Source organism: Nomascus leucogenys, chromosome 3, assembly GCF_006542625.1.
Source record: "Nomascus leucogenys isolate Asia chromosome 3, Asia_NLE_v1, whole genome shotgun sequence".
In the NCBI taxonomy this organism is placed as follows: domain Eukaryota; kingdom Metazoa; phylum Chordata; class Mammalia; order Primates; family Hylobatidae; genus Nomascus; species Nomascus leucogenys.
In genome coordinates, this window is record NC_044383.1 from 80,134,795 (window position 1) to 80,206,883 (window position 72,089).

Consider the following 72,089-nt stretch of genomic DNA (forward strand, 5'->3'; position numbering starts at 1 on the left):
TTAAAAAGTCAGAACACAGAGATCAGTCATGAGGGGAAGAAGGGTAAACTGAAACGAGTATGAGTTATGTGGCAAGGAGAAATTGCTAAGGACAACATTTAAGCTCCTAGATTGTGCGACTGGGTGTGTGGTAGTACCATTTATTGAGATTTTTAAAAAATCTGAAAAAGGACAAAGCTTTTGGGAACTATAAGTTTGGTTTTTAAATTGTATTTGAATTGGTTTTTGCATTGTTTGATTGAATCTATAAAGTGAGGTGGACCCGCCGTTGAGACATTCAAGTGAAGATATTGACTAAACTGTTGCATACATTGATGTAGATCTCTAAAATGAGTTCTGGAATACTGACTAACATGGATGAACCTCCTATAAAAAATAAAGTAAAAATTAACTTGGTGCTATGTGGAATTCTATTATATTCAGGAAAGTCATCCTAGAAAAGTAAAAAAAAAAAAAAAAAAAAAAAACTTGTTAATACTTATCACTTGGTTTAAAACTCATTATAGAAAGAACAGGAAAATATGAATATGTTGGGAAAATTAACAAAAAAGAAGCCTCTTTATAAAAAAGTGAAAAACATTTTAGAGCCAACGCCATGCACACAGAAGTATAGTACACTCAAAGAAATGTTTTTTTCCTTATTTTTTTTTTGAGTTGTGTAGGCTTGAGTATAAACTGATATAACATGCCTCATTTGGATATGTATTTTTATCACACCTATAAATATTAACTATATATAGTGCATATGCAAATGAAATGCTAATAAATTTATAAAAGTATAACATGCTACTAAAGATAACCATTTTGCAAACACCACATAGTCCCAAATTATTCTCTGAAGATTTCCCATTGTTTTTTTAAAAAATAGAAACAGAACCAATAAGACAGTAGTGAATATTTTAGTAACACAGCATGCCCAATGAAACAGAATTTGTATTTTAAAGATTTGTACTTGGGCTTTTATAGTGTTTTCAGAATTAATGTCCCAAACTAATAAACTCAGATAGCTACAGATAACCCCAAACTAACCACCTGCTTCCACTTACCCATTTTCTTATAATACAAACATAATAAGGTGTCAGATATAACTTGCAAGTTAATGCAAGTAGATGACATATGATCTGTTAAGCCTTGGAAAAAAGGAGAAAAATAAAACCGTTAAAGAAGTAAGGCCTCATTTGAAGAAGGCAAAAAAGGAGAAAGACCACAGATAAAATCAAAGTAAGGCACGTGGAAGACATGTTTGATAAAAAGTAAAATAAAGTGGAAGTGAATAAGAGTTCAAAAGATCGTCACAGGTATCACAACTAGGAAAGGAAGAAAAAGGAGAGCCACAATAATAGTAAGTACCCCTCCCTGCAGTAAAAGAAACACCATGTCTTTGGAAAAGCTCAACTAGAGATATAGTCTAGTGAACTTACTGGACTATAAAAATAAAGTTCTTCAGACATTCAAGCAAAAAGATCAATTCCCTTACTCTATTAGTCAGCAAATAGTTATTGACTGCTTACTCTGTTTTAGGCATTTCGCCAGTTGTGGAAAGAATGGTGAACAAGACAGATAAAAGACCATGTTCTCATGGCGCTTATGCAGAAAAAAAATATCAGATTGGCTCCCAAGCCTCTTATTAGTCATTATTAATACCTGAAACCTGTGGATCAATGCCTGAAATGACTTTGGGAAAGAAAATGAAGAAAATGTGCCTGAAGAGCTCTATACCCAGCCAAACTGCCCTTCTATATAAGGAAAAAAAACAATTTTGAACATGCAAGTATTCAGACAATATTGTTTCTACTAACCATTGTTGAAGAAACTATTAGTGGATAAGAAACGAATAGAGAAACTAAGGCAAAGGGGCTGGCAGCTTAGCATTGAAACCAACTACAAATGACTGGGAATAAAACAAATATGGTGATTATTTTAGAAAAGAGAACATAGAATATTTAAATGCTCAATGAGGAAATAATACAGCTGTTCAAATCTAGTAAAATATACTGTAAAACTGAATGAAATTGATTTTAAAAATGTAATTTACTATGTTTGAGCTCAGAGTGGTTACAAAATTTTACTCACCATTGGTCATAAAACAAATTCATGAAATTGTAAAGCACTACCTTCTAAAATAGCACTAGGCCCAGTTGAGTCTGTGGATGAATTCTATGGCACCTTTAATACATGGATAATCTAAAGTTATCTAATGTATTCCATAGCATAGAAGAAAATTGAATACTTTCATATTATGTTGAAAGAATCATAACACTGATATGCAAATGTAACAGAGAACAATAAAAGATAATTGTAGATCAGTCTCATGTATGGTTACTGATGCAAATGCCTGATTAAATTTTAGTACATTACTAATGTGGATTCACACCATAGAGGCAAGGATGAGTTTGCATTAAGGGATCAACTGTGCTTAATACTTGGTTTGGACAATTTTTCCCCATTTTATTTCACTTTCCTTCTATTTGGAGAATTTGGAAAGCAAACAGCACACTCCCAAGACTCCCTTGTAATTAACATTCTGGATGTGAATTTGATTTATGCTAATATAGAAGGAAAAAAACAAGGAAAGTCAATGCCGTCTGATTGGGGCAGTGTTGATAGAAAAACAGCCTCTGGTAGGAGTGAATGTTGGCAGGAGCTCTTCCACTGTTGGGTCATTAGTTTCATGGGTGTGGTAGCTGCAGTGTCCTGACTGGATCACAGAGGCAGTTATGTGACCTAGACACCAAAACACCTGCTAGCTCCTTCACTCTCCCTTTCCCTATCCCAGCCAGGCATATCTGATTACTTATATTTGCCTTCATTTCGCCCCTCCTGTCTTGGTACAGTGGTATAGAAGCCTCTTCTCCTAACTGAGGTTAAATCTACAACTTTACTTCTGCATGCCTCTCCCATTCCTTCCCACTTGTGTGGGTTACTCTTCTGATTGTGTCTACCATGATTTTGAATCTACCAAATTTTCCTACCAAGATTTAAACATATTCAAACAACTCTAAGCTTTAACAAATTGTCATCTACTACTGCCTTACAACCTCCAAAAACTTGTTGTTTAGGTCAAGCTAAGCTTATTAGACAGTAAGTACTCACTTACAGCAAGAAAGAACACTACCTTGACAGAATCTTCACAGCGTCTGAATGAGGATAAGTAAGGTATGTATTTATAGAGTTCTAGGGCCTAGGCTGAATGTTTTTGCAGTGGATTTCAAAAGCAGAAAACTGGGTTGGAATTGGGCAAAGTTTATGACTGTATTGGTGAGCAAAGCAAGTCAAACATTAAAGCAAGTTTTGGGCAAGGTATTAGTCTTAATAGATAAATTATTTTAGATGATTCAGAGTCATATCTCACAGGAAGAAGTGGCTAAGTTCCTTGTCATCAATACTGTTTTACTTAGATACAGTCTGGTCTTGGTATCATTTTACACAAAGGTAGAAAATTCTGTTTCATTTTTAAAACAAAGAAAGAAGCAAACAAAAGCTCTCACACTCAAGTTCCTTTTATTTAGCACACTCTTTCTCTTCCTCCTTAAAATTAAAGTTTTTGGAAATGCTATCTATTTTCTTTTTCTCCCCAGATACTACAATCTATTAATCTGCTTCTACTTTGGTAAGGTCACTAATAATAATTAACAAGTGTATAATTTTCACTTAGTTTTCTTATTTGATCTCTCACCTTTTAGGCACTGCCATACCCTTGTTGGAAACCTTACCCGTCTCCTGTCTGCCTGCCCCTTCTCAGTTTCCTTTATGGAGTTCCTCTTCTCTGCTGTGCACTACATGCAGGGCTCTGCCTGATAAATCAAATTATATCTATTGAGGTCTTCTACTTAAAGGAATTAATTGGTAAGTTTCAACTTTCTCCCCAACAATCACTCAACATATTTACTTTATAAACCCAGTTTATTACAGTTAGTTATTATGGTTTACATTATGGTTTTATTTTTAGAATTAAAAATGTATAACTAGTATATATTTACAATTATTTAGACTTAGTTATCTGATTACCATCCTTTTTAATGCTCAAAACAGTACTATTAGACTCTTAAATCATTTTGATTTTTCTTCTGGTCATCTAAGCTATACTTTTGAATTCACATGGGAGAGTAAAGAAGGAGAAATATGGAGATAGTATACATTCAGAGTTTTGCATTTCCAAAGGGTATTTTTCTCTCTTTTTTTTCATATTAGAAAAACAAGGTGGTTATAGGATTTCTAATTCCAAGAATGCTCTACAAACATTTAGGTGTAATTTTTTCTTCTACAAATTAATGCTCTAGAGAATAGAAATTCAATTTTTATTCCTTTCTGATGATAATTTTCCTGAAAAATTATTCATCATCTCCCAACATTAGGTTTTGTTTTAGGCCTTGGAACTCATATATTTCATCAAAATATAGCTAGGTTTACTCACTTTTGTTCTCTCCCATCTTAATTTCCTTCCTTCCTTCCTTCTTCCTTCCTTCCTTCCTTCCTTCCTTGCCTCCCTCCCTCCCTCCCTCCTTCCTTCCTTCCCTCCCTCCCTCCTTCCTTCCTTCCCTTCCTTCCTTCTTTCTTTCCTTCTCCCTTCCTTCTTTCTCACTTTCTTTTTTCTTTTTCTTACTTCCCTTCTTCCTTCCTTCCCTCCCTCCCTCTTTCCTTCCCTCCCGCTTCCTCCCTCTGCCTTGTCTTTGCCCTTCCCTTCCCTTCTCTTCCCTTTCTTTCCTTTCCCTTCCCTTCCCTTCCCTTCCCTTCCCTTCCCTTCCCTTCCCTTCCCTTCCCTTCCCTTCCCTTCGTTCTCTACTTTTTACTCTCTCTCCTTCTGTCTTTCTTTTTGTTGTATGCTTTTCTTTTCTGATACTGAAGGGACATTTTGAATAATCAGAATCAGTCTTCTGTTGAAGAAAGTTGTAGATTTGTCTGGAAAACTTTTTTTTTCAGTAAAATGATATGCTGTGTTGGAAGTCTCAATACTGTAATGATGTCATTACAAATTAACAAATTTATTTATTTGTATCTGCTCTCAAGCAATGTTCCTAGAGAATATGTGTGTGTGTGTCTGTCTGTGTGTGTGTTTCAAAAATTGTCAAACTAATTTACATTCCCACTAACAGTGTATAAGTGTTCCATTTTCTCAGCAGCCTCACCACCATCTGTTATTTTTTGACTTTTTAACAAAAGCCATTCTGACTGGTGTGAGATGGTATCTCAGTGTGGTTTCGCTTTGCATTTCTCTGATGATTAGTGGTGATTAGCATTTTTTCATTGGCAGTTTGATGATTTCTCAAAGAATTGAGAGTTGAATTACCATTTGCTCCAGCAATCTTGTTACCAGGTGTATACCCAAAGGCAAGTAAGTCATTCTACCAAAAAGACACATGCATCCATATGTTTGTCACTATTTACAATAGAAAAGGCATGGAAGGCTGGGCGCAGTGGCTCACGCTTGTAATCCCAGCACTTTGGGAGGCCGAGGCAGGCGGATCACGAGGTCAAGAGATCGAGACCATGGTGAAACCCCGTCTCTACTAAAAATACAAAAATTAGCCGGGCGTGGTGGCAGGCGCCTGTAGTCCCAGCTACTGGGAGAGGCTGAGGCAGGAGAATGGCATGAACCTGGGAGGCGGAGCTTGCAGTGAGCCGAGATTGCGCCACTGCACTCCAGCCTGGGTGACAGAGCGAGACTCCGTCTCAAAAAAAAAAAAGAAAAGGCGTGGAATCAACCCAAGTGCCCACCAATGGCAGATAGGAATTTTTTAAAAATGTGATACATATACACTATGGAATACTATGCAGCCATTAAAAATGATGAAATCATGTTCTTTGCAGCAACATGGATGCGGCTGGAAACCATTATCCTAAGTGAACAAACACAGAAACAAAAAACCAAGTACCACATGTTCTCACTTATAAATGGACATAAGAATGGTAACAATAGACACTGAGGAATACAAGAATTAGAAGGGGATTAAGGGTGGAAATAAACTAACTTTGGGTACTATGCTCACTATCTGGGTGACAAAATCATTTGTACTCTGAACCTCAGCATCACACAATATATGTTTGTAATAAATCTGCACATGTACTCCCTGATTCTAAAATAAAAGTTAAAAGTGAAGAATAAATTGTCAAACTGAGTTTACTCTTTCTTCATTGGCATGTTTGTTACTATTTTTTAAATTGACTTTTATTTCTTATCTTTTATAAGAACAGTTTATATTATGGATATTAATGATTCACTGATTTTTTTCTTGTTTCTCTGCAGGCCACTTTGCTTTTAACATTTTAAATGATGTATACCAGTATAAGATCTTAAATATTTTTGTAGACAAGTTTATCATTGTTTTCTATTTTTTCTTCCTACAGAAGATACTGCTTATATAAAGTTTCTATAAGTACTCTTCTGTAGTTTCTCCCAGACGTTTATGTATGTATTTATATTTAATGTTTTAATCAATCTGCATAACTTGTTTGTATGTGCATGTGTGTGTGTATACTGGGTGAGGTAAATCTCTAACATGATTTTTGTCTTTGACTCCATTTTATACAAAGTCAATCTTTCTCTCAATGTTTAGGAAAATAATGCTTACTGCTAGCAAAATTTATATATATATATATATATATATATATATATATATATATATATGCATAGATTCATTTCACACTCTCCAATACGGTTTGGCTGTGTCCCCACCCAAATCTCATCTTAAATACCCACGTGTTGTGGGAAGGACCTGGTGGGAGGTAACTGAATCATGGGGGCAAGTCTTTTCAGTGCTGTTCTTGTGATAATAAATAAGTTGCATGAAATCTGATGGTTTTAAAAACAGGAGTTTTCCTGCACAAACTCTCTTCTCTTGTCTGCTGCCACCTGAGACATGCCTTTTACCTTCGCCATGATTGTGAGGCCTCCTCAACCATGTGGAACTGTAAATCCACTAAGTCTCTTACTTTGTAAATTACCCATTCTTGGGTATGTCTTTATCAGCTGCATGAAAATTGACTAATACAGTAAATTGATGCCAGTAGAGAGGGGTACTGCTGAAAAGATAACCAAAAATGTGGAAGAGACTTTGGAACAGGGTAACAGGTTGAGGATGGAATAGTTTGAAGGGCTCAGAAGAAGACAGGAAAATGTGGGAAGGTTTGGAACTTCCTAGAGACTTGTTGAATGGCTTTTCCCAAAATGCTGGTAGCAATATGGACAACAAAGTCCAAAATGAGGTAGTCTCAGATGGAAATGAAGAACTTTTTGGGAACTGGAGCAAAGGTGACTCTTGTTATGTTTTAGCAAAGAGACTGGAGGCATTTTGCCCCTGCCCTAGAGATCTGTGGAACTTTGAACTTGAGACAGATAATTTAGTGTATCTGACAGAAGAAATTTCTAAGCAGCAAAGCATTCAAGATGTGACATGGGTGCTGTTAAAGGCATTTAGTTTTACAAGGGAAACAAAGCATAAAAGTTCAGAAAATTTGCAGCCTGGCAATGTAATAGAAAACAAAATCTCATTTTCTAAGGATAAATTCAAGCTGGCTGCAGAAATTTATATAAGTAATGAGGAAATGAATATTAATCCCAAAGAGAAAGGGGAAATTGTCTCCAGGGCATGTCCGAAGTCTTCACAGCAGCCCCTCCCATCATAGGCCTGGAAGCCTAGGAAGCAAAAGTGGTTTCATGGGCCAGGCTTAGGTTCCTTTGCTGTACGTAGTCTAGGGACTTGATACCCTGCAACCCAGCTGCTCCAGCTATGACTGAAAGGGGTCAATGTAGAGCTCAGTCCATGGCTTCTGAGGGTGCAAGCCTTAAACCTTAGCAGTTTCCATAGGATATTGAGCCTGGGAGTGCACAGAAGTCAAGAATTGAGGTTTGAGAACCTCTGCCTAGATTGCCGTGGATGTATGGAAATACCTGGATGTCCAGGCAGAGATTTGCTGCAGAGGTGGGGCCCTCATGGAAAACCTCTGCTAGGGCAGTGCAGAAGGGAAATGTGGGGTCGGAGCCCCCACATAGAGTCCCTACTGGGGCACCACCTAGTGGAGCTGTGAGAAGAGGGCCACCAACCTCCAGACCCTAGAATGGTAGATTCACTGACAAACTGCGCCATGTGCCTAAAAAAGCTAACAATGCTAGCCTGGTAATGCAGCCAGGAGGGAGGCTGTACTCTGCAACTCCACAGGGGCAGGGCTGCCCAAGACCATGAGAATCCACTTCTTGCATTAGCATGACCTGGATATGAGACGTGGAGTCAAAGGAGATCATTTTGGAGCTTTAAGATTTGACTGCCCTGCTGAATTGCAGACTTGCATGGGGCCTGTAACCCCTTTCATTTTTGTCAGTTTCTTCCATTTGGAAATGTTGTATTTACCCAGTGCCTGTATCCCCATTGGATTCAGGAAATAACTAACTTGCTTTTGATTTTACATGCTCATAGGCAGAAGGGAGTTGCCTTGTCTTGGAAGATACTTTGGACTGAGAACTTTTGAGTTAATGCTGAAATGAGTTAAGACTTCAGGGAGGCCGGGCACGGTGGCTCACGCCTGTAATCCCAGCACTTTGGGATGCCGAGGCAGGTGGATCATGAGGTCAGGAGATCGAGACCATCCTGGCTAACGTGGTGAAACCCTGTCTCTACTAAAAAATACAAAAAATTAGCCAAGCGTGGTGGCAGGCACCTGTAGTCCCAGCTACTTGGGAGGCTGAGGCAGGAGAATGGTGTGAACCCAGGAGGCGGAGCTTGCAGTGAGCAGGGATCATGCCGCCACACTCCAGCCTGGGCGACAGAGCGAGACTCCATCTCAAAAAAAAAAATAAAAAAACACTTCAGGGAATGTTAAAAAGACATGAATGTTTTTGAAATGTGGGGACATGAGATGTGGGAGGGGCTTGAGTGGAATGATATGGTTTGGCTTGTCCCCACTCAAATCTCATCTTAAATTTCCTTGTGTTGTGGGACAGACCTAGTGGGAGATAATAGAATCACGGGGGCAGGTCTTTCCAGTGCTGTTTTCATGATAGTGAGTAAGTCTCACAAGATCTGATGGTTTTAAAAATGGGAATTTCCCTGAAGAAGCTCTCTCTCTTCTATTTTCTGCTGCCATGTGAGATGTGCCTTTCACCTTCCACCATGATTTTGATGCCTTCCCAGCCACGTGGAACTGTAAGTCAATTAAACCTCTTTCTTTGTAAATTTCCCAGTCTTGGGTATGTCTTTATCACCAGTGTGAAAATGGACTAATACACTCTTTATTCTGTTTTACTGACTTATCTATCTATTACTGTGTGTATGCTACAATGTTTTACTTGTCTGGCTTTTTATTATGATGTGATATTTTCCAGACCACTACTTCTCAATCTTATGTCAGTTCATATCACTAGGGAATTTTTGGAAGGTGTGAAGTGTTTTACAGTGTCACAATGACTGAGGGTATACCATTAGCTTTAATAAGTGAGGGCCAGAGATGTTAACATATTACAATAAATGTAAAAGTCCAACCCAACAAATAATTACCTTTACCAAAATTTCAATAATACTTCTCAGCCAGAAGTGGTGGCTCATGCCTGTAATCCCAGCACTTTAGGAGGCTGAGGCAGGCAGATCACCTGAGGTCAGGAGTTTGAGACCAGCCTGGCCAACATAGTGAAACCCCCTCTCTACTAAAAATACAAAAAAATTAGCCAGGTGTGGTGGTGGGTACCTGTAATCCCGGCTACTCAGGAGGCTGAAGCAGGAGAATTGCTTGCACCCAGGGGGCTGAGACTGCAGTGAGTCAAGATTGTACCATTGCACTCCAGTCTGGGTGACAGAGCAAGAGTCCATCTCAAAAAAATAATAATAATAAAAATAATACTTTTATGTAAGAAATTGGTTTCAAGGAAAAAAGCAAGAAATCAATCAAACACAAACTAGTTTAGAATCAGTTTATCAAGTAGAATTTAAAAATTTGTATTTGATTAAGAATTATTTAAATTTATTAGCTGATTTGGAGGAGAATGAACAATTACAGATAATTTAGAATTAAGATTGATGCTTATCATCCACGAAAAAGCATTCTTAATTTGTTTTATATTTACAGGAAAGTTGTATTTTTTCCTCCACTTAGATTTTACACATTCTTATCAGATTAATCTAAAGGAAATTTAGAGATTTTGCTATCACCGTAAATGTTTTTTTAAATATTTCACTACATTTTTATTATGTATATCCATTAGATTTTCTAGTCATGATAGCTTGTGCATGTGACTAGTAAAGACATATTTTTGTTGTTGTTGTTGAAATTGTACTCAATTCTTTTTCCTCTCATTTGGGAATTTATTTATTCTTAAATAAATGTTATTGTGTATATTTAAGATACGTAGCATGTTGTTATAAGATATAGTAAAATAGTTATTATAGTGGAACAAATTAACACATCCATCATCTCACATAGTTACACATTGTCCTCCCCCACCCCTTGGCAAGAACAGCTATAATTTACTACTTTAGCAAAACTCCTGAATACAATACACTGTTATTAGCTATAGTCCTCATGCTGTACATTCAATCTTTCTACTTGTTTATCCCACATATTTGCTACTTTATATCCTTTCATCTACTTCTCCTTATGTTCTCTCTTCACCCTGATAACCATTGCTCTACTCTCCCTGTGTATATTTGACCTTTATTTTTAGGTTGCACATGTAAGTGCCAGCATGCAATATTTTATTTCTGTGTCTGGCATGTGATTTATTTTACTTAGCATAATGTCCTCTAGGCTCATCTATACTTTAATAAATGGCAGTGTCTCTTCCTTTTTTAAGGCTGAATAATATTCCATTGCATTTTTACTACTATTTCTTTATCTATTAGTCCACTGACAGACACCTAGGTTGTTTCTATAGCTCGGCTATTGTGAATAATGCTACAGTGGACATGGGAGTGCAGGTATGTTTCTGAGTTGTTGATTTTATTTCCCTTGGATATATACACAGCAGGGGGGGATTGTTGTATTACATAGTAGTTCTATTTGTAGGTTCTTTAGGAACCGCCATACTGTTTTCCATAATGACTGCATCAATCTACATTCCCACCAACAGCATACATGGGTTCCCTTTCCTCTACACTCTCTCCAACACCCCTTATTTCTTTTTTATTTTATTTTATTTATTTTGAGATGGAGTCTCACTCTGTTGCCAGGATGGAATGCAGTGGTGCGATCTTGGCTCACTGCAAGCTCCGCCTCCCGGGTTCAAGCAATTCTCCTGCCTCAGCCTCCCCAGTAGCTGGGACTACAGCACGCACCACCACATCCAGCTAATTTTTGTATTTTTAGTAGAGATAGGGTTTCACAATGTTGGCCAGGATAGTCTCAATCTCTTACCTTGTGATCCACCTCCTCGGCCTATCAATTCTTTTTAATAATAGCTAATTTAACAGGTGTAAAGTTGTATCTCATGGTTTTAATTTGAATTTCCCTGATGATTAATGATATTGACCATCTTTTCATATTACCTCTTGGCCATTTTTGTGACATTTTTGGAGACATTTTTATACAAGTCTTTTGCCTATTTTTAAATCAGGTTATATGTTTTCTTGCTATTGAGTTTCATGAATTTTTTTATAACTCTTGGATATTAACCCCTTATCTAACATTTTTCCATATTGTAGGTTGCATTTTTATTTTCTTGACTATTTATTTTGCTATGCAGGAGCTTTTTAGTTTGATGTAGTCCAGTTTATTTATTTTTGCTTTGGATGCCTGAGCTTTTGATGTGATATGCAATAAATTATTGCAAGGCAAATGTCAAAGAACTCTTCACCTAGGTTTTCTTCTAGGATTTTTATGGTTTCAGGTCTTACATTTATATATTTTATACATTTTTTTTGAGGTGGAGTCTTGCTCTGTTGCCCAGGCTGGAGTGCCGTGGCGCAAGCTCCGCTCACTGCAAGCTCCACCTCCCTGGTTCACGCCATTCTCCTGCTCAGCCTCCCGAGTAGCTGGGACTACAGGTGCCCACCACCACGCCCAGCTAATTTTTTGTATTTTTAGTAGAGACAGGGTTTCACCATGTTAGCCAGGATGGTCTCGATCTCCTGACCTCGTGATCTGCCTGCCTCGGCCTCCCAAAGTACTGGGATTACAGGCATGAGCCACCATGCCCAGCCATCTTTTATATATTTTTGAGTTGATTTATGTGTATGGTGTAAGATAAAGGTCTAATTTCATTCTTTTGCAAATGAAGACATGGTTTTCTTAAAATAATTTATGAAAGGATTAACCTTTCACCATTGTGTCTTTTTGGTGCCCTAGTCACATAATTGACCATATATGTTTGAATTTACTTTTGGGCTCTCTATTTTGTTCCTCTCATCTATGTGTCTGCTTTTATGTTGGAACCATGCTATTTTGATTCCTATAGCATTGTAATATGATTTTAAATCAAGAAATATGATGCTTCCAACTTTGTTTCACCACTCCTCTGCCTCAGGATTGCTTTGGCAATTTAGGGTTTTTTTTTTCAGGTCCAATTTTAGCATTAGTTTTTCTATTTCTGTGAAGAATGCCATTGGGATATTAATAGGGACTTCATTAAATCTATATATTACTTTAGGTAGTATGGACTTTTTAAAAACATTAATTCTTTTAATCCCTGACCATGGAATATATTTTTATTTATTTGCTTTTTCTTTAATTTCCGATATCACTTGGCTGTGTCCCCACCCAAATCTCATCTTAAATTGTATATCCCATAATCCCCACATATGGTGGGAGGGACCCAGTGGGCAATGGGGGGTAGTTTAATTATGGGGACAGTTACCCACATGCCATTCTCATAAAAGTGAGTTCTCACGAGATCTGATGGTTTTATAAGGGGCATTTCCCCCTTTTCGCTCAGCACTTCTCCTTGTTGCCACCATGTGAAGAAGGACATGCTTGCTTTACCTTCTGCCATGATTGTAAGTTTCCTGAGCCCCTTCCCCCAGCCATGCTTAACTGTTAGTCAATTAAACCTCTTTCCTGTATAAATTACCATGTCTAGGATATGTCTTTATTAGCAGCATGAGAAAGGACTAATACAATTTCTTTCATCAATGTTCTATAGTTTTCAGTGGATAATCTTTCAGCTCTTGGTTAAATTTATTCTGAAGTATTTTATTTTATTATTTAATATTATCATAAATGGGATTCTTTTCTTGATTTATTTTTGGGTAGGCAATTCTTTATGTATAAAAATGCCATGGATTTTTTATATTGATTTTATATTCTGCAACATTACTGAACTCATTAATTAAAGCTAACAGTTTTTCAATGGAATCGTTAGCATTTTCTACATATAGGATTATGTATTCTGCAAATAGAGACAATTTTACTTCTTCTTTTCTGATTTGGATACCTTTTATTTATTTTTATTTGTCCAATTGTTCTTGACAGCACTACTAGTACTATGTTGAAAAGAAGGAGCTAAAGTGCACATATTTGCCTTGTGCCAGATCTTAAAGAAAAAGTCTTTTTCTCCCCATTAGCTATGATGTTAGCTATGGGTTTTTCATAAATTGCCTTTATTATGTTAAGGAACTTTCCTTGTATACATAAATTCGTAGAAGTTTTTACCAAGAAATGATGTTAAAATTTGTTGAATGCTTTTGCCAAATCAATTGATATGATCATGTGGGTTTTTGCCTTTTATTCTATTAATATGATGTAACACATTTGATGATTTGCATTCAGTAAATCAGCTTTGCATACCAGGAGTAAATTCCACTTGATCATTATGCATAATTTATTTTGTGTGCTGTTGAATTTGATTTGCTAATATTTTATTGAGGAATTTTACATTAATGTGCATAAGAGATACTGGCCTGTAGTTTTATTTTCTTGTGGTATCTTTGGCTCACATATGATACTCATGCTGGCCTTGTAAAATGTGTTAGGAAGTATTCTACTGTTTGGAAGAGTTTTAAAAATATTGGTATTAACTCTTCTTTGAAAGCTTTGTAGAATTCAAATGTAAAGACATCTGGTCCTGGGCATTTTTGTGGGGGAAGGTGGGGAGGCTTTTAATTACAGCTTTAATTTATTATTTTGTTATTTGTCTCTTCAGGCTTTATATTTCTTTTTGACTCAATCCTGTTAGGTTGTAATTTTCTAGGAATTTATCCATTTTTGGAGGCTATCAAACTTATTGACATAATTTTTCTAATAGTTTAACATCCTTTTTGTTTCTGAGGAGTCTGTTGTAATACATCCAATTTTACTTCTGATTTTACATATTTGAATCTTCTCTCTTTGTTTCTTAGGTAATTTAGCTAAGATTTTGTCAATTTTTGTCAATAATTTGTCAATTATTTTTTAAAAATAACCATTAGTTTTATGGCTATTTTTGTATAGGTTTTCTATTATTTATTTATTTATTTTCCATTCTTTGCTAATTTATTCCTTTTGCTAACTTTTGATTTAGTTTGTTCTTTTTTTCCTAGATCCTTGAGGCATAATGTTGGGCCATTCATTTGAGAAACTTTTTTTTTTCATTTTTTCTTCATTTCTGCAGGACAGATATAATGGGTCTAGTATTCTTGGTTGACAGTTTTTGTTCTGTTTTGTTTTCTCAGCACTTTGAATAAAACATCTCATTGTCTCCTGGCCTGTAAGGTTTCCTGCTGAGAAATATGCTGATAGTCTACATGATTTTCTGCTATGTCACTTGACAGTTTTCTCTTGTCACTTGTAAAATTCCCTTGTCTTTGACTTTTGATAGTTTAATAATAATGTGCCTCAGAGAGGACCTTTTCAGGTTGAATCTGTTTGAGAATATTTGAGCTGCACGGATCTGGATGTTTATATTTCTTCAAAGACTTGCATTTTTTTCAGTGATTATTTCACTAAATAAGCTTTTTGACCTTATCTTCATCTCTCTTCTTTCTAGAACTCCCATGATGTGAATATTTAATTTACTTAATTGTGTCCCAGGAGTATTATATGCTATTCTTATTATTTTTTATTATTCTTTCTTTTTCTCCTGTCACTGGGTAATTTCAAAAGACCTATCTTAAGTTCACAGGTACTTTCTTCTGCCAGATCTAGTCTATTGATGAAGCTCTTGGTTATATTTTACATTACATTCATTGAATTCTTCAGCATCAAGATTTGTGTTTGGTTCTCTTTTATGGTATTTATCTCTTTGTTAAATTTCTCATTTAAAACGTGAACTGTTTTTTTCTGATTTTTTTTTGAATTACCTTTTTGTATTCTCTTTTATCTTGTTGAGTTTTAAGATTATTATTTTGAGTTTTTTGGGGGGAATTTGTAAATTTTCTTTACTTTAAGGTCAGCTACTGGAGAATTATTGTGTTCCTTTGGGGGTATATACTTCTTTGCTTTTTCATGTGGTTTGTGCCCCTGTGTTGATGTCTGCACATCCAGTAGAACAATCACCTCTCCAAATTTTAGATTGGCTTTCATAGAAAAAGATTTTCACCTTCAGATTGATCTTAGAGTGCCAGATGGAAAGGGTATGTTGACTGTTTCTGAGTGGATGCAATAGAATAGTATCTATGCCATACTATCAACTCCTTCAGTTGCACTGAAAATCAGAGATGACTCTGGATGCCTCAGAGGCCTAGGCTGTAGGAGTCTATGGAAATGGCTATAGAAGTGTAGGTTGTTAAGACCCTTGGTGGCAAGGGCTTTTGGGATTCTTCTCTCCTCATTTTTCTTTACAATAGACAGTCTTCATTCCTTCTTGGGGTCCAAAGGGGGGTACCTCTTCAATACTACAAAGGGGATCCCCCTTCGTTTTGAATATGATACAGCCCACAATCAGCTGCAGAAGTTATGGGTTCTAGGCTGCAAGTGCTCAGAGTGGTTGTGGTGCTGAGGTCCTGGTCTTAGCATCCAGAGAACCTATTGTGCCACCTGGGTCTCAGGGCATATGTTCAGTTTCTGAGTCAGTGTGGGATGTAGATTGCATACAAAGCTAGGGTCTGTGACTCTGAGCACCCCCCAGCAGCTCAGTCCCTGGGGAAGAAGTTTTAGCTGTAACTCTGTCCCTGAAGGGCAGGGCAGAGAACTGCCCTGGCTCCAGGGAAAAGAGGATTCTCTGAAGATTTGAGCACAAGCAGCAGAGTACAGCTGGAATTTGAGAATGAGATCCAACAGGGCACCATGGCTACTCGGTCACCTGAATATGCAGCATCACATAGTGGTGACTCTGGATCTAAGATGGTGGGATACAGCAGTATTTTCAGGTTCAGTGGCAGCAATAAACCCAGAATGGAAGAGCAAGCTATCACTTGAGCCCAGGGGAAAGGGGACAGCTCAGTGATTATTCCATTCCCTGGGTAGGAGGTTGTGTCAGCAACTCAGACTCTAGGATGTTATTCTAGTTCCAGAGCAGCAGAGTACTACAGTTGTTTTGGCCTATATGGGAGTGTATCTCAGCTCAGTAAATGCTCTGTTTCCCTGAGATGTGGGGTACCATGTCAATTCAGTTCTGGGATGCACAGATGCTTGACTTGGCCAAAGCACCAATTCCCCATGAGGCAGGGCTCCATTTCAGCTCAAGCATAGGAAGGGTGTGACTGCTCTGGGCAGCTAAAGTACCATTTCCCTGTGAGGCAGCACACTGCTTCAGCTTAGCCTCTGAGGGGCATGGTACAGCAGTAGCTGAGAAAAGCAGATGGAATGGCTTCATGGCAACTTGTCCCCATATGTTAGCGTGTAGTATAAGTTTGGCCCAAGGATGATGAGCCACGAGGTGAGAGTGGTTCAGGGGTGACAAAGCCTAACTAATGGAAGGGTGTCTTGATTATTTGTCCCCAAGAAATATTTATGGTTCCAAGATGGTGTAGTATGATAGTGGCTTGGGCCATGTTGGGAGGTAGGAGTGGGATGGACAAAGTTTCGGTGCCTTCTCTGGGTCGGGGGGTGGGGAGCAGCTGTGTGCATCCCAGGTAGCTCCCTCAGCTGGGCTTAGTGCTTGTGAGGATTGCAGTAGCCTCTACTGTGAGGACTGTAGGTATTCAAGGTGGTGATGGGGGACGATGGGGTCCTCTTGCTTACCTTTTCCCTATAGGAAGAATTTCCCCTTGATTCCAAGCTGATTCCAACTGGGTGATGGAGTGACAGAGGCAAGATGTTTCCTTCTCTTCTCTATGTGGCTATTGTGGGTTTCTTTGGTCTACAAGGTTTCTGCTACTTCTTTCGTGTACTCCAGTGCTCTCCTTCCGTTATTTTTGTCAGAAAATATTATTGTTTCTGCTGTCTTTGTAGGGGAGATGAGTGCTGGGGGCTTCTAGTTGGCCATCTTGCTCTCAGTCATGGTTTTTGGAAGTGTTTTATTAGGCTTGCTCTTAAAAATTTGTGTTTTATTAATTCCTTTGTTTTCTTTTGAGATAGATAATCATGTTTTCTGCAAGAATGATATTTTCCTATCATTCCCACATATCCTATATGTATTAGTTTGTATAATCAAATTAGCTAGAAGCAGAAGCAGTAGCCACAGTGGCATCCTTGTCTTGTTTCTCATTTTAATGGAATCTCCATTAATGTTTTATCAGCACATATATCGTGCTTTTGTTCTTATTAGATATGCTTAGCTAAATTTTCTTTCTATTCTCAGGATATTAAGTACTTTTTATAAAGAAACTTTAATCTGAAGGCAAGTGTTTCAGCTTTGAGAAAAACACTTTTGCAATGATTATTGCTTAATTTGTTTAGGATAAGATAAAAAGTGGGAGAAACTTAATTGACCAAGTTGTTACGGTGACAGTTTAAAAACTGATTACAGTAACAGTTGCACAAATGCTTCCTTCTTTTCGTACTCATTCATTTTTAATTAATTTTTCCTCAAACTTGAAGTGACTCTAATGTTTCTATTACTTCAATAGTACCACAAATAGTTAACTAACACCTATAAAGTATATACTATGTGCTGGGCACTATTCCATGTTATATATATATATATAAACCAATTTTCCCTCAAGGTATATCATTTGGTAGAGATATTATTGTCTCTATTGTAGAAACATTGAACCAGTTATAGTAAAGAAAAAGTGATATTTTCAAAGCCATCCAGCTGATTATTGGCCATAATGGAAGGTATCGGGTGGTGATGGCACATTAATCAAATGCCTCTCAAAACCCCTCCCCATTTAAATCTCTAATAATGATTTCCTCTGTTATATTGCTGTATATCACCAAGAGATGAACTTCTGTTTCTCTCCTGTTTGTTTTGCATTCTTTCTCATGCATAATAATGATCTGTGTTTGGATTTGTGTCTTTTGGATCCACGATTTACTATTTTCTGCTGTATGTAGCAGTGGTAGTATCCAGCAGCAGATCTTGTTGATGGCACTGGTAGTACCTATGGGGCATCCAAACAAGAGTATTTCTTCATCATACTCTTGGCTGGGTTCCCTCTACAAAGCTTCTGTTGTTTTCTGCCCATTTTCTTAGCAGGTACCCCATCATGCCAGCTAATTCTGTGAGCTACCCAACATTCTTTCAACAAATTTATATTCTCCTTTTATTAGCTAGAACTGCTTTTTCTGCTCACATCCAAAATTTCTAACTGGGAGAGAAATTGTTACCTGGGAATGGGGTGCATCAGATACTTTCAAGGAAATGTGGAAACTATTAATTGTTCATCTGGCATAGCTGGGGCAGAAACCAGTCAAAATCTTGCTTAAATGCCAAGACAGGAATTCAGTAACAGTGAAAAAGCTAATCAAATTGTTTTCTGTAATCACCTGGCATCAAGTGCTCATTGCAATGATGGCTTTTGGGAATTGAGTTGCCCCCACCACAGAATAGTGGGGTGTACATGAGGAATTTATGGACTTAGAGAAGGGGCAGCTGTTTTGAACATCAATGGACAGCTTAAAGAAACAGAATGACAAGTTAAAATCTTTGAATTCTAGGCTCACAGCACAGACTGAAATCCAGGGAGTTTCTAGGATCAAGATAAAAGAATCTCTTATCTTTTGTTGCTGCAGGGACTGAGCTGGAAAAAAACAAAATGTGGTATTAGAGATAGTAAAATTAAACTATCAGTTGAATTCACAGCTTTTCCTCATCTCTTATGTAAAAATTAGGGAATTGGCAGGGAAAGAGTATTTTGGCACCCTGAACACTAACTCCCATTGATAGCCCATTGACACTGAAGAATACTCTATGAAAATTCCTTGTACCTCTTCTTAAAGACACCCATCGCGACTTACCAAGGTAAGGATGCCCTGGGAAAATGGAAATGCTAAGATCTTTTGGAAATGCTTAGACACAAGCATTAAACACATTAATTTATTTTGCCAATTGGGAGGATTTTCTCTCTAAAACCTACTGGATGACTTGTGGACCTCATGGGCAAAATAATACCACAAGAAGTCCAGTTTTCTCTTGTGCTTTGATAATAGTTTCAAATTGCCTTAAATATCAACTTACCAGAATTTATGGCAAATGGCTGCCAGTTTGCCTAGAAACTAGATAAGGGATCTCAAAGGAACTGAACTGGGGGACTAATGACAGATTTTTTTTTTTTTTGGCAGGGGTGGGGATTGGGGAAGAGAAGCATGGAAGAATTTTTTAAAATGGGCTCAGAACATAAAGAATATTCATACTACATATTAATCCAAAGGACATTTCTAGCCAAATAGCTCATAATATTTAGATGGACAAGATAACCTAATCTCCCAATGTAGGTCATCTTCCTTCTACAGCAACCTTAGAATTTAATGAACAAAGTGGCCATGGTTGAAAAGATAGTGGCTACTCACAAGCACAACAACACAGGATTCTCCTTAGCAGTGTACCAAGATATTTTACCAAAAGTAGTAAATACGAACCTATAATACTATAGGATAATTGTTTGGACAACCGTTTGGAATCAGTTGATGATTGTTTTACTGCTTTTGTCATGAAGAATTCATGTAGTGCCTCAGGTCAGCATCGTTATATGTTACACAACTGAATGCTTAATTCAATGTCATTATATTTCTCATAATTTCTTCCAAGCAAGGAATTCAATTTCCTATGAACAAAGCAGGAAAATGGGATAATGCCCTTAGGTTTCTTTAGTCTTATATACTTTGTTGAAGAATAAGTTAGATATCATGTCATAGGATACTACCTATGATTTGAAACATTTGAAACATATATATTGCTGTTTATTTCACAGTCAGTATACAATAGAATTGAAATTAGTATATCTTCCAATTAAATCTAATTAGTTATTCACAATATCTTTATTCCTATCTCTGAAATAATGGGAATGCGGGTTTAGAAACTAGTAATATTCAAGGGAGAAATGTTACACCAGGGTATTCAGTAATGATTGCATGGGAGTAAACATTGCCAGCTGGCCAATTCAGAATCTCATGACCTGAGTCAGCAAAAAATAAAGTGAGTTAGTGTGTTGTATAGGGTAATTGATATTGAAAGTCAAGAGGAAAGATAATATATGATACATAATACATCAGGAAGGGTGGGTCCCCAGTTGGTCCCAAGGGGAATTCTTATGTGACCATATTTATTTGTAAAAGACTGAACTATACATATAAAACCAGCAAGAGTTCAGAACCCCTAGGAATGAAAGATTTACATAAATCTACTTCTCCTTTCTTTCAGTCACTACTATGGCAAGATCAAGACTGGATCTAGGGGATCTCAGTTCAGTATGGAGATTATTGAAGGATTCTAGTGTTGGAGCCAGATGCTATAACTGAAGAGGGTTAAAACTGTCTCCTTTTGGGACACTGGTAAACTGGATTTTTGCTATGAGAGGAAGTTTCATAGTATTAGACAGGAAGTTTTTCTTACTAGAACGGGCAAAAGATTTTATATGAATTCTAGGTTACCAAAGAGATAATTGCTAGTGGGAATGTTGTGAACCAATCATGCACATGTTAACCTTATTTGGGATTAAAATCCACACTATGGGCTAGGTGTGGTGGCTCACACCTGTAATTCCAGTACTTTGGGAGGCCAAGGCAGATGGATCATGAGGTCAGGAGATTGAGAAGATCCTGACTAACATGGTGAAACCCTGTCTCTACTAAAAATACAAAAATTAGCCAGGCATGGTAGCATGCATCTGTAGTCCCAGCTACTCCATTCCACTCCAGTCTGGGTGACAGAGCAAGACTCTGTCAAAAATAAATAAATAAATAAACAAATAAATAAATAAATAAATAAATCCTTACTATGTAAATCTTGGAGGAAGCCAGAATTTAAGGTCAGACTAATAAGGTCATATATTCTTCTTTCTTTCCCCTGGCACCTAGAGCAGGGCAACTGACCTAGATTCAACCTACTGGATGGCCCACTTTGAATTTTCAGGAGGTGATACAAAATTCACAAAGGCCTGTGAAAAATTATTGACCATCGCTGTGTTCATGGCAGCTGTGCCCAGTGACAGTAGGTCTAGTTCAGTGGTATTCAGGAACAACAGAGTGAGTGGTTCCTGTGTTCTAACCAGGAAATTCCTCTAGTGGAAATTACCTGTATTTTCTGATGTTTGACCTTCCTGTTTTCCCAAATATGGTTATCAAGCTTTTGAATTAATTCTAGTATCTACTCAGTAGGCTCCTGTCTATTGAATCTTTTCAGGATTCAAATCCAACTTCAACATTACCTCCAATCAGATGCTGTCCCTGGACCCTATATTGCTAATTGAAATGCCATTTTAGAAGCTTCATATTATAGCTCCTGTCATGGCACTTCTCATATTTTGTTATAATTGTTTTCTTTGTCATATCAACTTCCCAAGTAGAAAGTCGAAAGGACTAAGACTTTCCTGTGGTTCAGAAGATCTAGCCTCATATAAGGTTTGATAAGGTAGGAATCCTGAAACTATGTTTCTAATCAATGAGTATAGTTGACCTCTGGTTGTCATCTTACACGGTTACTAAGTTATTGCCTCTCAGCTCACGCTGTTTCTTCTACACTCTGCTCTGTGAAGCTGAACTGGAAATCTGCAAGCTTCATGTCTGCTTTGCCAGCTGCCTTCCTCTTAGCCTTGGCTAGTAGAGAGCACTAGAGGGAGCTGTAAGTATGGAAGAGGGAAAAGAGACTTGCTCCATCTTGTTTGTCTGGTGCTGGCTTCCCGTTTGCTTCCTGTCACTGAGCATCACCTTAGCCTCATCTCACCTCTTCCTGCTGGTAGCAGGAGTTTGTCTCTGTAGAATGTTCAATTGACTTTGCAGTTCTTCAACATTTGCAGAATCAGTCTCAATGTGCTCCTGCAAAAACAGCAGCCCCTGATGCTGTCAATCATTATTCCTTTTCAGAGGCCTGGGTCCTAGTCCCATAAGATATTTCCCTCAAGCAAAGAGACACAAGCATGGGTGAAGCAGCACACTTTATCTGAGGTCTGAGTTTCAGCTCTGCACAGACCTTCCTCCAAGACTGTATGTTTGCATACCCAGTCCTAGTAGGGTAGCTGCAGCCTATAGAAACTCCTTCCATAACAATGCAATTATCTTTCTTTTTGCCATTTTAAGTCTTTAGTACCTAATTAACAATTATTTATATAAAACCTTTTCTGTTAAAATAACTGACTTGATTTTGTCTTCTGAATGGACCCTGACTGATACATACTTGTTCTAGGGTAGTATATGCAAAAGCATGCTTGATGGTACCCTGAACGGTTCTGGCCCATTTAAACCACAAGTAGCCAGAAAAGTGCATCCTTCTGCATGTGATATATTGACTCAGAGAACTAGAACAATCCAGGTGCTTAGGCCAATTTGAATTGTATTTTCAGTATTCAAAATCAGAAGATGTAATGAGGATGTTCATGTTTTACTCTATTTTTGTATTGTTTATTTACAAAAATAATCATGTCAGCGTATTGCATAGAACAGATTATGTACTCAAATTGGATAATTTGAGATGAAATTAATAAAATAATGATCTACAAAAGCTAGAACAGGGTATAGAGAAATCAAAAGAGATTTCTATACCCCAGGGCCAGTTATAGTAGAGAGACCTGTTAACACCCTTATATCTGAAAGGACTAAAACCCGTAGAGCGATTTGTGTAGTAAGCATCACCCGTCAAGAGCTGTGACCTTTGGCAGAGGTATACAATCAACCTGCAGAAAAGGAGCAAGGAAAATAAATTTTCCTACCTACCTCTGATCTCCTGCCAGGGATATCCAATAGCCAAGCTCAACTAGAAACTGCAGGGCAAGGGAAACACTTGATGCAGTTCATAGAGATCATTGTCCTGTGGGTCTACCAGGGAGCAGTGGAAGGCAGAAGATCTGATGGAGTGAATGGAATACAGCTTCAAAAAACAGGTTAATTATAAGCATAATTGAAATATTTTTAATAATGGAATGTTTTCAGGAATAAATCTTTTTGAATAAATGAGGAAAATATTCTGAGGGCAGGGAGGGAATGGGATGGGAAGAGAAGAGAACATTTACAAAGCATTTCTGGAAGCGTAGAAGTTAAATATCAAAGAAAAACACTCTGTCATCTGAAAACATGAGAGGAATTGGAAATATAAGTGTTCTAAATAACATTTTTACTTTTAACAATAAATACAGATTTTTAACACATTTTCATCTTGATTCTGGGAAGCATTTTAGTGCTCAGTAGCATTAACAAACACTGAAACAGATTGACAAATACCTCCAAACATATATAACATGTGTATGTATGTATGCTGCAACATTTCAAAATATAATGCTCTAAGTTTCAAAGCATTTATAATTAATTAAGTTGTTTTCACAGCCCTTTAGAAGAATATTTTTCCAGGATAGCTGACTGCATAATGCTTTGCATGATTTATTTATAGACTACTAATGAAGACATATCTAATCATCATAATTAATTGGTATTTTTGTGCTTTGGGGCCTAATCACAAAATCTTTTATATGCTGGCTCAAAGTAAACCTGGCTATCGGGCAAACATTTAGGACAAACCCTGCTTGTTGTTTTTAATATACAGCTCCATTTTATTGATTTGTTTATTCAACATTTCTGACTCTGATTATACAATGCCAGTATAAGTAGCCCATTTGGTCAATTTAACTTTTAAAAATACTTTCTTAAACAAACAAAAAGAAACCAGAGGAATCATATTTGGCATAGTAGATAAAAACTTCAGTTTTTTACATTATTTATTGTGTTGTGTTACTATCAGATAGTGATACTGTTTATAAGAATTTTGATTACCTTGAAGTGAAAGCAGAATTATTCTCTTCTAATTTACTTGTTAATTTTCCCTTTTCTTTTACTCATATGAAAAGTAATTTGAACTCACTGTTATGAGACGAATTAAGATTTTGTTTTGTGTATTTTTTATAGCTATTGGGAGTTCCTGAGGAAAACTCTCAGAACACCCACTTTCATGTTTAGATAATGAAATAGTGAGAAATTACACCAAGAGCAAAGGTGAATATCAAATATCTCTTTTATTTTGAAGAGAGGCCAGTTTGGTATGTGGCTTTTACGCTTTTATTTGCAGCAAGCACTAAAATTACACTGGTGTTTACCCTTTGTCCCCAAACAGAAACATATAGAAGCCTACCCGGGAAGAGCAGGTAGAACTTACATTCTCTTTGGTCAGCTTCCCAGAGGAAGAAGAAGGCCAGAATGAAGCCAGGTATGTCCAGCTATTCTTTCCCAAATTTATAAATTTCTTAATTCATTCCACCTCCCATGGACAGAATGAGCTAAGAGAGAGGGGACTAGAATTTTACTAATTAATCTCCTCTCAAAGAAGAGTTTCAGATTAAAGATTTCCATCTATTAAAAAGAAAGAAGGAAAAACAAACATTTTGTATTTTCCAATGGTTATATTCAGTTTAAGTGATCCTTTGAATATTTTAGCATTAAAATATTCTAAACATTTTATCTGATATGTTTAATCCTATCCTGAATCCCAAATATCACCTCAGTGTTTGCTTCAGGTAAACCAACCTGTGACAGGTGCCAATTGTTTTATGAATATGAGCATGTTCTTCTTAAAAAGAGACAATAATTCAAACAGATTATAAGACAATGATTGAATATTAATAACGATAGTGAGAAATTAGAATATAACATAATGTATTTAGTTTTTATTTGAAACTCATCCATAGTTCTGAACCTTCCTTTGCTTTTTAACTAAAACACCATTTATTTGATCTCCTGCAAAGGATAGTGAGTTTTCTGGATGGTGACTTCTACTGAAGTTTCTGGAATTGGAATAACTTTCCTAACTAAATTAGTATATTAACTAATTTTATTTTTTGTGATTCTTCTGTATCTATGAATTTCATTTAAACTGACTACCTAGTGACCCAGCGTAATTTACTTGCTTCTGCAAACATTCTGATTAAATCAGTCATTATTAAGTCCTTCTGAGAAGCCACAAAGAAGACAAGAAAAAGTGAATATTCCATCAATAAAAGGGAATCAAAGTGAGAGACAGATAAACATCATTAGCATTAATTAGTCTAATATAATTGTTTTAAAATTTAAGCAATAGAAAAACATGGGGCCCAAAAAGGTCATATTTCTAAGTTAATGAATTTATGAAGATGAGAATTGTATAACTGTATTAGCTTGGGCTTCTATTAAAAAAATCATAGACTGGTGACTTTAGAGCAGACATTTATTTCTCAAATTTGGAAACTGAAAAGTCTAAATTCAAGGTGCCACTCAATACAATATCTTGTAGAAGTCTTCTTTCTGGCTTGTAGACAGCCATCTTCATCCTGTGTCATAATATGATGGAGAGAAAGCAATTTCTGCTCTTCTTCTTCTTATAACACCAATAATTCCATCATGAGGGCCCCACACTCATAACCACATGTAGCCCTAATTACCTCTCATTGTCTCCGTCTCCAAATACCATCACATTGTGCATTAGTACTTCAACATGAGTCGAGTCTTGGGGGGACCCAATTCAGTCCATAGCACTAGTCACAAAAATATATATATTTGAGATGAGCAGAAAACTTTGCTTTTCAGATTATGGAGAAATACTTGGATTCCAGCAGGTATCACCTTAGGAATGCTGAACTTAAAGAGACAGGGGGCTGAGTTCCATTGTGGGGCTGAATGCCTAAAAGGCTCGAGATTGCTTAAAAAATGTCTGTAACTTTACCTTTCTCAGGAATAAGATGGGACTACCGAAAGGTCTTTCATAGGGTTGTGTGTATTTCTAAATGAGGTAAGATATATAATATATACTCTATGTGTCAAAACAAAATAGAAAATTAAAGGTAAGATATCACAACGTAATTTCTTCATTTCAGATACTGACACTGTATACACACACACACACACACTACATTTTAAAGGAGTTATGAGAAAGATGGAGTATTTGAGAAATGAGCAATTTTGAGAAAAGAAGAGCTAGTCTATATGAAAGATGTTTAGGGAACTATATTTTAAGCCTTCCACCACTGACTGTCTTATGAAACTTTCCACACTCTCTATTGGATGTTGTTCTTCCTGAGGAAGTTTGCTTTCCCTCTTTAAAATAGAGCCTGTGAAATTTTAAACTGTACTTTTGCATCTAATTGTTTGAACCATTTAAGTAGAGTTGACTGATTTCAGAAGCAGTGCTGTTAAAAATGGTGTGTAATTTGTTAAAGAAGGAAAACAAAACAGGGAGAAAAAACACAAGGTGAGACTGGGAAGAGAAATACAAGATATTGAGACCCCCGTGATGGCGTTAAAGCATTGGGTTAATTATTCCTTCCCGGAAGTTAATGATGAGAGCTACTGGTTCAAACGTGTGAGTGAGTGAGGACAAGGAACACAAATAAACCTAACAGTAATTTATCTTACGAGTGTGAGAAAATGCTGTCTCCTTAGAATGTGTGTATTTCTTATTAAGGATTAATAGGTAACCTTTAGAAACTGACTGTGCCCAATTAGCATTAGAAATTGATAGTGTGGGTCGGGAGGGGTGGCTCACGCCTGTAATCCCAGCACTTTGGTTGGCTGAGGCGGGAGGATTACCTGTGTTTAGGAGTTCGAGACCAGCCTGTCCAACATGGTGAAACCCTGTCTCTACTAAAAACTACAAAAATTAGCTGGACATGGTGGTGGGCCACCGTAATCCCAGCTACCTGGGAGGCTGAGGCAGGAGAGTTGCTGGAACCTGGGAGGCGGAGGTTTCAGTGAGCTGAGATCACGCCATTGCACTCCAGCGTGGGTGACAGAGTGAAACTCTGTCTTAAAAAAACAAAAAGAAAAAGAAATTGATAATGTGGGCTGGTTATGGTGGCTCACGCCTGTAATCCGAGCACTTTGGGAGGCTGAAGAAGGCCAATCACATGAGGTCAGGAGTTCGAGAGCAGCCTAGCCAACATGCTGAAACCCCGTCTCTACTAAAAATACAAAAAAAAAAAAAAAAAAAAAAATTAGCTGGGCATGGTGGCACATACCTGTAATCCCAACTACTTGATAGGCTGAGGTAGGAGAATCACTTGAACCCAAGAGTCAGAGGTTGCAGTGAGTGGAGATCATGCCATTGCACTCCAGCCTTTGTGACGAGAGTGAAACTTCGTCTGAAAAAAAAAAAAAAAAGAAAGAAAGAAATTGATAGTGTGCTGCAGCACATTCTTGATTAATACTAAAAGCATATATTTTCTAAATAAACACTTCTCTTAATTTTTATTAAATATAAGCACACATTTTCTCCATTTCCACACTGTTTAGTTTACTGTGTTAAACATTTGCCCACCATTTTTTTAAAGGATGTAGAATATACAAAAAATTCTTCATAGCTTGAAATGTGCATAGGAGATAGACAAGTTTAGCTACTGCAGGACGAAAAGACTTGATGTGTTTTATACCATGCTTATTTATTCCAACTATAAAAACAGAAATGATCCACAAAGTAGTTTGATGGATACTGACTGAGGTTGTGAAAGTTATTGTGACTAATGGTATTTACCCTGTTTGGTTAAGTTAACTGAAAATCAAGGTGAAATTACCCTCTAGATAGATCCTATATTTTATGACATTTGTAAAATCATAAAAAGGTTATGTCATCCTCAATTCTCAAAAAAATTATATTGTTTTTGAGACTGTCAGAACATATTTTCCAACAGTATTACACAAACAGGTAAACAATCTGATATGATGACCTAATCGTTTTTATGTTTGGCCATTACAAGTGTTGGCAGTTCCCTGGCTTCTGTTTGGAAGTAGTGTGTCAGTTGCATCTTATAATATGTTTGCCTTTGGTGAGGCATCAGAAAACATGTCAAATATTGGAGATTTATGTACTATGAAATGTCTCAGGAGCTTAACTTCACCATTAGGGTTACTCTGTATAAACTTTGATAAAAGTAATATCTTTCCTCCCTCCCAAGATAAATGAAAGAATTTAAGCCCACTTTGAGAATTCTAAACTTTTGTGGTCAGTCTTCTTTTGTCCTTCAAGTTTGTAATTAATAAGGTTTAAACAAAGTTTCAATCTGGTGGATAGTTTGAGCTTTTGACTTAATCGATCAGTTTGAAAATTATTAGCTAATTCCTTTACTTTACTTCTACCCCAACCCAGGATTTAGCTGTCTATCTGAGTAACGTATTTGCCTGGTTTTATGTGTTAGCATACTCTCAGTTGAAAAAGCAAATCTGAATATTCACATTGATAAAGCACTTGCACAATAAAAGGGGCCATAAAAGTATTTATCATGCTTCTGAGATGTATTAGTCAATAAAATGAGTTATTCATTGAAATTTAATAGGGTGCAATCTCAGATGGAGTGCAAGCTCCAATTGAAAAATTGAGACATTTTCTTGATGGAGGGAAGGATACATGTACGTCTAGCACTATGCAAGTTGTACGGATGCTGGGAAGCAGGCAACTGGATGGAATCCTGAATCACATCTCACACAGCTGCTGCTGCTTCACTTTCCGTAAGAGCAGGGCTATGCTGATTAAGCCATAAGCATTTGCAAAGATTTTTTTATTTTCTTTTATTATTTTCTGGCCATCTGTAAATCAAACAAGAACAGGAATAGGTGGCTTTCTTCCTTCAGCAACAGATCACCAATCCTCCTCTCTCACATAAAATTTTGTCCTGATCAAACTATTTTCTATTCCTCAAGGAAATTCTGCAGTTTCTTTGTTTCTTCTACCTAAAGTGATTTTTATCAAATATTCATTTATCAAAAGGCATCAATAACCATTTTTTTCATTTAAGCCTTTACTTATCATTTTAACTTGTTCTTATATATTTATAAATTCTTAGAATGCTCTGCCTATGTTATTGGAATTTTTCAATGTAACCTTGCTAACTTATTGTAGTCATTTAAAAGATACCTCTCTAAATTATTTGATACTCCTCATTGCAAAATACACACCTTAATTCATCTCCTTTTGAGTGAGGACTAGACTTAGTTATTCTTTTCTAGTGAATAGCATATGGCAGAAGTAGTAAGATTTCACTTGCAAGATTAGGTTATAAAAATCTGAGGTTTCCTTCCAGAATTTTATTTCTTTCTTGCTCTTCTCACTCTCTTTTTCTTCCTCTCTTCCCTGAATTACTCACTCTGGGGAAACCAGTATTGTGGCTGCCCATGCAACCGTTGGAGAGGCCCACATTGTGAGGAACTGAAACCCACCAATATCAGTTATCTTGGAAATGAATGATATTCATATTCACTTCTCCCCATTGAACCTGGAGATAATAACTATAGCTCCAGCCAATATGTGGCTGAAACTTTGTGAGTGATCCCAAGACAGAACCACCCAGCTAAGACACCTAGATTCCTGACCCTCAGACACTGTGAGATAATAAATGTTTATTGTTTTATGTTATTGAGTTTGCGGTAATTGGCTTTGCAGCAATAGACAGCTAATACACTTGTGTATCTTCACTTTCTCTTTTACTAGATTATGAACTTTATAAAAAAAAGGATACATACTATTGATAAGGAGGTATAAGGATAAGATAAGGATACATATCTATTTTCAGTCTAGATAATACATGCCTGCAGATATGAAAAATATAATCTCAAAAGATTAAGCCAACAAAAGTTTATTTGTATTAATATAAAGTCTAATATGGGTAAGGAGATGTAATAAAAATAAACAAATACATATATAATTTTTGATGGTAATTAATTATCTGAAAAATATAAAACATCTGTAGTAACTTAATAGAGTTACTGAGAAAGGGAAGATAGAAGGTACATTTGCACAGAGTGGTGAAAAAGTCCCCGCTACTGGAAGTTTATATTGGAGCTGAAACCTCAACATGACAAACTGGCTCTACAAATATTAGGGGAAGAACATTCTGGACTGAAGAGCAAATGCCCCAGGTAAGGACCTTTCCTAGCTTGCTAATAGGAAACAAAGTCAGCTGGTGGGCAGGAACTTGTTAAGGCAGTATTTTGTAGGTAATAATGAAGAAGTTGGAATTTATTGAAAAGTTTCATTGGACTTGCATTTGCTGTAAGTCAATACTCCAGAGAAGACCATGGTCAGCTGTGAGTTATTATCTTCTGACACAACAGCTGGGCAATGAGTGCCCCAGCTGGAAAAGGACGTCAAAGTGGATCACCAAGAGTGTCTATGACAATCACATTGGCCACTGAATGAGAATTAATGTGGTGGTGGTAGTGTGATCGGGCAAGTGAAGAGTAGGACAACCAATTAGCAGACTGCTGTAATACCACAAAAAAGGGGAAATCATTGATTAAACTGGCATTAGATGTAGAAAAGAGGAATTGATTGACAAAAAAAAAAAGATTTATGGTGTATTTTGGAAGAAGAGTCATGAGATGAGATGTTTGGATTGACATCTCCTTCCAGAATACATCCTAAATCTCTTTTCTTTCAACTCTTTTCTACATCCAGCACCAGTTTAATGGAAAGTGGATAATGAAACATTATCCCCTTCACCATCTTTTTTTTTTGTTTGTTTCGGTCTGTATTACTGGATAGTGCTCTTTACAGAAAAAAAATTTAGGGAGATACAAAAAATACTGTATCTTTCCAATATCTCCCAAGATAATTCCGTTTTTAGAAAGACACTTCAGTTTTGTATATCACTTGAAGAGAACAGGGTAGAAAGGGTTTCAAGGGGAGGAAGGAAAAGTGGAGAAGGGAGCTAGAGGTCAGCAAAGGAAGGAGTAATTAAGAAGATGATAAGGTAAAGAACAATACAAAAGGAAAGGAAAACGAAATAAAATATGGAAGGCATTAAAGGAAAAAAGAAAAGAAAGTCCAAGGGTAATCAGCGTAAAGTGGTTAAAAAAGAAAAGTGAAAATGAAAGCAATGAAAGGAATATAGTTACATGTCTCTGAGACCCTTCAGGAGTCTGTAAGGTCACCTTTGTCCCATTTCATGTCTGTGTGAGATCAGAATTTCTTCGTATAGTTCAACCAAATAACATATTGCAACAGACCAAATGTAGAAGCAGATATGGAAATCTAGCTAGTTTCTAATAAGTGAGGCAATGCAGAGATTTACAAAAATGAAAAATGATGCTACTCTTATCATTAATATTCTAAACAATAGTTATTTTAATAAAACACATTATATTGATTTTAACATGTAATGAGTTTATGTTATTTATAAGAATATTTTAAAACTGAATTCAATATATTTTCTAATAAGGAATATATATATATATATATTCCTTATTACATATATATATTCCTTATTATATATATATAATATATATATAATATATATAATATATATATATATCCTACATAAATAAAAGCTCTTTGGGATCTAGTTTTTAAGGGAAAAAGTGGTTCTATGACCAAAACATTTGAGGATTATTGCTATAAAAGTTACCGAGGTTTTGTGGCAAATGTTAATTAATATACTCTTCTACCAAGCTGCTCTTCATCTGGAAAAACAATGTGTTATCACCTGGTTATTTAGTAATCATAACTCAGAGATTTCACTCTGGAAAAAATAGCCAAAATTGCCAGAGAAGATGTAAAATAAGTATATGTCATTTAATGACAGGAATATGCTCTGAGAAATGTGTCATTATATGATTTAATCATTGCAGAACATCATAGCATGTACTTACACAAACTAGATGGTACAACCTAGTACACACCCAGACTATATGGTGTAGCCTATTGTTCCTAGGCTATAAAACTGTACAGCATGTTACTGTACTGAATTTTATGGTCAATTTAACACAATGGTAAGAAATTGTGTACAATTATGTGCAATTATGTACAGACATTAAAAAGTTACAGTAAAAATACAGTATTAAAGTCTTTTAAAATATTACACTTGTGTAGGGTACTTAGGATGAGTAAAGCTTGCAGGCCTAGAAGTTACTCTAGTGAGTCATTGAGTGAGTGGGTGGTAAGTGAATGTGAAGGTCCAGGACATTAATGTACACTTCGTAGACTTTATAAATATTGCAAACTTTGGCTACACTAAATTTATAAAGAAATTTCTTTCTTCAATTATATATTAGTCCTAGTGTACTGTAACTTCCTTTCTTTATAAACTTTATAAAATTTTAACTTTTTGACTCTTATAATAACACCTAGTTTAAAACCAAAACACATTGCCCAGCTGTACAAAAATATTTTCTTTCTTTCTATCCAAAAGAAAGTAGAAGAATTTGGAAGAACCTTTGGAAGTAAATGCTGTGATAATTGCATGTAAATATCAATATTAGGTATAACAAATTATTTTAAAAATCAACAAAAATGCCTTCCATTCAGTGTTTAAGAACAGTTACTATAAATCTGAAGAAAAATCTTTTCCCATATATCAGGTACTGTAATAAATTTTGGGAAAAAAAATTCTGATGAATGTAAAAGGGAATATTAGTCATGTGGTCATTGTCACCATGATCCCTGATAAGTGAAGACATGCAAACCATAAATGTACATATACAGAGACACCAGAATGTCATTAATTTGGATTTGCAAAAGCAGGCACCTTCTTATTCTATTGTACTAATGAAAGGGTTAGCTTCTATCTAGTGCAGATGTGTGCTGTGAGTGCACAATTAATTTCTACTGACATCCATAATCATGGATTGTTTCCCGTTTTAAATACTGTTTGTCAGTTGATGCTTTTTGTATACAATTTTAAGCCATGAGAACTGATTCTTTTGGGAGGAAAGGGTAAAAATCATTTAGAAATTAGATTTAGATTTTATTTTTACAAAAATTTCTTAGACATTTTAATGTTTTAACATATTCCGATAATTTTGATTTACAACTTTTAAGCTTTGGATAAAAAAAGCTCATTAAAGTGGCAAATAAATTATAGGAAGGAAATTCAATTAGACAAATTCAAATAACATAAAGAATTACTCTTAATGTAAGGTTAGGTACACAAATATTTATGAAAATATTTAATAAAAATTTACTAGGTATAGATCTTTTAACCTACCTAAGGATAATTTATAGTAAATAATATCTTATTACAATAAAATGTTTTAAAATACGTTAAATTTTTTCTAGATATCTTCTTTTCTCTATTAGTATGCATAGCTCATTCTTTTTTCCCTCTTTAATTTCAGATCTCATTCTATTTAAATCATCCTAAATTTTCAGTTAGTGAAAAATTGCATTGCAAAGGTTTTACTGAATTGCCGGGGGGTATTAGTCCATTTAAACTTTGAAATTAAATTATAAACTGTTTTGTTACATAATAAAGAGAGCTTACAGAATTTGGACAGTGATTATAGTAATTTTAAAATATGTATTCCGTAGTCATCTCATTAATTTCTAACTCTAAAGTGTAGCTAAATACCACTGTCCTTCTCTCTCTCTCTCTCTCCCCCTACCACCCAGGTGCACATACACACACGTGTGTGTGCCAAATATGGAAATGTGAAGATAGAGGTTCAGCTACGTTAGGTGACTTTGCTAAAATCACACAACTAATCTTACTTTGAACTCTGCTTTACAGTGAACAAATTAAATTTTTTATTGCTTTGAGAAATTGAGCTGAGTGAGGTGGCTCACGCCTGTAATCCCAGCACTTGGGGAGGCCGAGGCAGGCGGATCATGAGGTCAGGAGTTCAAGACTAACCTGGCCAACATGGTGAAACCCATTCTCTACTAAAAATACAAAAATTAGCCAGGCATGACGGTGCACACCTGTAATCCCAGCTACTCGGGAGGCTGAGGCAGAAGAATTGCTTGAACCCGAGAGGCGGAGGTTGCAGTGAATCGAGATCAAGTGACTGCAAGCCAGCTTGGGCTGTCGACAGTGTAAGACTCTGTCTCAAAAAAAAAAAAAAAAAGAGAGAGAGAGAGAGAAATTGAATGAGAAAATAATAATTTTAGAGAGACTCTAAGACTTAGCTATAGTAGCTGTGTGTTTCGAAAAAAAAAAAAATTCCCTGAACCCCTCTGAATTCTAGCTTTCTCACTGCAAAACAGATTAATATTATCTACTTTACAAATACGTGAGGATTATATTTCAAAAGCTCCTTCTTACCCAGGTGTATGTTTCCCCGTGCTTTTCACAAGGATTAGGGCATATAATGAAAAGCCAGGAGGGGAAAGACACTCATTTGACATGCACTAGTGTGAAAAGAACTGTACTAATTATAGATCTGGCTGCAGAAACTCAATTGGATAGTAAAAACAAATGTTCTCTCTCCCAGTAGTCATCAATTAGGGCTTTGTGACAAAGAAAAGGGATGCCATACTTCTAGAATCTAGATAGACAACTATATTTGTTTTCTATTGCTGTATAGCAAATTTTCATAAATTTAGTAACTTAGTACTCATGTATTACCTCAGGATTTTTTTTTTTTTTCCCCTGAAGTTTGACCACACCTTAACTGGTTCCTCTGTTCTGTGTCTCACAAGGCTGACATCAAGGTGTCAGCTGTGAGACTGCAATCTTCTCTGAAGTTAAAAGTCCCCTTTCAGCTCCTTGGTTGTTGCTACAATTCATTTCCTTGTAGTAGTAGGATAGAAGCTCTTGATTTCTAGAACTCATCTGCTATTCCCTGCCACATGACCCTCTCCACATGGCAATTTGATATTCAAAAGCCAAGGAAAGCAAATCTACTACTGCTTCTTCTCTTTTACCTCTAGATCCTTTTTTAAAGGGCTCATGTCATTATGTCAGACCCACCTAGGATAATCTTTCTTTTGATTAACACAAATACAACTCAATAGAAACCTTAATTATATCTGCAAAATCCATTCATCTTTGCATTATAAAGTAACCTAATCTCGGCCGGGCGCGGTGGGACATGCCTGTAATCCCAGCACTTTGGGAGGCCGAGAAGGGCGGATCACGAGGTCAGGAGATCGAGACCATCCTGGCTAACACGGTGAAACCCCGTCTCTACTAAAAATACAAAAAAATTAGCTGGGTGTGATGGCGGGCGCCTGTAGTCCCAGCTACTCGGGAGGCTGAGGCAGGAGAATGGCGTGAACCCGGGAGGCGGAGCTTGCAGTGAGCCAAGATCGCGCCACTGCACTCCAGCCTGGGCGACAGAGCGAGACTCCATCTCAAAAAAAAAAAAAGTAACCTAATCTCAGGAGTAATCTCACCATATCCATAGATCTTATCTGCAATTTAAGGGGAGAGGTTAAAAATTGGGGCCATGTTACAATTTCATCATTGTAGGCATTGGAGTTGTCTTCTCATTATCCATTTCACTTCTCTCACGTACATATAAGTCATGCAGTTTGGCTATAATACCTTGTTTCTTGGAGTGAGTCCTGATTAGAAAAAGCAAGTGACTTTCAAACATTTTTAACTTGGCAACCCACAATGATAAATACATGCAAAAATACATGTTGCATTACAACCTAATGCAGATACACACACACATATATATAACTGAAAAACACTTAGCTTTACTATGTGCAATTCACTCTATTCTGTTCTATTCTACTCTGGTCTACTTTAGTCTACTCCATTCCATTCCATAAGTAAACAAATGCTAGTTACACTTCAACAAATTGTTATAAAATACCCATCAGTGCGTCACCCTAGATGCTGAAAAACACTGGAGTAAATCATTCATTGTGAGTCTATTATCTGGCCAGTGACTATTTTAAGAAAGCTGAGCATTTTACCCCCCAAACAAAGGCGGAATAAAAATTCAGAGGTAATGAGTCCTCCAGTGGGATAATTACTCGGTAAATTTGAGCAGATAAAAGCAAATACCTCAACCAGAATCTAGAATAAATGAGAATGCATGTAAAAACATATGCAAATATAATGGAAGACATTTTATAAATTATTATTTTGTTATCCCACCATGACTGCCCTGGATTTTTAGTAAACCTTAGCAGAGCTGATGGTGTCCCTACTCATTCTATATACTCATCTCAAGTGAGTAAAGCAAGATTGTGTCTGAAGCCTTCTCTAGCTTCATTTATTTTATGCTGCCATGCTTAGGAATATAATGGGAGACTTAGAAGCCAAGTCGGTGTCAGAATTGTACGTGCACAGCGGCAGTACCCGTTGTCTGAAATTCTGATTCAGAGGATCAGATTTGTGTGCCAGGTGAAGATTAATTGTACAAATGTCAATCTTCTTGGGGGTTCATTAAATTATGATACTTAATTAACATCAATGTCAGTGAAAGAAAAAATACCCAAAGCTTCCCTAAAAGCTGTTCATATTCAAATATATGTTGATTGATGGAAGCCTATTGTTTCCCAGTGCCTAGTAATGTTCTTCACTGCATATATTACCTGGAGACTTCCCCAAACACTGAGATATTTGGAACTCTAATGAAAAAATAGCTTCTATTGTCAGGTGGAAAGTGCAATTTTATGAGCGGACCTAGTGCCTCTCCTTATCCATCCATTGAGTGTGTATCTACAACTTGATTGATTTCGACGTATTTTTTACCAGCCAGTTATTGGTTACAGAATCCCATGAATAAAAATAAGAACCTATTTGTTGGTTGGAATATCGTAACATGTTAGCAAGACATGGTTTCAATTTATGAAGTATAATATTGACTTCATTTCTAGGTAATATAAAATAATAATAAAATGCAACTATGTGATTTATTCATTTAAATAGTCTCATCCAGTATAATTTAGAGTAACTTTGTAAAGCACTTAGCAAGGGATTACTAAATAGTGAAAACGATTAGATCAGGTATAGTGTTAGACGTTACAGAAATCATGCTGCTGTCAAGTAAGGGTGTTAACGGAAACATGAATCAAGTCTCATCTTTCTTGAGACTTATTATTGGTTACATAAAATGCATTATCAGTTCTATGATATTTGTAAATAAAGGAATGACTCTAAATTATTTTGCAGGATAGGAAGAAACATGAAGCGATGAAACATACTGAACAATTCCATGTTTATGGTGAATATCCATGATTATTTCAATGTATATTTGTGTGACTTGAGGCAGGTAGGCTTCAGGAATTATGATCCTTTAGCAGAATAGGTAGATAGCAGGGTAAAGACAGAAGACAAGCTAAACAAAAATCAAATGTATTCATTAGGAATCACAAAATATACAGCATGTTTTTATTTAGCATATAAATACATTGTTTATCAAGACTTCAGCATATGGCAAAAATGAATTATTTCTTTTCTTCTAACCCTAAATGACTTTAAAGTCATCAAGAATAATGCACTAGAGAATAGGCCTAGAAATAGAAAACAGAAATAGAGAAAATCAGAAGCAAGAGATCCTACGAACCAGCAATCTAAGTCCTAACGAGAAAGAAAAACTATAAGAATAGATTGAAATAAAAGCTACAGTTGTAATATAATGTTAACCTCCAAACAAAATGTAATTAAGTGTAGACGCAAGAACTGGTTCCATAAATAGCTATTCATAATCATATACAATTGCCATGCCATTATTTTCTATTAGAAAAAAATGAGAAAAAAATACAATATTAAATGCCTGATAGAATTGAGTTCCTAATTAAGTCTTCAACTGAATTAAGTCAGCATCTTCTTTTCACTTTTTCTTTATGTCTTGTGTATAGGCTGTTAAAGATGCTTGGCATAATTACAATCAAAATAGATGTATTTTTGCCTGTTCTGAACAACAAGAAGTTTGTCAGGAAATTAAGAACCTAAACCACAGCCAAACTGCTGAATCCTTGAATTGTTTTAAGGATTCAAGCAAGAAAAACCTATGGCCTAAACTGGGAAAAAAAAAAAAAAAGTGCACTTATGACCTCTTCTCTCTCCAGCACTTAGTTTACAACAACAAATTCCTGCAACATGAAAAATAATCTATTTACTGGCACCCAACCATAAGCAATTTAGCCTGCTGAATATGTAATGTAGGATTCTTATTAACATTCCTTATGTTCCTAAATTTTAAATAAATTATTAAATCCTTCACCATTTGTAAAGGGTGACTCTTTCCCTCCAAACTGGTCACATTTCATTGGATCATCACACTTTGGCCTTCCTTAGTAAGCATGAAATCTCTATACTGCAGTTTCTAAAAAGTCTCAGTTTCATGACTGAGGGAACACATAATGGGATATGAAGCATTTTGCCTCTAAGTTTTACATGTAAATTCAGTGTCTATTGTCAGTGACCAAGTATTATGACATCTCATGAGGATTCTAGAACTGACACAAAATATTTAGTTGCCTCAATTTAATTTTTAGGAAGACGTTATTTTTATTACTTTCAATTAAAACCATAATTCACTGAAAGTTTCAACTGGGTCTACAGTTAAATGAGTCAAGGAATAAGTTTTGCTCAGACCCTTTACTGTTAATGAAAATTCTAGTTCATTTGGGAAGCTTGTGCTCCCTTCAACAGTTTCTAAGAATTGTAGGAAAAATAAAAATATATCAGAACTCACAGTTTTCAAATGAGATATTAAAATTATAAAAAAGTTATAAATTGTTTAAACTATAAACTTTTGAAGAAAGTTATGATTTACCTGTACTTGGGACTTCTGGTTCTGGCCATGATGAAGTAGCTGATATTCTTATGATAGGAGCTTTATCATCCTATCAAAAACAACTATAAATATTAAAATTTTACATGAAGTAACTTTTTCAAGTGTTAGCAAAAGCAGAGGGTAATATTACTTCAGAGAAGGTGAAAACATGCTTATGAGATATTGTCCTGTGTTAAATATTCAAAAGCCCAGCATCTAAAAATATTTTTCTTAATTTAGTTTTTTTTTATTAATTTTTATTTTAAGTTCAGGGGCACATGTGCAGGTTTGTTGCATAGGTGAACTTGTGTCATGGTGATTTGTTTTACAGAATTTTTCATCATTCAGGTATTAAGCTGGAGGCCATTATCATTAGCAAACTAACACAAGAACAGAAAACCAAATACTACATGTTCTCTCTTATAAGTGGGAGCTAAATGACAACATTTATATGTTTTAGTTTAGAAACATCGTCAAATCATTCCAGAAATTTAAACTCACTTTTGATAACTTTATTTATAAAATTTTTATTGTTTAATGACAACTTTAATTATTGAATTGCAAATGCAATTATATTTTTCCTCAGTAGAGAAATATTAAGAGCAAAATGAAAAATAATTATACAAAAATAAGGGAAGTAGGACTTTGCAATGTTTAGAGGCAAAATTTTTCTCAGCTTTTTTTTTTATTTTTATTTTTTAGCTTGGTAAACCAACTTCTCGTCTGATAGTATTACTTCTCATTGCCTCAGCAAAACTATTTTTGAATCTACAAAGCCTTTGCCACCATCCTATTCAGGGAAATCTATCACAGTTTTGCAAATCACTCAAATTTTGCAGAAAATTATAATGCTGAAAATGATCACACAAGGCTTCATTTTAGCTTCAGCCTAGTTCTGTTCTTGGATATCAGAATATATTGCAGGTGCTTAATCCTAAAATGACTCTACACAATTTGCTTCTTTCTATCAATGAAATGGTAGTTTCCTTTTAAAAATAATCAATCTCATATCAATCATATGATTATATTTTATATACTCTTTACAGTTATATTAAAACATTCATTTAATTATTTAAAAAGTTGATATATATGGTACTAATATAATATTTTAATAGTAAAATATTACATTATGAGGATACACTAATTCTAAATCTATCTGCCTTAAGATTGAACAATATTATCACAATTTGCTAGAAGGTAATGTAAGGTAAGCAGTTTGAAAGTAAGGAAAAAACTTATTGAATGAAGTTACAAATTGATCCGTAAAAGATAAATGATTGACTTGGAAAATAAGGCACATTTTGTGCAGGTAACAACTAATACTATTTATTGTCCATGGCTTTACATATAATTCTGGAATTGTCATAGGAAGAAAGTCACTTTTTGGCCACTAACTACTTGCTTCTATCAAAACTTGAAACTTATGTTAAAGATCTCATTCATCATGTACTTTTAAATTGCTTTTCAGCAATGTATATTTTAAAATATTCTAAAAATACCTCTTCAAATACAAGTCTAAAATATTCCAAAAACTTTATAAAACTGAATACAAACGAGGAAATAGTCCTAGTAGGGCACTGAGGTAAAATTAACAATTAGAAGTTAACATGTGAGGTACTAAAAGTTACTGAAAATAGATTTGTGTTATGTGGATTATTTGACTCCTAAAATATTAATGTCATGATTACCATAAAAGTTCTAGACAAACTGCATGTAAAATTTATAAATCACCAACTAATTAATTTTTGCTATAATTATGCATATTCTTATATAGATTCTCACTTATCTACCACAACCAGATTTCTGTTTTTATAATCCAGAGAGAAAACTTTGCTAAAATTCTCATATGAGATAGGTGTAAAATAAAGCAAATATAGAAAAGCTTTGGTTCTTCCTTCTTTTCACTTTGGCTGCCATGAAAAACTTAATGCTGAGAGAGTTCTACTCTTCTGAAAACAGTAAAGAGCAAAAAATTTCTGGTTGTTTTCCGATGACTCCTGCTGCTAAGTTGGTATCATTAGGAACAGACCTATTTTGATGCTCATGCCTGTAGTGATTCTTGCATATTTAGTTCTTAATTATTTGGATTAACTGTAAGAGGCCAAATGCATTTAAGCTATAGTTTTTCACAATTGTATAGTTTCCAAAATATTCTCCTCTGTTCATAAGATATATTCTCAATGGTCAAATCTTTTGCAGGAAGAAAATTCTGGTAATGAACTTACTTCAAACCAAAGAGCCAAGGTAAGCCTTGAAAATAAGTTCTTGGATCATGTGGGAAAATAGGAAATGTCTAATGTTTTAAAGGATAATATCAGTATAGTGTTAAACAAACCTAGTACTCATTTATCCTAGTTGTGAGCCTTTGTGCTAGTTTTGTCATAGCCCCAATTATTAGATTTGTCAACTTTTAAATGAATTTTTTTATTTATCAAGGTATTAATTACTTCCAAGAAACAAACAACATGCAAAGAAAAAAAAAGGAAGTATGGTCATGGTGGAATATTAACATTTTTATTATTAAATATTTATTCTTAGAATATTTAATATATTAAAATATATGTCATAATAACCAAAGAGGAATCAAGCAATAGGTCTCAGGGTATCCAGAAACAAAGACTTAGAAAGACATCAATCAAAAATCAACCAAGGACATTCTCTGTGATATCTAGGGATACATGGTCTCACATCTTCACTTCTCTTTTAAATTGTCTTTTTATTTGTTCTCTCCACAGATTGTTTTTCTGTGCTCACTTGCATGAGGCAGATTTTTATCAAACAAATTCTGATATTAGTAACATAGTACATTTAATAATCTGCAAAATAATCTTACACTTTACTTATTAGGTTACTGTTCATATTTATGTTGATAATACAATTTCAAATAATTGTATAAATACACGATAAAGCAAACGAGTAATTACATTAATATTGTTAGGATTTGAAGTTTAAATGTAATTGAAAAGAGATACAAATATAAGTTCAAGAAAATTAACTAACAACTTGTAATAACTAATTTAATTTGGATACTTTCATATGAACTCATAATATTTACAAAATATGTCAAAGAGTAACTACACTCCCATGTTAATTATGAAATTGTTTACCAACAGCCAACATATGGAATTAACATTAGTGTCCATCAGTCAATGAATGTAAAAAGAAAATATGGTATACATTTCTATATGTATACACATGAACACAAAAATGGCACATTATTTAGCCTTAAAAAAGAAAATCCTGCAATTTGCAACAGCATGGATAAACATGAAGAACATTACGCTAAGCAAAATAAGCTAGGATAGTAATGTATGGCCTCACTTATACATGGAATCTAAAAACTTTGAACTTATAGAAGCGGAGAGTGTCATGGTGGTTACCAGGGATTGAGGGAAGGTGGAAGATTGAGATGAAAGATATTGGTCAAAGGATACAAGATTTTAGTTAGACAGGAGAATCAATATCATTCAAATGACTGTATTGCCCAAAGGAATTTATAGATTCAATGTTATTTCTATTATGCTACCACTGACATTCTTCACAGAACTAGAAAACACTATTTTAAAATTCATATGGGACAAAAAAAGTGCCTGAAGAACCAAAGCAATCCTAAGTAAAATGAATAATGCTGGAGGCATCACACTACTCAACTTCAAACTATACTACAGGACTGCAGTAACCAAAACAACATAGTACTGGTACAAAAACAGTCACATAGACCAATGAAACAGAATAGAGAACCCAGAAATAAGACCACACACCTACAACTATCTGATCTTCAACAAACCTGACAAGAACAAACAATGGGGAAAGAATTCCCTATTCAATAATTGGTGCTGGGATAACCGGCTAGTCATATGCAGAAGATTGAAACTGAATCCCTTCCTTACACCATATACAAAAATTAACTCAAGATGGATTGAAGACTTAAATGTAAAACCACAAACTATGAAAACTCTGGAAAGCAATACCTTTAAGGACATAGGCACAGGCAAAGGATTCTTGAGGAAAATGCCAAAAGCAATTTCAACAAAAGCAAAAATTGACAAATGTGATCTAATTAAACTAAAGAGCTTTTGCAAAACAAAAGAAAGTACCAACTTAGCAAACAGACAGCCTATAAAATGGGGGAAAATTTTTGCAAACTATGCATCTGACAAAGGTCTAATATTCAGCATCTACAAAGAACTCAAATTTACAAGAAAAAAAAAAACCCAAAATGTGGACAAAGGACATGAACAGACACTTTTCAAAAGAAAATATACATAGAGCCGACTCATATGAAAAAATGCTCAATATCACTGATTATTAGAGAAAGGCAAACCAGAGCCACAATTGGATACCATTTCACAACAGTCAGAATGGCTACAATTAAGAAGTAAAAAGAAAAAATAAACAGATGCTGGCGAGGTTGTGGAGAAAAATAAAAACACTTATACAATGTTGGTGGGAGTGTAAATTAGTTCAACCATTGTGGAGGACAGTGTGGTGATTTCCCAAAGACCTAAAGGCAGAAATACTATTTGACTCAACAATTCTGTTACTGGGTATATATCTAAAGGAATATAATAATTCTATTATACTATAAAGACACATGCACATGTATGTTCATTGCAGCAATATTCACAAAGCAAATAAATGGAATCAACCTAAATGCCCATCAATGATAGACTGAATAAAGAAAATATGATACATATACACCAAGGAACACTATGCAACCATAAAAAAGAATGAGAGTATGTCTTTTGCAGGGACATGGATGGAGCTGGATTCTGTTATCCCTAGCAAACAAACATAGGAACAGAAAACCAAATACCGCATGTCTTCACTTATAAGTGGTAGCTAAATGATGAGAACACATGGACACATAGAAGGGAACAACACACATTGAGGCCTATTAGAGGATGGAGGGTGGGAGGAGGGAGAAGATCAGGAAAAATCACTAATGGTTAGTAGGCTTAATACCTGGGTCATAAAATAATCTCTAAAACTCACCTCCATGACACGTTTACCTATGTAACAAACCTGCGCATGTACCCCTGAACTTAAAAGTCAAAAAAAAAGAATCAAGTGAATAAAGAAGGACAGAATGGAAGGAGACAGAGAGAAGGAAAGGATGAAGAAATAAAAAGTCACAAGCTCTTCAGGAACCTTAGGTGGAAGGACTGCTTGAGTTTAGGCATTCAATGCTGCAGTGAGCTATGATCTGCACTCTAGCCTGTGCAAGAGAGTGAGACCCTGTCCCTCAAAGAATAAGAAAAAGAAAGCCATGATTTTCTAAAAAGAAAAAAAAAGGCAAGAATAATAAAACCAAATCAATATAACAAGTATTCTATCTTCAAAGGTAGTTACAACACCAATTTCTTACTCTAAAAGTTGATAATTAAATGGAAACCAGACATTTACTTTGTGTAATGAGGAGATACAGTGAATCCCAAGTGGTGAGGAAAATATTTTTACAGAACAACATTAGTTAATAATTTTTTTTTAAAATTAACATTTTTCAACTGTTAATGAAATGATTGACTCAGGCAAAAATTATCATTCACCTAAAATTAAAGGGGAATTATTTTGGAGAGGAAGATTCATGTGATCATAAAATGTCACTTCCAGATTATTTGCAATTTGAAAAACATTTTTAAAAAATAATGGAGAACATTTGGTGGTCACTGCCTTAGTGAAGTAATCAAATTTATCATCTTTAACAGTGGGGAAAGTTAACAATGTCTGCTTTCTGCAGAATTCAATAAAAAGTATATTTCCTAAGAAGTATAGTGTGTTCCACTACAATACACACCTTTATGAGGCTAATTAGCTTATACTGACTGGGAAAATCGGAAAATAATACCAGTAAAACATAGACGGTGTGCTGATTCAAATATTATTGTTACTAGTAGGAGTAGCATCATTACCTCAAGCAATATTGCCAGAGAAAATCCTGACACAGAGAAGACAAGCTCAGTCCTTGATGTGAAAAGTTATCTGCACGTACAGAACCAGTCCATAATACAAGTAGGTGTATTCAGAGGAGGGCTGGGGGATACAAATGGTACACCATCAAAATTTGCTGTGATTTTTTGAGAAGTGTCTGTTCGTGTCTTTTGCCCACTTTTTAGTGAGGTTACTGGTTTTTTGCTTGTTGAATTGTTTAAGTTTCTAAACATATGAAAAAAATGCTCAACATCGCTAATCATCAGAGAAATGTAAATAAAAGCCAAAGTGAGATAACATCTCACACCACTGAGAATGATTATTATTAAAAAGTCAAAAAACAACAGATGCTGGTGAGGCTACAGAGGAAAGGGAATGCTTATACACTGTTAATGGGAATATAATTTAGTTTAGCACCTGTGGGAAGCAGTTTGGAGATTTCTCAAAGAACATAAAAGAGAAATACTATTCTACCCAGCAATCCCATTACTGGTTATATATACAAAAGAAAATAAATTCTTATCAAAAGGACACATGTACTTGTGTGTTTATCACAGCACTGTTCACCATGGTGAAGACATGGAATCAACCAAGGTGATTATCAAAAGGGAAGGGGAATGGATTAAAAAATATATGGTAGATATAGACCATGGAATCCTATGCTTCCGTAAAAGAGAACAAAATCATGTCCTTTGAGGCAACAGCATGGATGCAGCTGGAAGCCATTATCCTAAGTGAATTAACAGAGGAACAGTAAACCAAACACCACATGGTCTCACTTAAAAGTGGGGCTAAACATTGGGTACTCATGGACATAAAGATGCAACAATAGATTAGGAGGACTAACAGGATTAAAAAACTGATGTGCACTATCCTCACCATGTGGGACACAGGATCATTTTTACTCCAAATCTCAACATCATGCAATATACCCATGTAACAAGCCTATACATGTACCTCCTGAATCTATAAAATAATTGACTTTTTTTTTTTTAAGAATTTGCTACAATCTTGGAAAAATTCTTCTTCAAAGTCTTCTGGAAGCATTTTAACTTTTTATTTACATTTGGAAATTCAAGCCATCTAAAATGAAATCTAGCATATGGTTTGACATAGGTGCCAACATTATTTTTATATACATATCCAGTTTAGGCAGCATTATTTATTGAGAAGATGAAGCTTCCTCTATGGCTCTACAGTTTCTCCTTTGTCATAGATTAGGTTTCTCCATTTTTGTGGGTTTGTTTGCAAACCCTATATTCTGTTCCACTGGTCTATTTATCAATCCTTGTTTCAATCCACACTGTTTATAGTAAGGTGCTATAAGATGATTTTTAGCTATTAGTATAAAATCACTGATTTGTAATTATTCGAGACTGACTTTATTATTTCCTGCTTTGCATTTCTACATATCTTTTAGAATCAGCTTGTCATTTCCCATCCCCTTCAAAAAACACTACCATTTTTATTGGGATTATGTTGCATCTATATATCTATATGAGAGAATTGTCTTCTAATTCATAATATAGTACATCCCAATTTATTTTATCTGTTCTAATATCTCTTAACAATGGTTTATTTTCTACTTGAAGTTTCCACTTAGCCTTCATTAGATCCACGCCATTATAAATGGTATCATTAAAAACAAACAAAAAAACCTTACTTTCTAATTGTTTGTTGCTAGTATATGTAACTACAATTTATTTTTATACTACCTTCATGTACAGTCCAGTGATCAGCTCAATTAACTAATCCCAATAATTTGAGGTTTTTTTTGAATTTTCTATGAAAAAAATCATGTCTGCACATAAATTGATTTTTATTTCTGCAATATAATTATTTGGCTTATTGCACTGGCTAGGCTTTGCCAGATAATTATTAATGGGTCAGAGGAGATATCCTTATCTCATTACAGAAGTCATATATCTTTTGTTATTTCACCATTAAATCTGTTATTTCTTTTTCATTTTTAAAATAAAAGCCTTGTTTCAGACTAAGAAAATTCTATTTTATTTCTAGTTTTCTGTTATTTAATATTACAAATGGGTTTTGAGATGACTATTATAATTCTCCTTTTTTGTTAATTTAGAAAATTGTGTTAATTGATCTAAAAATTTTAAGCCACCCCTGAAGTCCTGAAATAAATTCATTTTTTAAAATTATACATTGTATTTTTATTAATTGATAAATTTTTCTTGGTAATATTTTGTTTATCATTGTACTTAGTCATGAAATATATTATATCTTTAGGATGTTGGTATCAAGGTTATGCTGGACTAATAAAAAGAATGTGGCATATTCTCAGTTTATAAAAGTGGCTATTTAGGACTGGTGTAATTTATTATTCGTTTAAAGGTTTGCATACGGAGTTTCTTCTGGATATGGAGTTTTATCCAGATAATTATTTTAATTAGATTCCATTCTAATAGGTTTCTAAATTCAATTCTAATTAGGTTTCTTATTTCTTCTATCAGTTTTGAAAATGTGTTTTTATAAGAATTTTATTTAATTTTTTCTATTTATTGGCATAAATTTGTTTATAATATTCTGATTTTTTTGATTATGTATTCCCACAATCATCCTGTGAAATAAACTACCTTAAGATTTACTGGCTTAAAACAATATATACTGTTTTGTGTGGATGGATTTGATTTTTTTGTTTTGTTTTGTTTTGTTTTGTTTTTTGGTCTGATGAACTACATAAATTCATTAATTTTAGTTTAAATGTAGATTTGTTTGGGATTTTCTGTGTGAAGATATGTGCAAACAGTGAGAATTTTGGTTCTGCCTTTTCACTGTTACATGTTTACTTATTTGTTTATTTAATTTGTTTTTCTTGAGTTTGCACTTTCTGCTTGGCAACATGGCACAGTTCTTGTAGTCTGAGCTGGGCTTGGAGGGATCACTTATGCAGCAGCAGTCAATTGTGTTAAGCTGAGCAGCTCTGCTTTTCTTGGCTGGACCCTCTTACATGTCTAGAGCCTCAACTATGCCATTATGGCTCAAATGGTTTTGCTTCACATGGCTTCTCATCCATTTGGACCAACTGGAGCTTGTTCATAAGGAGAAAGTAGGGGCCTAACAGAAAGAGGGAGAGAGTAGAAGCATGGAAGGCCTTTTGAGACTTTTGCTTAGAACTCACACATGAACATTTTACACCACATTTTGTCGGTCAAGAAAACTACAAGACCTACTTCAAAGGATGTGGAAGTAGAATCGAGCTCTCTAGAGGAGGACCTGCAAAGTCACATTGTGAAAGAAAAGACAGAGGGGAAAAGCATAGAAGCCATTTTTGCAGTCAATCTACCATACTCATTTTCTTTTCACCGCTTTTATTGATGTAATGTTTTTATCCTTTTCATTGTTAATATTAATATTTGGGCCCTTTTAATACCTATTTTTAGTCCAGTTTTATGGGATTGTTAATGTTATTAATTTTTTTAAAAAAGAAAAATTGGACTTGTAAATTGTATTTTCTCATTTGTTGGTTTTCTAATTCATGAAATTCTGCTCTTTTTAAAATAATATTTGCTATTTCCTTTTTCAATTTTTAAATCTTTTTTGTTTATATTATTTCCATTTTCAGTTTGGGGGAACATTAATTAGCTGTTTTAACTTTTTACAGAAATTTTTAAGTAATTGATTAAATGTACTTTTTTGCAATATATACATTTCAAAATATTTTCTACTTCCCAATGTTTTCTACCTTGACAAATAAGCTACTTATGTGAGTCTCTATTTCTACCATAGTTATGCATTTTATTATTTGTTTTTCTTAGTTCTATCAGCTTCATGCTAAATTGTTAGGTTTGAAAATTTTTGAGTAAGAACTGGATATTAGATGATTTTAGGAAATTACTGCTAATTTTATTAGGTATGCAAATGACATTTATATAGGCAAATATCTTATTCTTAGAAAATGCATGATGAAGGATTTAGAGAAAAAGAAATCTGACATCTGAAACCTATGAGCAAATGTATAAAACAAGTTTTGCTGAAACAATTGAGTACATAACATGTATATAATATAGTTAAAATCTAACAATTACTGAATCTAGACATCAGGTGTACAGATATTATAGTATAATTCCTATAATACTCCTGTGTGTTTAAAGTTATCATAACAAAAAATGTTGGGAAAAATTTAGAAATGATGTGAACCTCCTTCTGAACTTGATTTTTAGAGACCTCAACATGTTGACTATAGGTAGTAAAGGCTTCTTACTGCAGGATGGGTGTGTTTCTTTTTGTGTGTTAATACTGCCAATCCAGCAATTAAGTTCATTATTTTCTCAAAATCTTGCCTAGTATTTTGATAAGTAATTATCTAACCCACATATCTCTGTATTACTAATCCATCTGGACTATCCTATGGAAGAAAGTATTTGGTTCCTCAGTGTTACAACCTTAGTGGACATACAATGTCAAGTGACTACAGATGAAAACTTCTTATTTCCCAATTTAAGACATAAGGCCAGCTTGACCCAAAAGTAATTCTACATTCTCTAGGTTTTCTCTGAGAATGTATTGCAATTCCAACACAAGTAATAATTACTAATATTTGGGTCTTGTTTAATTTCAATGACCATAAGCCTGCTCAATGTTGCCCAAGTAAAGTGAGATTTATTATGCAAATATTAATAGAATAAAAGCTGATTATGACATCAGAAAGAAAAAAAGTGGACTATCATATTTTGATAATAGATTGGTTTTAGCTTTTTTCTCTGTCTTAAGTATCTTCTTATCTTTTGAGAATCTTTGTCTCCAGTTTGTCAGAAGAGACTGATTGATTCAGTTGATCGATGGATTGGATCATTGGAAGAGTGGCCTTCCTCATCCATTCAGATGTACTTATGTGAGAGAGAGGACATATATTATATATTCAAATGGGAAAACCATAGTGGTTTTCAATTCTGAACTGGAAAAGCAAAATAATTATGTCTACATTATATGAATTTAGCTGTTGTTTTATAATAAATGATAGGAGAATTTTTATCTTATCTTGTTGTGTCATGATCAGCTGTCTGGAATAGGAGGCTTTCTTGTATACCTTAGTTCATTGCTATTATAAGAAATGCCTCAGACCTTCATCAAGATATAGCAAAGTGTTTAGATAAAATAGAACTATAGCAGTAATAAATTGTAATTACAGCAATAATAGAGTCTTCTCTGTTATCTGATCCATGAGTTTGCCACAGGAATTTCCTTGAAGTTATGCAAAAGATGAGAGAAAAGATTTGCATTCACATCTATCATTCTACAATAACATGAGTCATGAGAACTTGCTGTATCTTAAGGAAGGTTTGAATAGATGCACTCTGGTTGGACCCACCTATCTCATGGAGGCAATTTATTCAATTTAGTAAACATATATCTATTGTAACCTAAAAATGTTATGTTTTGTAATAGGATTAATTTAAAAATCAATATCCTCATAGAACTTAAAGTTTTATGATTATAAAATACACATTAATTTGTGAACAATGGTGTTAATATGTAAAAAAATTGTTAATATTGGTGATATAAAATGTAAAAGAGTAGTTCTTAGCATGAATTATTAAGTAACTTTTCCAGGCATGATAAATAATGGACTTGACAAATGGGTATGTTTGGGTAAATAGAGAGGAAGAGGGAGGCACAACAAGGATAGAGGAATGTCGTAAGTAAAGTGCAATGAATTGAAGATAGGGCACTATGAGACTATAGGCTAAAACTGTATTATTTTGCAATAATTTTTTGGAGAAAAGTAAATTAAACATATCCTCTCCACCATAGCTTTATGGAGAATGCTGTTGTGCTTTGTGGACTCAGGATTGAAAAATTATGCTGAAAAATTCTGATGAATCTGAAAGAGGTGTTTTATTTCTTTGCTAGTCTAACTGAAAACTTAATGACTCAGTCAAGATGTATGTGTCATTTTGTTATTCAATATTATTTATTTTCTCAAATACAATCCAAACACTGAAACAAGCACAAAGACATACCATGGATTATGTTCACTGCGTCTTGGCAAAAGTACAGTGAATGGTTTTACTCAATTATATGTTAATTGTTTTTCAAATGTTATAATTAAAATCTAATAAAAACCCTATTAATGTGTTTTCATTTAAAAATATCACATTTTATAGGGCTCTTTTTATTTAAAGCATTAAGAGTACTTTTGACTATTTTTCCTAGGAAACTTGATAGCCCTGAAAATTCCTTTTCATAGGAGATCATAAGTTCATGTTAAGCAGTGAAATGTATAATTTATAGTGAAAGCCTATGCATTGTAAAATAATTCTTATATTTATCTCCCACTAGTGCTCTAGAATTTGCAGATATTTTTATCACTATTCTTCACATTTTTATCTATCAAATGGGATTGGTGATATCATTCTTATGGATTGTAGTGAGGATTAAATGAGATATTTGCATAGATTTAAATGTGTGAACCAGTGTAAGCAGTTAACACACAGAAGCTGCTGTAATAATCCAAATCAAAATCTAATAACAAAGTGTGTGCCTAGGGTACAATTTTAACACTATTAATGTTATGACAATGATATAACATAGTATTATTGCATTATAATCCTGCCACATTCCTACTCTTCTCTTTAGACATTATTTTACATCTATCCTTTTTCCCTACAAATAATCATCTAGTTTTGTGTTCTGAAATCTCTTTTTTCTCTAGTGAAATTATTACTCATCAGAAAGTATTCACTCAATACTTAAAATGTGAGCATATAACTACAAGTTTTAAGTGGTTCAAAGTACATATAAATTCTCTGTTGGAATTTGAAGATGTGACTTGACCTCTAAGTTGACCTTTAAGGGTTCTGAACAAATTGAGATAAGATAGGTTCAGCAGTGGTCCAAATATTAGCTTTTTTATGGATGAAAGAATAAGTTACTACTGTATTATGGGGAGGGGTTAAAGCCTGAAAGAGCTGCAGGAATGAGAGGAACTTTTTACTCATATTCTCTTGGAATAGCAGAGATTATAGGGAGAGATTTCTTTATCATAGATGCAAAAAATAGAAAAGGCATATTCTCCTATACCATGATGCCAGCTTATAGTTGGGAGATAAGATATGTATCCCAGTTTCTTAGTGATCAAGAGACCATTTATACCAAAGGGGATGCTAAATATGCTTCTGAGGCTTAAACATGCATAATTCTCCTTGCATGACTGTCATAATTTACTCTGACCTGTCTCAGTTTTAGTAATTTCAGTTTTAGTAATTTCAGCAAAATTTAAATCTATATACTATTTTAATATATTTCTCCTCCTGAAACTCAAAGAGACTATTGTTTTGAGTGAATCTGTATTTTCTTCTTTTGTTCCAAGGCCAGACAACTCTTTCTTGGAGAACTGTCTAAGGAGTTCCATTATAGTAAGACCCGTTTTGAGTGTCCTTAGGCATTATGACTAGTCCTCAAATTAGAATAATTTCATGATCAGTTGAAGTAAGCTGTTCTTTCTCTTTAAATACATAGATGCTTCCTGAGGATTTAGCATAGAAATATTATTAATCAATAAATCCATATTATTTGAAACCTGTGTGAACACAACACAATGAACATTTCAAAAAAATAAATTCCTCTCCTCCTCAACTTTCTGGTTAGTTAGATTTAACTATTTTTTCTTTTGTTGATACACTTTAAATTTTGTTTTAATATCAATAATTTATCATTCATCTAAAGGTTATTCTTTAAACACTGGAGGTAAAGATACTAGTAACATAGTATACTTAATTTACTAATGGTGATTGTATCTGAGAAAATGAATTCAGCTCCATGTTATGGAAAATCTGACAGACTGCTCCAACAACAGAGAATTTGTTGGCTCATTAATGAAAGTTGAAAGATAGGGTACATTTCAGGGGCAGTTTATAGTTTATTTCAGTGTCCTTGTCTGTGTGTGTTTGTGTGTGTGTGTGTGTGTGTAATCGTAATTGTGCATGTTGGTTTAAACTTCAAGCAGCATTCCTCAAGTTGGCTCCAGTTTTCACATTTCGCACACTACAGCATGCAGAGCAAGAGAGAATGCTTTGTCTTAACATTCCAAGAAAACTCTGAGATTCCTCATGATTGGAATGTTTACAACATATGTCTGCCCCATGCTGCTCATGAGTATAGAATACATTGATTGACTTAAGTCAAACATTGCCTATCTTAGGAAATGGGGGTATGGACAGCTATATACAAGGCTTGGCTGTGTGCTAAAACTTACATACCTTAACTAAACTGAAATTTTTATTATTAAATGGAAAAGGGGTGCAAAAGTGATCAACTTGCTCACCATAACCAATCTTCTTTTGAAACACAATCTTTTGTCCAGTGTCTTTTCTTTATGATAAAAAGCAGCTTTATTCCACACTGCGCAAAGAACAAGAGCTGCTGTGTTAGTGTGGATAATGTTTTGCTTTACAAATCTTACAAGTACATATTTAATTAATATCATGATCCTTCACATCCAACTTAAACTCTTGGGCTAATTATCTCAAGAGTGATCCATTAGATGATTGGGGACAACATTTAAGGTATCAAGATCTATTTATTAATTGTCCAAACATCACAGTGGTGGTGTTTTTAATTTCAATTAGAATGTGGTATCTCATGCTTTCTAAAATTGTGTTTTAAAAGTCATATTTTATAACTCTCTTTCAAATATTCTTATGTTTCCATTCCTGGAAAAGGCATTATAGGTTGAAATGGTGGATCTCAGATCTGATGGAAACAATATTGTAACAGGAAGTTATGTTCCACAACAAGGGCCTGATGAATTTTTTTGTTTTATTTTATAAATGGCTAGAAATAAACTATCTTATCAACTCTTAAATAACATATAAAAATATACTTATAAGAGCAATAGTATTATATTTTTCAGTGTATTTATTGAATTGGACAACATAGTATCCACATACATAAAATTTTATAAATTCTGATACAGAATTCTAGAATTTTTTTAAGAAATGAGGTAAAGGAAACATTAATTGGGAACATAGAATTTAAATGAAACATTTGGAGCAATTTTTTCAGGAAATTTCAAGATATTTTTAGGACTCTCAGGGATAGGTGCTGGACTTTGAGTATTTGTTTCTTTAGTTGTTTGTTTGTTTGTTTATTTGGAAGCTGGTTTATGGATGCTTATTTTTACAGCTTCTACTGATAATTGAGATATCCCCCATAGCAAACAAAAGCTTAGGTTCCTCTGTGCTTGACATTGTATCCTCTTCTTCAACAGTGACTTTGTAGCATAACTGTGTTATACATACCCCGTTTCAGAAAAGTCATACAAAGTGCAGTGTTGTAACTGACAATATTTTGATTTCTTTTTATTTTACCCAGGTTTTTTTTAAGCATATTTGGAAGTAAGAGGTTGTAGAGTTTGAAGGGAACTTTGAGATCTTCCTATCCAATTGTACATTCATTGTGAATTGCTTCCCCCACAGAATAAACGGTTTTGTTCAGGTGTTAGAAACCCAGTTCAAGCTAACTGAAGTCAAAAACAGGGTTTTAATTCCCTCACATAACTAAAGAAGTCAGAAATGGAACTGACTTGAGGCAAAAGTTGATGCCAAGAGGACTCTTTTCATTCTGATTCTTTGGGGGTGTTTTTCTCATTCTTTTTTTTTTCTTTTTGAGACAGAGTCTCGCTCTGTCGTCCAGGCTGGAATGCAGTGGTGCGATCTCGGCTCACTGCAACCTCCGCCTCCCGGGTTCACGCCATTCTCCCGCTTCAGCCTCCGGAGTAGCTGGGACTACAGGCTCCCACCACTACTCCCGGCTAATTTTTTTTGTATTTTTTTTTAGTAGAGACGGGGTTTCACCGTGTTAGCCAGGATGATCTCGATCTCCTGATCTCGTGATCCGTCCGCCTCGGCCTCCCAAAGTGTTGGGATTACAGGCGTGAGCCACTGCACCCGGCATTTTTTTTCCTCTCATTATTTTCTCCTCTCACTATGCTTCCTCCCTGTGATAGTGAACCTGGCTACTACCAGCTTTAAAGTTTAATCAGATTAGCTGTAGATTCCAGGAAAAGAGAGTCTTTCTCATATATGGTTGTGTATAACAGTAGATAATAAAGTCCAATTAGTCAGACATGGGCCATGAGTCCACACACGGGTGTATGAATCTTCGCCTCTAAAATGTGATACAAACCCACACCATGTGCGCAATCCTAGAGAAGTGGAGAGGTATAATAAGACTCCTCTCATCAGATCTATATGGAGTTCGGGAGAAGTGTTTCACAACATTGGGGTGCCCATAATCAGAAAAAGGGTGAAGAGATGGTGGACAATTAGAAAGATTAGGAGTCCATAGTAGTTTGTAAAAATGTCTCTTCGTACCTGTGGTAGGCTGAATAATGGTCCCTCAAGGATGTCCACATCTTAATCCACGGACTTTATGAATGTTATCTAAAATGGCAAAGAGGATTTGGGAGAATATCCCCCATCATTAGGGTGGTCCCTAAATGCAATCACGTGTATCCTTTTTGAGGGAGGCAGAAAGAAAGAGAGAAATTTGACACGTGCTGAAAGAAGGAGAGCCATTGTGACCATAGAGGCAGAGATTAGAGGGATACAACCAGTAGAACCCCCCAAATGCAAGAAATTGATTCTCCTTTAGAGTCTCAGGAGGGAGCAGAGTCCTGCCAACACCTTGATTTTGGTCCAGGGATACTGATTTTGGGTTTCTGGCCTCCACAACTGTGAGAGAAAAAATTTCCTTTGTTTTAAGCCACCACATTTGTGATAACTTGTTACAGCAGCCACTGGAAACTAGAACAATACCTAGTGAATTAATATTTTCCTCATTCTAATTGTTACTCACCGATTAATCCTATCTGGATGTCTCAACAACCAAAAATACGTTAATCTGTTTTCCTTTCTTCTTGCTCCTTGTGGAAGTTTTTCAAAATAACTCTCAAGATTTTCTTGTTAAGGCGACATGTATTCAGTTTTGCATGGTTGCCGGTCCTTCAGGGTAATTCCATGGTACCGTCTTGCCTCACATCCTTTCAGGAAGGAAGTATGAACTACAGGAAAGACCATGGATATTTTCATCAAGATAAGTACGTTTAACACTGGTTTCAGCAATTCTAGTTGTTTCATTTTCTACATATTGACTTATTTGATTTATACATATACACACATTAATTACACACTCATATAGGAAATCTGGAATACAGTAGATACTAAAACACTGTTAGGTACCTATCTCAATTAATCATTATCTTACTCTTCAAGTACATGTAGAGGTACTTCTTTTGTCAATGGTCAACATCTCTCTTAAAATATTACACTCAAATCAGTGTACAATAGCTAGGCATAATAAACTATATGTGGAATAATCAGCAAACAATTCAGTGGAATTCATACTTTCCTTTGTCTGGAATATACACACACAGGGACACAAACACACACACATACACCAAATTTTTATTACAAAGTATTTCAAATAATCATAAAACAATTCAGTGGATAGCAATATACCCCCAACTATCACCAAAAAATGTTTACATTTTATTATTTTTGATTCATGCAAAGATATGAAATGTGACAGGTATACTAAATTTCACTTTCACCATCCTTACCCATTTCCTAAATCCCTACAAAGGAACACTCACCTGAAATTGGTGAATGTCAATCTGCTATATGCTTTGGTCGCTTGGTAGATATACATGCATCCATAAACATTGTGTTATTGTATGGTTTAAACATACAAAAATGTATCATATACATACTACTTTGTAACTTCCTTTTGATTTTATTTGTTTATTTTTTTTGAGATGGAGTCTTGCTTTGTCACCCAGGCTAGAGTGCAGTGGTGAGATCTCGGCTCACTGCAACCTCCCCCACCTGGGTTCAAGCAATTCTCCTACCTCAGCCTCCCAAGTAGCTGGGACTACAGGCGAGTGCCACCACACCCAGCTAATTTTTTTATTTTTAATAGAGATGGGGTTTCACCATATTGGCCAGGCTGGCCTCAAACTCCTGACCTCGTGATCCACCCACCACAGCCTCCCAAAGTGCTGGGATTACAGGTGTGAGCCACCATGCTTGGCCTGTAATTTCCTTTTTATAACTCAAAAATATTTTTAAGGTTTATCCACACTTCATAAAATAGAATTAGTTTGTTCGTTTTAATTATTCTTTACTATTCACCTATGTTGAATGCATGTACTTAAACCACTTATTTATCTATTGCTCTACAGAGGAATAATTAGGTTGCTTCCTTCTCTTTTCTATTACACATAGTCATGCAATTAACATGCTTAACTCTGTTCCCTTGTGAACTCATGGATGTAAATTACTAAATAATAAAGTTCATGCAAGTTTACAACTTTATTAGATATTATCATATTGCTTTCAAAATTTATTGTGTCTCATTGCTTTACCTCCAGGAAAGCATAAAAGATTCTATTTCCCCACAGCCTTGTCAACACTTAGTGTTTTCAACTTATTAACGATTTCAAACTTATTAATCCTCTTATGGTTTTAATGGTGCCTTGAAATTTAAATTTGCACTTTCTAATTAATAACGAACTTGAAGATATTTTCAGTTTTATTTTCCTATTTTGTAAATTGTCTTTTCCTAACTTTGTTCATTTTTTTTTTAATTGAGGAAGGGGGTTTTTCTCTTTTCATTTAATAGATTTATGGGACTTTCATAGTCTCTCAATTTTGTATTTTTGTTAATTTTATGTGTTACAAACACTTTCCCTAGGCTTTCTTTTTTTTTTTCACTTGGTTGATCATTTTTTGTTTGATTGTTCGTTGATATAAAATATTAAGTGTAAATGTCATTTAATTATATAGATATCTTCCAAAGTATATTATAATAATTTTAACATTTACATTTTTAATCCATTTGGAATTTAATACATTTGGTGTTTTAGAATTCAATTTTAATTTTTTCTATAGATTGCCAATATTCTTTCTCAGGGGTTTAAAATGCCATCTCTTATAAGTATAAAGTAATGTACCACATGCATTAGTCAATCATGGGCTGCTTAGACAAGGTAGTACCATAAGATTATACCATATTACCATATTTTTACTGTACATTTTCTATATTTAGATATGTTTAGATACACATATACTTTCAATTCTGTTACAATTGCCTACAGAATTCAGTACAGTACCATGTTATGGAGTTTTGAAGCCTAGAAGCAGAACAATCATATAGCCTTGATGTTTAGTAGGCTACACCATCTAGGTTTGCATAAGTACACTCAATGATGTTTGCACAATGACAATATTGCCTAATGACACATTTCTCAGAATATATCCTGTCATTAAGTAACACATGACTCTGTAATCATTCTTAGATTTATTACATTGCCTCCTTTCTATAGGATTCTTAAAAGTGGTCTAGTTTTACAGTAAATTTTGATATTTTGTTGGGAAAATATCCAAATTTGGCTGGGTGTTCTTGGTCCTTAGTATTTACATATACATTTTAGCATAGTTTTTCAAGTTCATAAAATATCTTGATGAGATTTTGATTGAAATTGTATTTAATTTCTTATTTTACTTGGGGAGAAAGCAATCTTTATGATTTTAAATTTTCCGATTGATCAATAAGTTATAATATCTCCATTTATTTGCCTTCTTTTATGTCCTTTAATAAAGTTTTATACTTTTTTTCATAAAGAACATGTACTCTGGGTACATGCAGTCTTGGGTTAATTTCCATAAATCTTATAACTTGGGATTGTATTGAGAATGGTATTTTTATTACTTCAATTTCCTAATTGTTTTATTGTGGTAAAGTGTGCTATTGATTTCAGAAATTTTTCTTATAGATTCTTCAAACCTGATTATATCTCTTATTATTTCTAATAGATTATCTAGAAACTGTAAATAATGCTATTTTATTTTCCACATCAAGATTTTTATTATTCTCTTATACTTCCTAGAATCTCCAGTGTCATGTAAATAGATACAAGGATCATGAACTTTCTTGTATTGCTTCTGATTTTAAAAATAATGTTTCCAGAAATCCAGCAGTAAGTATATTCTCTATGTTTTATTTTTAGTTACACATTACCAAGTTAAAGAAGTTTATTCTAGGAGTTTTCTATGAGTTTTAATTATAAACGAATGTTGTGTTACCTTTTTTTTCTGCAGTCAGTCACATTATCCTATAGTTCTCTCCTTTAGTATATTAATATGGTGAATAATGTTAGTGGATTATCTAAAATTCTATATCTGAATTCAGAAGATACGTTTAGAAATCGAGAAACATTACTTAAATTTTGCAAATGCATAGGGATCAGGAACATGTTTTCTTTACTGTAATAATTTTTCATATTATTGCATCATGGACAGCTAGGCTGGCCCACTATTCATTTTATGGGGAATGTCTTGATTTTAGCACTGAAAGTTCTACAACCAGGAAATCCCTCCCTGAAACTCAAAACAGCCATTTTTTTAGCAATAGGTACGGAAGGTTGGGAGAAAGGTACAGAAGTTCTAAGACAGATGAAAAATAGGGGCTGAAAGCAGCATTGTTTTACCATTAAATGGATGCAGCATGGACCATCTGCTTTCCATAGTCCCTATTGCTATTTTTTTCCCTGGCCACCTATGTTGGCAATCATGCTTTACAGTTTCTAATAATGGATCATCCAATGTTGTATCACCTGACTGAGGCAAGTTAACTGTATAACTCAAGTGTATTTTATTTGTGAGCATGCATAATTTATCCTTGATTTTGGTGATGGATTAACTATCATGATTTGTATCAAGATACTACTAGTTTAGTTGTTAACATTGTGAATATTGTGACCAGGTTTTCTAACAATTCCCATAATGGAAATGAGAACAAATATAATATCAACATCAAAATGACCTAGCCTTCAATGGAAAAGAAGCTTAAATGACTGTACAATTTAATGGCAGATGGAAGAATATATAAAAGAGGATTCAGGAGGTAAATTACCAAAACAGAGCTTACTATAAAATATACAGAAAATAATCTGGGTTTGAGGATGTGAAGAAAGCTTATGTGAAGACTGAATCTCACAAGCCAACACCAGGAAGTACTTTTAAATCCATCAAAATGTTTTTCATCTCACCAAAAGAAACAGATGGTCTATTGAAAATAGTGGCTGCTGCATTAGCGTGGATATACCACATACACAAATGCATAATGTCACATCTATACCTTGATTGCTCTATGAAAATGAGTAAACTTACATTTCCTGATAGAGAGGTTGCAACTAAAATGTCTGACATCAGCCCTTATAGTGTAGAGCTGATTCTGTCAGATTTTATTAATATTAATGATCATGCCTTCTTACAGTATATCAAGTGATATATCAGATCGTTAGAACAAAAACAACAGAGTACTCTTAAGTACTTCAGTTTGTAAAATCAAATACAGCGCTTAATTTCTACAAAAAAATTAATAAAACCATAGAAACCAGAAAAGAATAGATTGCTGATATTTTGTTTAAATACCAACTAGGCCATGCTCATCTACCTGCATATTCAGCAAAAATTACAAATACAAGTTTTGGCAAATTCCATTCCTCCATAAATTTCAACCACAGAAAATGAACAGCTCTTACTTAGCTAAATGTCCTGCATGCTTTCTATGCAAGATTACTAAAAGAGGTGTAATTTGCTTATCTGTGATATTGAGGCTTTCATAATGAATGTATTTTGTCATTTTTCATTTCTTCAAAATGTGCAGAACCACACAATAAAATTTTCAATTCATAGAAATAAAAGTAGACAACGTCCTAAACATGTGGCCTACATGTTGCCCACCATAGAAACAATTTTAAAATCTCCTGTAAAAGCATATTTTCAAAATATGAGAAAAAGAGTGTCCATTTCTAATTTGGAAATATATTGACAATGAAAACAAAAGAAAATGATTACAGTAAAACAGAAGTTGATGTTCTGTTCCCCCAAAATTCTCTGATGGTCTTTTGAAGAAGCCATGAGCAGTCTAAAAAAAGATGAACTAACTGCATCTGAAGTATTTGCTGTTGTTATGTGTAGATTGTGATAAAAATACATATTGGGAAAACATGACCTTTTAAAATAGAAATAAGACTGCTTTAGAGCCCCAAAATATATGACTAGAAAATGGCAAAGGTAAAGATAAGCAGGACTTTCTCAATTTTTTTTTTCATTAAAACTGTTACTTAATTGGCTTTTACTTTAAACTTCACAAGTTCTAATTACCTCCCTGCTTTAAATCCACTTTTCCTGAAAAAAAAAAAAAAAAAAAGAAGTTTAAATTCTGGTGACATTCAATGTGAGTTTTAAAATTATGGGTATTTTAGAGATGGATATCCTATATGGTGAATTTATAGATGCAAAAGACTTGATTGCAAAAGCTGGTCTATCAAAACAGGCCTGTAGATACAGAGTATATGAGCGTTTTTGAGAATAATTCCCACAAGTTTTAAAATTTGCTGTTACAGGAAGGTAAAATGCTAAGTATTTCATGCTCAAATGCTTTTACATAGAGGCTGCTTAGCTTGATGTTATCAATCAGACTGACGAGAAATCAGCATAATGGGGACTTGTTAAAAACAGAGCTGGAAATCACAATGAATCTTAGGATTGATTGTATTTAGTTTTACCTCTAAATAAAAATAAAGAATGATGTCCTAAATGCTGAAGGCAGTTAAGGCAAATACAGTAGCTCCCTCTTATTTGTGATTTTGCTTGGCTGTCTGTGATTTTAGTTATCACAGTCATTTGTGATCTAAAAGTGTGTGTACAGTACAATAAGATGTTTTGAGAGACAGAGACTGCATGCACTTAACTTTTATGGCATTATATTGTTACAATTGTTTTATTTTATTATGTTATTGTTCTTAATCTCCTAGATGTGCCTAATTTATACATTAAATTGTATCATTCTATATCGTGTATAGAAAAAAACAGTACAGTCTTCCCTTGCTATCTGTGTGGGATGTTTCAGGACCTCCAACTGATACCAAATTTCTCAATGCTCAAGTCCCTCAATCGGCACTGTGGTACCTCAGATATGAAAAGTCAGCCCTGCGTGTCTGTGGGTTTTGCTTTCTGTGAATACTGTATTTTTGATCCATGGTTGTTTGAATCCAGAAATGTAGAACTCGCACATATGAATGGCTGACTATAGAGAGAGTTTGATACCATTCACAGTTTTGGGCATCCACTGGAAGTCTTAGAACTTAACCCTCGTGGATAAGGGGAGACCACTATATTTTTGGAAAAGTAAACAGAAAGGATAAAATTTCTTACTTATCATGGATTAGAAGATAGTATGACATTATATATTATTAAATATGTCTAATTTTTCCTTAGTCCTACTTATGTTTTCCTTTTAAAAAGTTTACATTTATGTATCTTAAAGAAATAATAATAAATCATATAACATTTAAGATCCAATTAGAAGTAAAAAAGGGCTGTTCCAGAAAATGGAAACAAGATTTCAGATAAATACCAATTTGTCATATTTTCTGTTAAAGTGATAACATGTATGTGTGTAATTAGTATATAGTATTTACTATAATTGTTATTTGCTGTTATAATAATTATTATTGTCTGGCATGGATATGTCTTAGTTTACATTCTAAAGTATTGCCTATAGTGGGTACAGTCCCTACATGCTATTTGGTATTTACTGTATTATAGTTTAATATATGGTTAACTTTTATAAATGCTTGCTTGAATGCAATGTATATTCACTAATCATAAAGGTGAAAGAGTTATATATACATGCCAATATGTGGGGACTAAACTTGTTATTTGTTTTGTTTAAATCATTTATATTCTTATTTTTCTTCTGCTTGATGAATTAGTTTCTGAAAGAGTGGTATTATAATCTCCCAAACTAATTTAAGATATGTCCAGTTTTCTCACAATACAGACAAATTTTGAATGATATGTTTTGAGGCTCTCTTTGAAGCTCATACTTGTTTTGAATTATAGTATCTTGTCAAATTGTTCCTTTAATCATGTGTAGAGTAGTGACTTTATCTATAATAATGGTCCTGTCTTAAATTCAAAACTGTCTGCTTAATATCATTATATTAACTCCTCTCTTGAGTATTTGCCTACATCATTTTATATCCTTTCATTTAAAATCTTTCCCTGTCATTTTGTTTTGTGTGTAGTTCTAGTGTACATCATATTACATATTTCTATTTTTTAGTTCATTTTGAGAGTTTTTGTCAACTGATGACATTGGCCTGTGTCTACTTATTGTTATTACTGATGTATTTGGATTTATTTCTGCTGTCATATTTTGTAGATAATATATCTGCAATGTTTTTATTTCCTTTCTTACTTTCTAAAAATTAATAAACATTATTTTTCAGAAAGTTTTAGGGTCACAGTAAAATTGAGCAAATTACAGAGAATTTCCATGTACCCTCTGTCCCCAGTTTGTGGATTGTCTTCTCTTTCTCTTTGTTTATTTTTATTTTATTTTATTTTATTTTATTTTATTTTATTTTATTATTATTATACTTTAGGTTTTAGGATACATGTGCACAATGTGCAGGTTTGTTACATATGTATACGTGTGACATGTTGGTGTGCTGCACCCATTAACTCGTCATTTAGCATTAGGTATATCTCCTAATGCCATCCCTACCCCCTACCCCTACTCCACAACAGTCCCCGGAGTATGATGTTCCCCTTCCTGTGTCCATGTGTTCTCATTGTTCAATTCCCATCTATGAGTGAGAAGATGCGGTGTTTGGCTTTTTATCCTTGCGATAGTTCGCTGAGAATGATGGTTTCCAGTTTCATCCATGTCCCTACAAAGGACATGAACTCATCATTTTTTATGGCTGCATAGTATTCCATGGTGTATATGTGCCACATTTTCTTAATCCAGTCTATCGTTGTTGGACATTTGGGTTAGTTCCAAGTCTTTGCTATTGTGAATACTGCTGCAATAAACATATGTGTGCATGTGTCTTTATAGCAGTATGATTTATAATCCTTTGGGTACATACCCAGTAAAGGGATGGCTGGGTCAAATGGCATTTCTAGTTCTAGATCCCTGAGGAATTGCCACACTGATTTCTACAATGGTTGAACTAGTTTATAGTCCCACCAACAGTGTAAAAGTGTTCCTATTTCTCCACATCCTCTCCAGCACCTGTTGTTTCCTGACTTTTTAATGATCGCCATTCTAAATGGTGTGAGATGGTATCTCATTGTGGTTTTGATTTGCATTTTTCTGATGGCCAGTGATGATGAGCATTTTTTCATGTGTTTTTTGGCTGCATAAATGTCTTCTTTTGGCAAGTGTCTGCTCATGTCCTTTGCCCACTTTTTGATGGGGTTGTTTGTTTTTCTCTTGTAAATTTGTTTGAGTTCATTGTAGATTCTGGATATTAGCCCTTTGTCAGATGAGTAGGTTGCAAAAATTTTCTCCCATTCTGTAGGTTGTCTGTTCACTCTGATGGTAGTTTCTTTTGCTGTGCAGAAGCTCTTCAGTTTAATTAGATCCCATTTGTCAATTTTGGCTTTTGTTGCCATGCTTTTGGTGTTTTAGACATGAAGTCCTTGCCCACGCCTATGTCCTGAATGGTATTGCCTAGGTTTTCTTCTAGGGTTTTTATGGTTTTAGGTCTAACATTTAAGTCTTTAATCCATCTTGAATTAACTTTTGTATAAGGCATAAGGAAGGGATCCAGTTTCAGCTTTCTACATGTGGCTAGCCAGTTTTCCCAGCACCATTTATTAAATAGGGAATCTTTTCCCCATTGCTTGTTTTTGTCAGGTTTGTCAAAGATCAGATGGTTGTAGGTATGCGGCATTATTTCTGAGAGCTCTGTTCTGTTCCATTGATCTATATCTCTGTTTTGGTACCAGTACCATGCTGTTTTGATTACTGTAGCCTTGTAGTATAGTTTGAAGTCAGGTAGCATGATGCCTCCAGCTTTGTTCTTTTGGCTTAGGATTGACTTGGCGATGCGGGCTCTTTTTTGGTTCCATATGAACTTTAAAGTAGGTTTTTCCAATTCTGCGAAGAAAGTCATTGGTAGCTTGATGGGGATGGCATTGAATCTATAAATTACCTTGGGCAGTATGGCCATTTTCACGATATTGATTCTTCCTACCCATGAGCATGGAATGTTCTTCCATTTGTTTGTATCCTCTTTTATTTCATTGAGCAGTGGTTTGTAGTTCTCCTTGAAGAGGTCCTTCATATCCTTGGTAAGTTGGATTCCTAGGTATTTTATTCTCTTTGAAGCAATTGTGAATGTGAGTTCACTCATGATTTGGCTCTCTGTCTGTTATTGGTGTATAAGAATGCTTGTGATTTTTGTACATTGATTTTGTATCCTGAGACTTTGCTGAAGTTGCTTATCAGCTTAAGGAGATTTTGGGCTAAGACAATGGGGTTTTCTAGATATACAATCATGTCATCTGCAAACAGGGACAATTTGACTTTCTCTTTTCCTAATTGAATACCCTTTATTTCCTTCTCTTGCCTAACTGCCATGGCCAGAACTTCCAATATTATGTTGAATAGGAGTGGCGAGAGAGGGCATCCCTGTCTTGTGCTAGTTTTCAAAGGGAATGCTTCCAGTTTTTGCCCATTCAGTGTGATATTGGCTGTGGGTTTGTCATAGATAGCTCTTATTATTTTGAGATACGTCCCATCAATACCTAATTTATGGAGAGTTTTTAGCATGAAGGGTTGTTGAATTTTGTCAAAGGCCTTTTCTGCATCTATTGAGATAATCACGTGGTTTTTGTCTTTGGTTCTGTTTATATGCTGGATTACGTTTATTGGTTTGTGTATGTTGAACCAGCCTTGCATTCCCGGGATGAAGCCCACTTGATCATGGTGGATAAGCTTTTTGATGTGCTGCTGGATTCGGTTTGCCAGTATTTTATTGAGGATTTTTGCATCAATGTTCATCAAAGATATTGGTCTAAAATTCTCTTTTTTCGTTGTGTTTCTGCCAGGCTTTGGTATCAGGATGATGCTGGCCTCATAAAATGAGTTAGGGAGGATTCCCTCTTTTTCTATTGATTGGAATAGTTTCAGAAGGAATGGTACCAGCTCCTCCTTGTACCTCTGGTAGAATTCGGCTGTGAATCCATCTGATCCTGGACTCTTTTTCGTTGGTAAGCTACTGATTATTGCCACAATTTCAGAGCCTGTTATTGGTCTATTCAGAGATTCAACTTCTTCCTGGTTTAGTCTTGGGAGGGTGCATTTGTTGAGGAAATTATCCACTTCTTCTAGATTTTCTAGTTTATTTGTGTTTATTTGTGGTGTTTGTAGTATTCTCTGATGGTAGTTTGTATTTCTGTGGGATCAGTGGTGATATCCCCTTTATCATTTTTATTGCATCTATTTGATTCTTCTCTTTTTTCTTCTTTATTAGTCTTGCTAGCGGTCTATCAATTTTGTTGATCATTTCAAAAAACCAGCTCCTGGACTCATTCATTTTTTTGAAGGGTTTTTTGTGTCTCTATTTCCTTCAGTTCTTCTCTGATTTTAGTTATTTCTTGCCTTCTGCTAGCTTTTGAATGTGTTTGCTCTTGCTTTTCTAGTTCTTTTAATTGTGATGTTAGGGTGTCCATTTTGGATCTTTCCTGCTTTCTCTTGTGGGCATTTAGTGCCATAAATTTCCCTCTACACACTGCTTTGAATGTGTCCCAGAGATTCTGGTATGTTGTGTCTTTGTTCTCGTTGGTTTCAAAGAACATCTTTATTTCTGCCTTCATTTCGTTATGTACCCAGTAGTCACTCAGGAGCAGTTTGCCCAGTTTCCATGTAGTTGAGTGGTTTGGGGTGAGTTTCTTAATCCTGAGTTCTAGTTTGATCGCACTGTGGTCTGAGAGACAGTTATAATTTCTGTTCTTTTACATTTGCTGAGGAGAGCTTTACTTCCAACTATGTGGTCAATTTTGGAATAGGTGTGGTGTGGTGCTGAAAAAAATGTATATTCTGTTGATTTGGGGTGGAGAGTTCTGTAGATGTCTATTAGGTCCTCTTGGTGCAAAGCTGAGTTCAATTCCTGGGTAACCTTGTTCACTTTCTGTCTCATTGATCTGTCTAATGTTGACAGTGGGGTGTTAAAGTCTCCCATTATGATTGTGTGCGAGTCTAAGTCTCTTTGTAGGTCACTAAGGACTTGCTTTATGAATCTGGGTGCTTCTGTATTGGGTGCATATATATTTAGGATAGTTAGCTCTTCTTGTTGAATTGATCCCTTTACCATTATGTAATGGCCTTCTTTGTCTCTTTTGATCTTTGTCGGTTTAAAGTCTGTTTTATCAGAGACTAAGTTTGCAACCCCTGCCTTTGTTTGTTTTCCATTTGCTTTGTAGATCTTCCTCCATCCCTTTATTTTGAGCCTATGTGTGTCTCTGCACGTGAGATGGGTTTCCTGAATACAGCACTCTGATGGGTCTTGACTCTTTATCCAATTTGCCAGTCTGTGTCTTTTAATTGGAGCCTTTAGCCCACTTACATTTAAAGTTAATATTGTTATGTGTGAATTTGGCCCTGTCATTATGATGTTAGCTGGTTATTTTGCTCATTAGTTGATGCAGTTTCTTCCTAGCCTTGATGGTCTTTACATTTTGGCATGTTTTTGCAGTGGCTGGTACTGGTTTTTCCTTTCCATGTTTATTGCTTCCTTCAGGAGCTCTTTTAGGGCAGGCCTGGTGGTGACAAAATCTCTCAGCATTTGCTTGTCTGTAAAATATTTTATTTCTCCTTCACTTATGAAGCTTAGTTTGGCTGGATATGAAATTCTGGGTTGAAAATTCTTTTCTTTAAGAATGTTGAATATTGGCCCCTATTCTCTTCTGGCTTGTAGAGTTTCTGCCGAGAGATCCGTTGTTAGTCTGATGGGCTTTCCTTTGTGGGTAACCCGACCTTTCTCTCTGGCTGCTCTTAACATTTTTTCCTTCATTTCAACTTTGGTGAATCTGACAATTATGTGTCTTGGAGTTGCTCTTCTTGAGGAGTATCTTTGTGGCATTCTCTGTATTTCCTGAATCTGAATGTTGGCCTGCCTTGCTAGATTGGGGAAGTTCTCCTGGATAATATCCTGCAGAGTGTTTTCCAACTTGGTTCCATTCTCCCCATCACTTTCAGGTACACCAATCAGACATAGATTTGGTCTTTTCACATAGTCCCATATTTCTTGGAGGCTTTGTTCATTTCTTTTTATTCTTTTTTCTCTAAACTTACCTTCTCACTTCATTTCATTCATTTCATCTTCCATCACTGATACCCTTTCTTCCAGTTGATCGCATTGGCTCCTGAGGCTTCTGCATTCTTCATGTAGTTCTCGAGCCTTGGCTTTCAGCTCCATCAGCTCCTTTAAGGACTTCTCTGCATTGGTTGTTCTAGTTATCCATTTGTCTAATTTTTTTTCAAAGTTTTTAACTTCTTTGTCATCGGTTTGAATTTCCTCCTGTAGCTCGGAGTAGTTTGATCGTCTTAAGCCTTCCTCTCTCAACTCATCAAAGTCATTCTCTGTCCAGCTTTGTTCCATTGCTGGTGAGGAGCTGTTTTCCTTTGGAGGAGGAGAGGCACTCTGCTTTTTAGAGTTTCCAGTTTTTCTGATCTGTTTTTTCCCCATCTTTGTGGTTTTATCTACTTTTGGTCTTTGATGATGGTGATGTACAGATGGGTTTTTGGTATGGATGTCCTTTCTGTTTGTTAGTTTTCCTTCTACCAGACAGGACCCTCAGCTGCAGGTCTGTTGGAGTTTGCTAGAGGTCCACTCCAGACCCTGTTTGCTTGGGTATCAGCAGCAGTGGCTGTAGAACAGCGGATATTGGTGACCCGCAAATGCTGCTGCTTGATCGTTCCTCTGGAAGTTTTGTCTCAGAGGAGTACCTGGCTGTGTGAGGTGTCAGTCTGCCCCTACTGTGGAGTGCCTCCCAGTTAGGCTGCTCAGGGGTCAGGGACCCACTTGAGGAGGCAGTCTGCCCATTCTCAGATCTCCAGCTGCGTGCTGGGAGAACCACTACTCTCTTCAAAGCTGTCAGACAGGGACATTTAAGTCTGCAGAGGTTACTGCTGTCTTTTTGTTTGTCTGTGCCCTGCCCCCAGAGGTGGAGCCTACAGAGGCAGGCAGGCCTCCTTGAGCTGTGGTGGGCTCCACCCAGTTCGAGCTTCCAGGCTGCTTTGTTTACCTAATCTAGCCTGGGCAATGGCAGGGGCCCCTCCCCCAACCTCACTGCTGCCTTGCAGTTTGATCTCAGACTCCTGTGCTAGCAATCAGGGAGACTCTGTGGGCGTAGGACCCTCCGAGCCAGGTGTGGGATATAATCTCCTGGTGTGCCCTTTTTTAAGCCCGTTGGAAAAGCACAGTATTAGTGTGGGAGTGACCCGATTTTCCAAGTGCCATCTGTCACCCCTTTCTTTGACTAGGAAAGGGAACTCCCTGATCCCTTATGCTTCCCGAGTGAGGCAATGCCTCGCCCTGCTTTGGCTCACACACAGTGCACTGCACCCACTGTCCTGCACCCACTGTCTGGCATTCCCTAGTGAGATGAACCTGGTACCTCAGATGGAAATGCAGAAATCACCCATCTTCTGAGTCGCTCATGCTGGGAGCTGTAGACCAGATCTGTTCCTATTAGGCCATCTTGGCTCCACCCCCTTCTCTTTCTCTTGACATTGTCTTTAGCAGAATGGAAGTTTTCAATCTGAATGAAGTCTAATTTACCAATTATTTCTTTCATGGATCGTATTTTTGGTATTGTAACTAAAAAATCATCACCAAACCCAAGTTCATCTAGATTTTCTACTGTGTTATCTTCCTCCAGTTTTATTTTGTGTTGTATTTTTTTAGTTTTGTGGGTTGCATTTAGATCTGTAATGCATTTTCAGTTAATGTTTGTGAATGGTGTGAAAGTTTGTTTCTAGTTCCATATTTTTGAATGTAAATATCTAGTTGACCAGGTCTTGTCTTTGGTCCTTTGTCAAAGACCAGTTGACTAGAATCACATGGTCTGTTACCAGGCTCTCTATTTTGTTCCACTGATTTATTCATCTCTATTTTCAGTAACACTGTCTTGATTACTATAGCTTTATACTAGATCTTGAAATGCAGTAGTGTTAGTCCTCTGACTTTGCTCTTTTTCTTCACTATTGGGTTGGCTAATCTAGACCTTTTACTCTTCATAGAAACCTCAGAATAAGTTTGTCCACAAAATAACTTGCTGGGGTTTTGATTGGTATTGCATTAAATCTACTACTCAAGTTGGAAAGAACTGACATCTTGACAATATTGAGTCTTCCTGTACATGAACATGGGATATCTCACCACTTATTTAGGTCTTCTTTGATATCATTCATTAGAGTTTTGTCATTGTCATCATGTAAACATTTAATATATTTTATCAGATTTACACATAAGTGTTTTATTTGGAGGATTGATGTAAATAGTATTTTTTTTATGTTTCAAATCCTGCCAGCTCATTGCTTGTATATAAGAAAGTTGTTGACTTTTGTGTATTACTGTCTTTGATATTTTTCACCTCTTTATCACTCTGTGTTTCACCCTGGTAAATTTTCCAGGTTTTTAAAAGTTTACCATTTTCTTACTGAATTGTTCCTTAAATGGTGTTTATCCCATCTAATGAGTTTCTCAGGAAACAGGAAAATATTGCTCTTTTACAAATGGGCTTGTATTTCCTAAATGTCTTTTTATAGAGATTTTATTAAAACTCTTTTATTAACTATTTTAAGCATATTTATTTATTTTATAGTCTTTTTAAATTTTTTTGTACTGTATTGAGTTCTTGGGGCTGAGTTTGCCATATTTGTTGAGTCTGTTTATTCAGGGGCCAAGTAGATTGTTCTCTTTTACATTTTGTAAATTTTGTCATTATATTTTAACTTAACTTTATTTCTTGGTATATGTGTGTGTTGGTATCCCTATAGTATTGGTTGTGGAAATTATCTCCTGAGTGCCTTTTATATGCTTCTGCCAAATATCCCAGATTTATCACCAGAGGGTACAAATTTTTACTGTTAATTTTTTATTGGAGTTACGCAGACCTCATGGATAATTCTGAACCTAAATCTATTCAAGATACAGTTTTTGGATTTTGATTTCTCAGAAGAGATATATTTTTGTTTTACCCAGGGACAAGGCAAAAGAAAATAATATTATTATCTTTTATTTGAGCCATTTGTTGGGTGTATTTTCCTACTTTCCTACAAATGTTTGTTTGTTTATTTATTTATTTATTTATTTATTTATTTATTTATTTTGAGCACTGACTATTTAGGAGCTAATAAACACCCAAATATTAGCTCCCATATGAACAATAAACAGAGTCCCTATGTTTTGGACACCAAATTTTTCTGAAACCATGGACAGTTTAGAAATTGTATTTCATTTTTTCCTACATTTTTCTCTTCAATTCCCTTCCATTTTTAGCATCTCATACTTGCATTCAAAATTATTTTGATTAATTATTTTCTTTCAAGGATTTCTAGCCATTTGGGCAGATGAATTTTACATTTTGTCCATCTGTTATTTTGAAGGAATGAGATATAATACTCAAAATTAGTAGACATCCTAACTAGAGGAAGAACCAAAATGATCACATAAAACAATGCTCCCAAACATCTATTATAGCCCATATATTAGGTAATAATAAATCTATAGCTTACTGACGTGGACCATATAAGCCTCTTTTTACTTTGTGGCAACCAGCTGAGGCATCTGGCCACCCAATCTCCACTCAGCTATGAGGGAGGCTGGTATCATAACTCTGCACTCCTCTAACCTATTTGTAAGCACATTGCGTTCCTCAGCACACAGGTTAGGAAACCCTGATAAATAAAATTAATGTCTTATTGTCTTCATTTTTTATAATTTTAACAATATAATACCTTAGCATACTTGTTAAAACTAAAATTTTTATACCTGTATACATTTATACACACTAGAAGCATAGTGTAGCAAAAATTATATTTTCCCCCATTCTCTACTATACTTTCTTAAAAAATACCAATTTATTTTATAACATTTTGAAAGAAAAACAAGACATACAAAATTAACAATAATCCTAACACCAAAAGAAAAAAATTACTTGTAACTTCAGTTTCTGACATGCATATCTGGTACAGAGTATGTGCTCAATAATATTTATTTACTTGAATGAGTTCAAAATTTTTGTAGAATTTTAAACAACATTTTACTTTGTATATTTAATTACATATAATTGCTGTTTTTGTACATGTAAGTACAGTTTTAGGTCCAGCTGTATTTTCTTTTTCACCTAACATTCTAATGTGATTATATCAAGATACATTTGTAAGCACATGACAGAACAGGAAATCAAACTGGTTGAGGGGGGAAAAAGGCAATTGTTAGAAAGATAAAAGTTTATATCCTACAACTGAAGGAAATTTTAGCCTTCGGT

General features: G+C 35.0%; 2 long non-coding RNA genes across 3 annotated transcripts; one reads left to right on the forward strand and one right to left on the reverse strand.

The window, feature by feature from the left end:
* The first annotated feature begins 18,719 nt into the window (after positions 1-18,719).
* LOC105739578 lies at positions 18,720-47,323 on the forward strand. 2 transcript variants are annotated; one of them, XR_004027842.1, is made up of 7 exons: positions 18,720-19,180; positions 20,579-20,709; positions 24,473-24,565; positions 37,164-37,215; positions 40,972-41,016; positions 44,670-44,784; positions 45,261-47,323. It is a non-coding gene; the product is annotated as an uncharacterized LOC105739578 (long non-coding RNA). The 2 variants fall into 2 exon arrangements; XR_001115513.2 differs by having other exon boundaries at positions 18,720-20,709; positions 44,670-47,322.
* LOC115832364 lies at positions 39,013-44,675 on the reverse strand. The gene is made up of 3 exons (XR_004027841.1): positions 44,664-44,675; positions 41,461-41,462; positions 39,013-39,128 (listed from the first exon to the last, which is right to left on the reverse strand). It is a non-coding gene; the product is annotated as an uncharacterized LOC115832364 (long non-coding RNA).
* Positions 47,324-72,089: the final 24,766 nt, after the last annotated feature.